Genomic DNA, 72,089 nt, shown 5'->3' with positions numbered 1-72,089 from the left:
ACCCCCCAAATAACCCAATTCAAACCACCACCACCACCAAAAACCTTTACAAACTCCAAGATCTGGGTTTGTCCTGATTTATTATTATCCCATTTTCCACTGTGTCGAAAAAAGAAAAGAAAACCCAACCCAAACTTCCTAACTTCCCTTTTGTGGTTCTTATTAATAAGTATCCATTTTTAAAGGATAGTTATCACCTCCATTGGATTGTAAATCTCCTTGAGGGCAGGAGACTGTGTCTAACCACTAATAAGGACCCACACGTTTATTAGAGAGCAGTGCAACCTCTAGGGGGTCAATAAATACTTATTGACTCACTGACTCTATAAATATAAACGGCAAAATAATCAGACATTTTGCTAGCGCCTAATTTGCTCCCTGTAGGTAAGTTTGTCTCTTTGGTAGCATTGATTCTTTTGGGCCACCAGGGTTCCATTTAGTGAATTACAACCGCCATGTGCTAACTGGTACCCTGGTGGCCTGAATGAGTTTAAGAGTCTCCCCAAATGAAGGACATCTCCCCTGAGAGTGACTCTGAATCTTGTTGAATGCCTAACCCAACCTTTATTTTCTTCCACAGCATTTTCCCTTTGAGACAAGAGATTCCTTTGCCTTGAGGCCTTTTAGCCTTTTTACAAGGCAGAAACTCTCAAGTCAAGTCATAAACAAATAAAAATGCACTTCATTTACCCTCTTCTTGCTACTTTACATTTTTAAAGAAAAGCATTGCTGAATCACATTGAATGCCAGGCAGGAAATTCACAATTTTCCTTGCAGCATTTTTCATAAGTGAGCAGCTTTCCAACAGCTCCAGCTGTCAACAGTGCCCTCCTACTGTTTGACTCACATTCAGAATTCATTACTATGTGCACTACAATACAAAAATTTTGCAAAGCATTAAGGGAGTATGTAGACTGCTCCCCAGGTATGTCTTCCTCGGATCCAGAGTCTCACAGCTTTTCTGTTTTGCCTGGTATTCTCTACCAAACAATGATCCTTTATGCAATTTTAGAAAACTTGCAACAGGATAAAGTTAATGGATAAATTCATTGCATCCCAGCAGGGAATCTCTGTCATGGATCCTAAGGAATCTGGTCTCTTTTGTTGTGTAGTGAGATAAAAAATCGCAGGCAGACTTATAAGTGGTTTAGAGTCTTCTGGACTGCAAAGATTCCAAGTTCCCAATTCCCATGACAAGACTGAGAGGATTATGACCTTGAGAGACTTTTGGACAATTCTTAAACTGAGTTCAAACATGTGTAAGTTGTGAGAAAGGTAATGACATGTTCTGCTAATACCACTTCATCCTGATTACAGATGTCCCCGAGTGCACTGTCCTCCTTATTCCTGACCCTCTTTCAGGGCTTGCCAACTCTGCACGGGCCTTCCTGTGTCTCTTGAGAAAGATATCCACCCTGACTGCAGGTTTGCAGCTACTCCCAATGGCACATCCTTCTTCCTGCTGGGGGATTAGGTTGCCTGCTTTTTACCTGAAGATTGCCTCAGCTTCAGACCCAGTTTCATACCTTCGATTCTGGGATTTTTGGTCTCTCTCTGCATAATTTTATTTAAATACTTGGCTTTTCTTTTTAAAATATATTTGTTTAATTGAAGTACAGTTGATTTACAATATCATGTTAGTTTTGGATGTATAGCACAGCAATTCAGTTATATGTTTCATAAATATATATATATATACTCTTCAGATTCTCTTCCCTTATAGGTTATTACAAAATATTGTGTATAGCTCCCTAGGCTATACAAGTAGGTCCTTGTTGGTACATACATGTTCTTCTCTGGCATGGTCTGCCCTATCCTTTTCCTTTTAGACCTTAACCAGAGATGAGGCTCTGTGGTTACTCTTTGCCGATTCCTGGAGGAAAGTGCAAAGTGCACAGTGCCCAGGGCCCAAAGAAGTTGTCTATTAAACTCCTATTTATGTTAAGCCTGTCCCTGTAATAATAGTTACTGTTTATTGAGCACTTCAGCTGGGCCAAGCACTGTACTGGGTGTTTTCATGTTGTTCTTATTTAATATCCAGGAGATGAAGTCCAGGCGGAGTGAGACAAGGTAACTTGCTAAGTTATCAGAAGCTAGTGAGCGGCAGAGCCTGGAGTCAAACCCAGGATTTAGGAGCTAGAATTGTTAAACACAGTGCCATATTGCCCATTTGACATTTTTCTCCCATTAAAATTGTGTCCCCTATTGTTTTCTCATTGAATTTATGCACACACACGTGTGTGCCTTTGTCCTCTACATATGAGCACTTATCATTTTTGTGATAGATAGCTATTAATATTTTAAACTTCTCCTCTAAACTACTAATTTCAGAAAACAGATTGAGTCTTATTTATCTTTTATGTTCTTCTCCTAAGCTTGGAGCCTGGAACCAAGTGATTGCTCAATAAATGGTAATGATAATATTGGTTTGGTAGAGACATCATTATGGAATAGATTTTAATTTACAGAAGTTTATTCCAATTTCCATCACTATTGTGGTATTATGGCTTGTGATTTTGGCACTCTGAAGGGGAATATTTATAGACTACATGGGCAATTTACAGTTATTCTCTCTTTATGTGCAATACCAGCTAATCAATTGCATATTAAAATTAAGAGTTTATATGAATAGTCTGAATTAAAACATTTCTGTGTTGCAAAGATCACTATAATACAAACACACAAACAACATTTTTAGTAGCATCTTTAACAGAAAACCTGAAGGAAGTCTTTATTTCATAAAGCAATGCTATAAATGAAAGTCAAGAATTGAACCAGTGCTCCTAAAACTCTTCCCTTTGCTTTTTTGACTTGGCTTTAACATCTCTTAGGGATTTGACATATATGTAGATGAACTGTCTGACGTGGTCAAAGTAGTTTTGTTTTCTAGTATACACTACTAAAAGGCAAGGTGGTGTGTTAGCTTAGTATAAAGAAAATTGCATTTCTAATCCCCTATATGGCAATGTGGTTTTGGTCATAAGAACATGATGAGAAAATACTGATGACCCAGTATCATATCACTTCTGCCAGAAAAAGCACCACAGTGAAGAAGTGCCACTGGTATAATTTTTATTTTCACAAAAATTACACACTTCTTAAATATACAATGTAGTGGCCATTTTATCTGAATCAAAGTATTGTTTCAGATTTTTTTTTGTTGCTCAATGGCTAATTTTCACCTCCAGATTTTCTTTATGCGTGCTAAATTTGAGTGTAAAAAAGATCCCCAAATCCAAAATAATAAATGGAGGGTGGGAAAACATAGAAGGATTATTGCAAGACTGCATCATATATTATATAAAGACAGAGTCTCAGCAATTTATTTGGCTCTGTCTGGGTGCTTGCTTAGGGACCTAGAGATCTAGTCTTTCATTCTATCAGCAGCTCTTGCTGTCAATTAATTAGAATATATATTCCTATTAATTCAAGGCTGTGCACTGCCTTCTTTATGTACACTGCAAGAATTTCCTTGAGACTGCATCTGTCCTCGGTTATAACATGCCACATCCCTGCACTGAATTTGACTATTTCTTCCCCAGTCTACATATTGTATGCTTGCTAGAGTGTACAGATGCTTTTTGGATTGAAACTCCATTAATGCTTTTAATAGTATTTTAAAATGTTGAGAATGTAGATTTTCACTTGCGCTCTTTACAAACATAGGTGAATAAAAGCCATTTAATAGATCAGGAATTTAGGTGACATCTGATCTGACTATAATACACGAATCAAGTGGTTAAATATCTTTCAGCTGCAGATTTTCCCCAATGATAGAGTTATCTCATAGAAATTAAGTCCACTCCTGAAATAATCGAGGCAGTTTGAAAACAGAAGTACTGAACCCATTATCTTCACCCTCAAACCTGCATTTCCTTATGAAATCTTTTACTTTAGCTAATGGCATTCAATATACCCTTTTGCCTCAGTTAGAACTCCTGAAGTCATCTTTGACTTATGTCCCTTATTTTCCATGTCCAATTGATCATCAGACCTGTCAGCTCTCCCTCAGAAGTGTCTTCTGGCTAAAATCCCTTTTTATCATCCTCACGGCCACTGGTTTAGAGCCTCATCATTTTTGTTTGGAGTATTAATATAGCCTCCTATCTGATCTCCCTGGCATCTATCTTCCTCCCCTCGAGTCCATTCTTCACATAGACATCAGGATGATCTTTCTGAAAACAATTCTCATCAGGTTACTTCTCTCCTTAAAGACCTCAGCTGGAGTCTGGATGTTCATAGGATAAACTAAACTCCTAAGCTGGGCCTGCAAGGCTTTGGCAACTGGGCATCAGCTGATCCAGTTACAGTTCTTGCTGTTTTTTGGGTTGACTCTCCTCTCTGGCTCCATCCCTACACATCTGCATCAAACTCTTATATTAATTAATTATATTAATGTCTGCCTTTGCATGTTTTCCTTCTGTCTTGTTTTCTCCTTCACCACTTGGCAAATCTTAGCATTTAAGACCATGCTTATATCACCTCCTCTCGAAGTCTTTCCTGACATTGGCAAAATTATTCCTACTCTGCTCTAGATACCATCTTTCTAAATTCCATACATATGTGTTAGTATAGTGTATTGGTGTTTTTCTTTCTGACTTACTTCACTCTATATAATAGGCTCCAGTTGGAGAACAGTGTGGAGATTCCTTAAAAAAACTGGAAATACAAGGATATCTTTTAAAATGTTGCAACAATGAATGAATGATCCATATTGATCTTTTCCCCATACTACAAGGCTTTGTAACCAAACCAAATGATACTTTTACTTCAGTGCTTCTACTATCATGTGACATTATGCTTTCCTGAGAAATTTGATCTTCTGCAGAAACACAACAAACACAAACAATAAAAAGATCTCATTGGGCATACCATTCAAAATCTCATGTAATAAGAGCACTCACAAAAATAATATTTGGTATCTGACCTACACTGGATCTCCCTGACAGTCTTCCTCAGTGTGGCTGGACATAGAGCAGATATCAATGACAAACGGTTATAATATGGTAGAGATGCTGTAACACTTTGGTTCATGAAGGAGGAGTTGCTGAGATAATGTTGATGGAAGTGGAGTCTGAGCCAACGGGGTAGTTAAGGATAGCACTGGGGCAATGCAGCCTGCCTCAAGCCTTGTCTCCTTAGGCTGGCGAAGCATCACTTTGGGGAGGGAGCCTAGAGTGCAAACCCAGATTTAAAATGTTTTATATGCAGATACTGCAGCCTTAAAAGGGTTGCTACAACCAGTGCAACAGTCTTGCTGGGGAACTTTCTTTTTCCTGCAGAAAGCTATCATTCTCCTCTTGCTGTATTTTGGTTCTTCTTCTCTACCAAAACGTGCATATTGAAACAACAGGACCGCCACAGTTCAGTGATGTTTCCCTGCTTATCAATTATGTTCCCTTATTTATGAATTACATATGAGCTAAATCACATTACAGGCAGGGGCAGGTGTTCCAGCAAAGCGGACAGTCTTCATGTAGTTGCATTGCTTAATTATCTAATGCCTATATGATGGCTTATGGTGAACGATGTCGGAATCATGATCTCTGAAGAAAATTTAGCTTCGGGACCAGAGACCAGGCTTGATCACTCAAGAGCTTTTGTGAAGCAGAGTTTTATTAAAGTATAAAAAGGGGCAGAGAAAACTTCTGACAAAGACGTCAGAAGAGGGACAGAGTGTCCCCACTCACTAGTCTTATCAAGGCCTTATATATTTTTACCAGACCCACTCCTACAACATACATCTGAAATTAACAAGTTTAGGATTAACAATAGGTCTTACCAGACCCACTCCCACACCATACTTTTCAGTCAGAAAACCTTGTTAAGGGCAAACATGTCCTCAAGCAAGATGCATTGTTTTATTGACTAAAACAAAGCAATGTAGGAAATGTCTTTTTCTCCTTGAGAGCCCCAGACCCCTTTCTCTTTCTCGGGGGCTCCAGACCCCTTTGTCCTCCTCAGGGACCTTGGACTTCTTATCAACCTACCTAGGAATTGATCCTCTCACTATAGCTTGTCTTTTTAGTGAAATGTTGGAGCTAATTCTCTGAACATAGAGACTGTATGTAATACAGAAAGAATGTGATGTTATTTCAGCTTTTGACACAAATCTCGTTTGGGTAGCAGTTGCTTCTTTTCGCCAGTCACTTCTTTGCTCTCAGATTCACTCTGTGCCCTGACCTTCTCTGCCTTGTGTTGTGGGGATGCACATTTCTCATTTACAAGTGACTTCTGGGTACTTTTGGCCAATGGCAGGCACAGGCGAAAGGCTGGCAGGCAGTAGGGGAGAAGCCAGATGTTTCGCGTTCTGGTTTTCGCTTCGGATTCTCTCTGATAGCGGCTACCCTCCTTCTGTGGTTCTCACTCCTGGGGGATCGCCCCGCACACTGTGGCCTCTCTTCCCACCTCTAGTGGGAAGGCAGCTCCCACTAGATAGGCCTGGCTTCTGAGCTCTGGAGACAATGACTCTTCACTTTGTCCCAAAGAGATGGTAGAGGCTTACCACTGCTGCTAATTTCTGGGTTGCTTCCTTGTTCCTTAATCTGCTCCTCAGCTCTTCCATCACCATGTTACCACTTTCTGGCATTCGATTGCATCTGCATAGAAGATCTAAAATGTGTTTCCCTGACTGGACTTGAATATGCTGTTAGAAACAACATAGTGTAAAATCAGACCTACTCCAGGCTCCAACTGATCAGTTCGTGGGATAGAAAAAAATCACCTTGTCTCTATTCATCCTTTATGAAAACAAGGGTAGTCAATAGCCTCAGTGTCATTCGGAGGGTTAAATGAGGCCTTATGAGTAATTCCTGCAGCATTAAGAAAGCACACACACACTCTTTCACAGCACCTTGATTACACATTTGTACTCACACTCCTATCACCTACAGAAGAGGCTGTAATACTATGCTGCTGATGGTACTTGTGGACACAGCCCTGGGGACTATGCCCAAGCTCATGGCATTTAAAAGCTCATTTTCCTACTTTTCTTTCCAATAGACAATTAACGGAGGGAGAGATTCGAATGTCCTGAAAATTCCAGAATTTCTGTTGCCTATGTTTCTGGACAATTTGTGAGAAATCCTGACATCAACTTCAACTAAACCTGAAAACAAGCAAGTTTCAAATCCATGAAGACTGCCTCCCCTCTCAAAAAAGTACCCCCCCAATCTAAAAAGGAACTGGCTCAGTAGATATGTATGCATGCTCAGTTGCTTCAGTCGTGTCCGACTCTTTGTAACCTTATGGACTGGAGCCCGCCAGGCTCTTCTGTCTATGGGATTCTCCAGGTAAGAACACTGGAGTGTCGGTTGCCATTCCCTCCTCCAGGGGATCTCCCAACCTGGGAAGCAAATGTGCATCTCCTGCAACTCCTTGCATTGCAGGTGGATTTTTACAAAACTTGGTGCTAGAATCTCCTGCAAAAGATGATTTTTGATGTTTCCAAGAGAATAGGAAGATGGGATGTTCATATCCCTACCTAACATCTGCTACTGTGACAAATCCAACTTTTATAGACAAAACGGGTACCAAAGCCATAATCACACAGACTAAGAGAAGAAAAACACAGCTCTTTTGAGTCAGGATTAAGTTGTATTGGTTGATTGGTTTGGAAAAACAATATTATACTTGGCTTCTAAATACTGCAGAGACCTCTTGTAAATCCTCCAGTAATTTTTTATAATCCTTCACAAGTAGTAAAATCATTGCTGTGAGGCAGACAGGAGAGGAATCCACAAATAAGACATCTGTTATTGTTATATCAATGATGATATATGCCCAACTGTGAAATAACAACATTTAACAAGAAATGGAACCTTATCCAAAATGAGATCTCACTCACTTCCATGACTTCATTTGCTACATTAATAAGAGTAAACTGAAGTTTATAATTGGGTGATCTTATCTATTAGCATTAGTAATATATCACAGGTATAGGGCTTTATATTTTAGATTAACGGAATTCAAACCATTAGAAAAGTCCTATGCTTACGTGTAGCATGCATGGACAGATGAAGTTGGTGATACCTTGAATAAATAGTAAAATATTTAGGGCTATTTGTCTTTTGTTCTGTATTTTTAAAGAAAATTTTTACCTCCTCAAAATTTTCAGTTTGTTTGTTACAGGTTTAAGATACTCTTGCAATAATATATTAAAACAACAATGAAAGACTATTGAAGATTATAATCCTTTCAGAAGACAATATAATGAGTCTTAATATTTAAAATGACTATTTAGAGAAAAAATGTATTTTTGAATCTAAAACATTTTTTCCCCACATTCAGGTGAAAAACAATTTAAATTCTTAAACTCTAAAGGCTATGTTACCGTATGTTTGGAGAATTCTTAAGAACCCTAAAGTAGAACTTTGGCAATGGAATAGGTATTATTTGCCAGCCTGAGCAAATCTAAAGGATCTTAGGCTCTTTAAAAACGCCTTCAAATGATATCCAAGAATCTCTTGGTTTTTACTTATCTTTCTATTGTTTTCACTGACCCCTGTGCTCTATGTTCTGTTAAAACAAACCTTTGCTGAGCTCTCAGTCTGGAAGGTTGCAGCTCTCTCCTTTCTGCATTTGCCTCTTGGTCTTATGCTCTGTAACACATGTAGAACGAAAGGCCCTGCACTGATCTGTGGATTTCATATTCAAACTCAGTTTAATACTTTTCTAGCCTTGTTAACACTGGGGAAGCCAAAGTTAGAATGCTGTGTGGATCTGCTTAGAAAGGGGGTGTTAGAGCCAAGTAGGAAACGTCTAGGTTTCTTGACATTTGCCACCACTGACTACAGCAGCCTTTTGGAAACTCCCTCTCTCTTGTATTTCCATGACATCCCCTTCTGGCCCTTAACTTCCTTGGTCTGACCTTTCTTTCTCAGGTTCCAGTATTAACTCTCATTCCTCTTCCCTAGTTTTGTATGTAGGGGCTTTGGGGGCTTTCTCCCTGGTCATCTTCCATATCATTATCATTTCACCTACACGTACTTTTTTTCTGAGCAGTAGTAGGATATAATACAGCCGGGATGAGGTAGTTAGATAGCCTTACAACTCAATGGACATGAGCTTGAGTGACCTCTGGGAGACAGTGGAGGACAGGGAAGCCTGGTATGCTGCACTCCATGGGGTCATAAAGAGTCAGACACAACTTAGCGACTGAACATGAAGGGTGTAATTTATACACAGAAAATATGTTGTGTGTGGTGAGAAGTCTTAAGATTTACCCGTAAGAAATTCTAAGTATACAATAAAATATTGTTAACTATAGTCCCCATGCTATACATTAAATCTCCAGAGCTTATTCATCTTGTGTAACTGAATCTTTGTATCTTTTAACCAGCATGTCCCCATTCCCCCCCACCTCCCCGCATACTCGAGAGCCCAAAGTGAACGACTGAACAGTGCCAAGGAGTGGGGTGGCAGGTACTGTGTGCTCTACTTAAGACCCTTGCCATATTTCTAAAGCAAACTGTATTACAGTATCATATCTTGAAGAAATACTAGTATTCTCTCTATATAAACTCAGGAAGAACATCTATTCTGGACTCTTACTAGGCCTGTTTTTCAAGCTTCAAGTTGGAGAGGTGTGTTTCTTTTTTCCCTATGTATGTGTCTCTTAATATTGAACAATGATTAGCTTGATTTTTTTCCAAGAGAAGTTAGCCATTACTGAGAAGATTCAGGTACATATGATATAAAACTGTCCAACCACTTCTCAGTAGATAAATTATCAGCCTTTACCTCCGCCAGTCCTGTTAGGCCTATAGATATATGTAAGGGCTGAGGCCATTCATCTCTTAGCTCAGTCTCCCTCAATCCCTGGGCTCAACTATTGAGAATGCAGAAGACATTAGGAGATTTTGCCTTACCAGGGAATGGGATCTAGCATTAGTCTTGCTTCTATAAACTCTCTAAGACATGGTGTTCTAAGATTTGTTCTGGTACTCATGTATCCCCTAAGATACAGGCTTCCCTTCATCTTTCTGTGGATTTGCAGGGAGTACAAATAAACCTTTTCTTGGGTTTTCAATTGTGTCCCAAGACCCTGAAGATGTTCGTTTTCTGCTCTGCATTCAGAAACACAGGCTGAGACACCTTGCCTACCTTTTGCCAGCCCCCCTTTCCAGCAGTTAGACCTTGTCTGGCTCCTCAAGCTCCCAGATGGCATCCTGATCCTCAAATGGACTGAGACTCAAAAATGTGGGTTTGCCACACACTTTGCAGATCACAAAGGTCTGGGCACTCCAGCGCTATCCCCTTTGGTCAGATGGTCTCCTGGGAAAACAAATGCTGATTTGTGCTGTTGGGTCTTTGTCTCAGCTGCCAGAGCTACTGCTGGGTCAGCTTCCCAGCTTCAGTATCAACCTGCTTCCTCCCTTTTGCTCACCAACCTCTGAAGCCCTGATTTGCTTCATAGAATAGACCAGGCTACACAGATTTGACAGTTTTCACTGGTTTCAACAGGTTGAATTAGACTTAATCAGACAAAATCACGAATTATTAAAAGGATGTCTATTGGAGAAGGAAGTGACGACCCACTCCAGTATTCTTGCCTGGAGAGTCCGGACAGAGGAGCCTGGCGGGCTACAGTCCATGGGGTCGCAAAGAGTCCGACACGACTGAAGTGACTTGGCACAGCACACACGTGGGTTATATTATTATTCCCTCCAAAATAGTTTTATTGAGCATCGAAAAGATAATGTCTCATTCAGTGCCAGGAGACAGAGAATTCTAAGACTGTACTTCTGTCCATATAATGCTTACATTCTAATTGGATAGACATTGATATTTTCATATGCACACATGCACACACACACACTCACACATACTCACACACACACACACTATAGCAATACAAATGCTATCAGAATAAAACCAACAAGCAGTATCAAAGGAGTTCAGATAAAAGAGAGATGACTCTGGTGTTGAGTGAACCAGGGAAGACATTATGCAGGAGATGGGACTCAGTGTACTGAGGAAAGAAGCAGAGACAGATATGGAGGGAGAAAGGGAAAGGGCAGCAAAGGTTGGAGAGACATCCAACGTGCTCCACTACTGGCACTAATCGAACCCCAAAGGTGATGCCTACAATTTAGTCTATGATTCTATAAAGGCAAAGACTGGCTCTTTCCCACCTCTATTCATACCTCCAGGCTTCTGCGGGAGGCTTCTCTTCTCCCAGCAAGGCTATCCTTGTATACTGCAATTGCATTTTTATGTACTCTGTAGAACTGTGGGAGGAATGGGTAAAGGAGTTTGTCTTGGGTATGGCATCTGTTCTTTTTCCTCTAAGGAAGGTTCATCTTGATTCAGCTGGGTTTGCCTAGTACTATGAGAATTATGAAACTGGGTTTTGGAAATAGTGAAGAGCAGGGACTCTGGACCTATGGTATGAGCCCACTTATGAGCATGCTTACAGAACTAGATAACGTGTGAAGAGGTAAAGATTTCTATACCCTCTCATCTCAGTTCTACACCCGTTTCCTACTTGCTTTCTGCTCATTACCCCTCCCTCAGCTACTCAAAACTCTGTGATAATATCTCACACATGACTGTCCTTTCCGAAAGAGTTCTCTAACTCAAATGTACCCTTTTCATCTACCCTATCCACAACTTCTATCATTTCAAAATCACTCCTAATATTTGCCATTTGTTGTATGTATAATATGTACCTAGCACATGCATTGTTTCATTTAATAATTACCCTCTCATAGGGATAGTGAAAGTGAAAGTCGCTCAGTTGTGTCCAACTCTCTGTGACCCTATGAACTATATAGTCCATGGAATTCTCTAGGCCAGAATACTGGAGTGGGTAGCCTTTCCCTTCTTCAGGGTATCTTCCCAACCCAGGGACTGAACCCAGATCTCCCGCTTTTGCTGGTGGATTCTTTACCAACTGAGCTACCAGGGAAACACTCTTACGAAAGCATCAGGGATTAAAATATGAATGTACAGTAATCAGTAGTCCAACTTCTCTCGCCATTAGTTTAGGCAACTTTATAACAAAGATAAGTAGTGGCCTTATATGTCAGTTTTAAGACTGATGAGGAAACTGAGGCTCAGAAACTTACACTTGGCAACATACAGTGACAATGTGCTAAACCAGGGTTCAAACACATGGGGTCTGATAAAAGTTTGTGCTATCTCATGCCATTGTGCTGCAGCATGAGAATTTCAAACTCCAGCTGAGAGGTGAGAGCTATGAGATTTTCTTAGTACCTAGGTTTGCCAGATAAAACACAGGATGCCCATTAATTGGAATTGAAAATGAACATTACATCATTTTTCAGTATAAACACTGAAAATGTATATACATACCAAATATTACATGGGACATGCTTACACTTTATAATTCATTGTTTATCTGAAATTAAAATTATACTGAAATTTAAGTGAATATTCTGTATTTTTTCCCCTAAATCTGGGAATCCTGCTAGTACTCCATAAATCACATCATATAGACAACTGCTGAAGGGTAAGGAACGTGTTCCTTGAGGCTAAAAGGAAATAAACTTTTATTATTAAGCCCTCTATGGGGTTGCACAGAGTTGGACACGACTGAAGTGACTTAGCAGCGGCAGCAGCAGCCTGTCAGAACTGGAAAGGAGCTTAAAGGTCAATGGTCCTCATTTTACCAATGAGCGAACTAGAGATCATGGTAGGGAAATGACTTGAACAAAATCATAGTGCTTACAAAGAGGCAAGATTTGAAGTCAGGGTTCCCTTGGCCTTGTTAAATGCTGAACCCACCACCCTTACAGCTGTTGAAAGTTTAGAATTAACCCCAAGTTTTCTAGTGAAAGAAACATGGCTGTCTTATGCATTTTAGGGGCTTAATAAGTATTTTGGCAAAAATAATGATTTGATGCTGATCTGGTTCTTGGGATAATGCTTTATGTGGAAGAGGTACACTCAAAGCTTGTTGGTAATGATATGTATCACACACATATACACTAGTATAACCATAAATATACACACATATATTTATCCTTAGGACCTGAGAGACTATGTTGACATCTCCCAAGTGGATTATTAGATGCCTTGGTAAATATGACAGTAACTCAAACAACCAATTTTTGATATTCTTGAAGTCTGCGGTAGTTAACAGAGAAACTAGGGCAGCATAACATCCAAATTAGGGGAAAGTATGTACCTCAGAGATACGCTATTAAAAACAGTTGCCACTAGCTTCATGTGACTATTGGGCAGGTGAAAGGTGGCTAGTCTTAACTGAGATGTGCTGTCAGTATATATTACACACTAGATGTCAAAGATTTAATATAAAAAAGAGTATAAAATAGTATAAAATATCACAATAATTTTTGTTTTAGTTACATTTTAAAACATTTAATATATTGAGCTAAATAAAAGATATTAAAATAAATTTCACCCCCTTTTCCATTTTTTGACTAAAGATACTAGAGTATTTAAAATTATATATCTGATTATATTTCTATTGGATAACACTGTTCCAGAGGAGTCACATTTATTTAAATAGGAAAAGGAAAAATAGAGGTTAGGACCCAGATACATATTGCCATCTTTTTATTATGGTGTTTAACTCTCTTATTAGCTTCATTGAAAATTTATGAAATTGCTTTGGAAAATGCAAATCATTATAGAAATATAAAATATCTTCATAATTGTTAAGAAAGAAAAGAATTGGTTATTGCAGTTATTGCAGAATTGGTTACTGGTTATTTCAGAATTCTACAAACATTTGCTGATCTCAAGCTGCTTTCCTCTTTGGGGCAAGTCATTTAAGCTTAGGGCTTCCTTGGTGTCTGTAAAGAATCTGCCTGCAACGCGGGAGACACAGGCTTAATCCCTGGGTCTGGAAGATGCCCTGGAGGAGGAAATGGTGACCCACTTCTGTATTCTTACTGGGAAAATCCCATGGATAGAAGAGCCTGGGAGGCTACAGTCCACATGGTTGCAAAGAGTTGGAGCTGACTGAGCATACACACACACATTTATGCTTAGTTTACTTAAATGCCTCAGTTTCCTCATCTACAACAGAGATCTCTGAAGGAGAGGCCTGTTCCCAACACCCACAGAGCACAAGACTTCCAGAACAATGAATAATGTGGGCCCACTGTTGCTGACAGATGGCAATCATTCACTTCTTAGAGTATGTTTTCTAAAATGCTTTTGCGTTCACGCCTCCTTTGCACTAATGCCATGGTTGTATGCTTTACGTTGCTAGCTAGCCTCCTGCCCCTTACTCTGTCTTCCCAGAAAAGAGAAAGCCTTGCTGCAAACTTCACAGTTGTAAAAATATTTTATTAGTCCATGCCTTCGTAGTCTTTTCTTGTATTTCCCATTAAACTTGGGTAATTCATAGATACAGATAACAAAAGTTATCAGATATATAGGGGGCGGTCTAATCTGATTTCACTTCATTAGAAAGTACCCTCAGAAAGTCTCCTATGTTGAGAGCATTCTGAAGTCCTCTCTTGTTCCGGCAATTGTAAGTTTTAAGATCTTGCTTTTGGCATGGAGGCTATTTTGCAGTTTTGGTTAGTGGCAAAAACCAAACTGACCTCTCCTTGTGTTGTCAACTAAATGATTAAAAGACGAAAAGGTGAATATTTTGCAGATTTTTTTTTTTTTTTTGGCCATTTCAACCTCATCTTTGTTAGTGCATCTGCACTCCACCTGACCTTTCCTGGTTCTGTTTTTAATTCTCCTCGTATACCAGCTTTTAGTAGAGACTGTGTGCTTTAAGTAACGAAGGTCAAATTTCTGAGCCCTTGTATGCTCACCCAATGATTTCTAGCCGTCTTTAATCCTTCCCTACACCAACTGCTGCAATAATGAGGGGCAAGGGGCGGCTGAGGATTGAGGTCATGAGCTTTCAGTTTGTAGTCATATATTTCTCTGGTGCTTACACGGAGCAGCTCCTCTTAGTTTCTCAGAGGTGAGTTAAAAAAGAAGAAAAGGAAAGGAACCACTGAATCCTACTACAATGTACTAATATGACTTGTGTGGGTCTTTTTCTACCCATTGAGCCTCCTTATCAGGGAAGGGGAAGCTCTTGAAGTCATATGAAAGCAGGCATCTGAGTGTACACACTGAATGCTACCTCTCGGCCATCCAGAAGAAGCTGTGGTCTCTTGCCTAGAAATGTCAAATGCAGGGGAGTTTCCTACTCACTAAAGAATCACTGAGCCTCCTGTTTCCTTAAGGCATATCTTCTGCCTATCACCTCTCAAGACATTCATGTCGTTCACTAGAAATACCCTATCTTGAAATCTTTGCAGGTATATATAAAGACAGAATTCTAAAGATCAATTCATCACTCAGTCGTGTCCAACTTTTTGTGACCCCATGGACTACAGCACTCCAGGCTTCCTTGTCCATCACCAGCTCCCAGAGATTGCTCAAACTCATGTCCATGGAGTCGGTGATGCCATCCAACCATCTCATCCTCTGTTGTCCCTTCTGCCTTCAATCTTCTCAGGATGTTCACATTGTTCACTAAAAATACCCTATCTTTAAATATCTGCAAGTGTGTTTAAAGGCAGAATGCTAAAGATATTGAATTATTAATCCAGGACTCACTAAACATATTTGCAGTTATTCTACAGCTTTTATTATAAAATGGAACACATTTAAACTGTAAGCTGTGTGCGAGTTAAGTTGCTTCAGTCATGTCAGACTCTCTGTGACTCTATGGACTATAGTTTGCCAGACTCCTCTGTCCATGGGGATTATCCAGGCAAGAATACTGGAGTGGGTTGTCATGCCCTCCTCCAGGGAATCTTCCCGACCCAGGGATCAAACTCAAGTCTCTTATTGTCTCCTGCATTGGCAGGCCGGTTCTTTACCTGGGAAACCCTTAAACTGTAAGCATCAGTCCTAAAAATCTTCATGAAAACTAGATGTTGAAATACAGATGCTATATAATGCTGTTGTTATAGTTTTAGATTATGGTAATGAAGACTGCTGTTTTTGATGAAATACCAAGGAGGGATAGTGACATTATTCATGAGATACTATAATAAACATTTTCAATCCTAGGGTAGACAAATGGGAGAAAGAGAGAAGGAGAAAAAAATCACTTATTTGTTCCTATGCTTGTTTTTTTTTTCCCCCTTGTTGAATTACTTATTCATATGCATTCAACAAGTATTTATTGAGCACTTACTATAGGCACGTACTCTATTGCTCATTGAAGATGCTCTGCCTAGTGACAACTACATATTAATATAAGGAGTTGAGCAGTTGGTCAAATGATTCAAGCACTATTTTCATCAGGTTAATTTTTTTTTTAATTCCTTCTTGGTGTATGATAAGCAGTCTACTTGGTTTCATGGCAGATTGGTACCAATCTTTAAGGAGTTTACGTTTTATTAGGGGGTGATGAGACATATATGGAAATCTGTTTTATAAGAACACACGTGGCGAATGTCACAGAGGCACAAATAAGCTGAAATGGAGGTACAGTGACGGCAAAAATATAGAAAAGGCACCTCAAAGAATACCAGAGGAAAATCACCTGGGAAAATTACATTTAAGACAGACCTTCAGAGATCCTAATACATGGAGAGTAGCAGAGAGTGGCAAAGAGATTCTAAGAGGAGAGGCTATTAAAAAGATATTGCCAAGTCTGTTTGGGGTATATGGTATATAACATCAGGGAGCAAGACACAAAATTCTGTAGCTGAAGAGCTTTGAACATAAGGTCCAAAGATTTCAACCACACTTTGTAGCATTGTCAGAGATAATGTGACAAAACAGTGGGTCTCTACCTTCCAGTGTTGAAGAATTTTGCAATCGCTGGGGATTACATGGTGTTTGAGACGAGGTGAGGGGAAAAATAGGCTTGCATCAGAAAATACATATCCAAGGCTTTGCAGTCTTGCTTTGCTTCTCAGTTTGCTCATTTCTTTTTCTTTTTTGATGTCAAGCCCTTTTCCATACTATTATGATTCTGAGTTTTATCAGTTCGGTTCAGTTCAGTCACTCAGTCGTGTCCGACTCTTTGCGACCCCATGAATTGCAGCACGCCAGGCCTCCCTGTCCGTCACCAACTGGCGGAGTTCACTCAGACTTGCGTCCATCGAGTCAGTGATGCCATCCAGCCATCTCATCCTCTATCGTCCCCTTCTTCTCCTGCCCCCAATCCCTCCCAGCATCAAAGTCTTTTCCAGTGAGTCAACTCTTTGTGCTAAAATCCTGTTAAAGTGTTAGTGATAATGACCAAATGATAGCAAAGCATCATTTTTAAATAAACTTACCTAAAGCAAACAGTTGTGCTTGCTTTGCACCAAAGCCTGCACTGGTACATTTCAGACAGAGAATCTTCAAGCATGTGGGACATAACTCTAAACTAAGAGGATTCTGTAGAGTAAGTGATACTGAAGTCAGCTAGCGTTCTTATTGAGGGGTTCTGTGAAGACACCAAGTGCTTCCTGCAGCTCTGTTATGAGAACAAGACTTCTCCAAATTTCTGGCACTGATACTTAACAGGAGGAAATGAAACTAGTAAGGTAGGAGTAGAGGATGAGTGTGATGAGAAAAAACTTCTAGACTGTAAAATCCCATGTTTTTTAAAAAAGAGCATCCTGGGAAAACTTCCAGATCATGTTCTGAAGAGCTATCAGATGAAGATATTTGGGAAATGTGTGTGTGTGTGTGTGTGTGTGTGTGTGTGTGTGTGTGTGTGTGTTGGGGATGGAGGTGTTTAATAACACATCATTGTTCTAAATATTTATCTTGCACCTATATTACTTTCAAAAAGTTTTTTATACGACATGAACACCTTTTTATAAAAATTCGGTTCATGCCAAGTAACAAGTGGGAGTCCTCCTTCCTGCCCTGAGATTCTCATCCTAAAACCTTTTCTACTCTTCTTAGAGGTCTTCATCACTGTCAGTTCTTAGATTCTTCCAGATCTTTTTCCATACACACACACACACACACCCCTAAATAGTATTTTAACATACACTCCTACAGTACACATTACCTACAACTTGCTTTTTGAGAACATTCCATATAACACATATGAATTTACCTTTTTTTCTTTTTAATTGATTCATCATTTCAGTTCAGTTCAGTTGCTCGGTCATGTCTGACTCTCAGCGACCCCATGAACCGCAGCACATCAGGTCTCCCTGTCCATCACCAACTCCCAGAGTTTACCCAAACTCATGTCCATTGAGTCAGTGATGCCATCCAACCATCTCATCCTCTGTCATCCCCTTTTCCTCCTGCCCTCAATCTTTCCCAGCATCAGGGTCTTTTCCGATGAGTCAGCTCTTTGCATCAGGTGGCCAAAGTATTGGAGTTCCAGCTTCAACATCAGTCTTTCCAAAGAACACCCAGGACTGATCTCCTCTAGGATAGACTGGTTGGATCTCCTTGCAGTCCAAGGGACTCTCAAGAGTCTTCTCCAACACCACAGTTCAAAAGCATCAATTCTTCAGCGCTCAGCTTTCCTTATAGTCCAACTCTCACATCCATACATGACTACTGGAAAAACCATAGCCTTGACTAGATGTACCTTTGTTGGCAAAGTAATATCTCTGCTTTTTAAAATGCTGTCTACGTTGGTCATAACGTTCCTTCCAAGGAGTAAGCATCTTTTAATTTCATGGCTGCAGTCACCATCTGCAGTGATTTCGGAGCCCCCCAAAATAAAGTCAGCCACTGTTTCCACTGTTTCCCCATCTATTTGCCATGAAGTGATGAGACCGGCTGCCATGATCTTAGTTTTCTGAATGTTGAGCTTTAAGCCAAATTTTTCACTCTCCTCTTTCACTTTCACCAAGAGGCTCTTTAGTTCTTCATCACTTTCTGCCATAAGGGTGGTGTTCTCTGCATATTGCTTCATAAGACTATGGATTCCTTTGGTTCGTTAACCGCTTCTTTATTGAGCATTTAGGATGTTTCCATTTCTTTCACTGTTAAAGACAATGCTATAATAACCATCTTCCTGATTCCTTTTCTGTGCAAGTGTGAGAGTATTTCTCACACTTAGACTCATATACTTAGAAGTGGAGTTGGTGGGTCAAAGAGCAGCTAGAGAGTAAAGACAATAATACACTAATTATCAATGCATTTATGAAATATTTAAAAAATATTCTCTGGCAAAGTCTGAATCCAGTTGAAATCCTGAATCCAAGTGCCTATAAAAATCATTCCCAAGCTTTTGATTTGTTTCCAATAAAGTACAAAATCCACTCTAGAAAAAAATGCTGTTTGTGATGAGACATGCCTATCACATGTATTTAGATTTACATGCTGCCACTCCTTTTGCCAGTGCTGTGCACTAAAGCAGGCTTTGCAAGGCTCAGTATGCCTTCAGCAGATCAAATCACCATGGACTTAATTAAGTAAAGCATAGATTTCAAAGGCCTATTAGACAATTAGTTGGGTAGACTTTTGTCTTTGGGTAACCAGATTATCCCAGCAAATTTGGAAAACTCAACAGTGGCCACAGGACTGGAAAAGGTCAGTTTTCCAAAGAAAGGCAATGCCAAAGAATGCTCAAACTACCTCACAATTGCATTCGTCTCTCACACTAGCAAAGTAATGCTCAAAATTCTCCAAGCCAGGCTTCAATAGTAAGTGAACCATGAACTTCCAGATATTCAAGCTGGATTTAGAAAAGGCAGAGGAACCAGAGATCAAATTGCCAGCATCCATTGGATCCATTGAAAAAGTGAGAAATTTCCAGAAAAACATCTACTTCTGCTTTATTGATGATGCCAAAGCCTTTGACTGTGTGGATCACAACAAACTGTGGAAAATTCTTAAAGAGATGGCATACCAGACCACCTGAACTGCCTCCTCCTGAGAAATCTGTATGCAGGTCAGGAAGCAACAGTTAGAACTGGACACGGAACAACAGACTGGTTCCAAATTGGGAAAGGAGTATGTCAAGGTTGTATATTGTCACCCTGCCTAGTTAACTTATATGCAGAGTACATTATGCGAAATGTCAGGCTGGATGAACTCAAGCTGGAATCAAGATTGCCGGGAGAAATATCAATAACCTCAGATATGCAGATGACACCACACTTAAGGCAGAAAACGAAGTAGAACTAAAGAGCCTCTTAATGAAAATGAAAGAGGAGGGTGAAAAAGTTGGCTTAAAACTCAACATTCAGAAAACTAAGACCATGGCATCCGGTCTCATCACTTTCTGGCAAACAGATGGGGAAACAATGGAAACAGTGAGAGACTATTTTTGGGGAGCCCCGAAATCACTGCAGATGGTGACTGCAGCCATGAAATTAAAAGATGCTTGCTCCTTGGAAGAAAAGCTATGACCAACTTGGACTGCATATTGAAAAGCAGAGCCATTACTTTGCCAACAAAGATCCATCTAGTCAAAGCTTTGGTTTTCCCAGTAGTCACATATGCATGTGAGAGTTGGACTATAAAGAAAGCTGAGCCCTGAAGAATTGATGCTTTTGAACTGTGGTGTTGGAGAAGACTTTTGAGAGTACTTTGGACTGCAAGGAGATCCAACCGGTCCATCCTAAAGGAAATCAGTCCTGAATATTAACTGAAAGGACTGATGCTGAGGCTGAAACTCCAATACTTTGGCCACCTTCAGATGCGAAGAACTGACTCATTCGAAAAGACCTTGATGCTGGGAAAGATTGAAGGCAGGAGGAAAAGGAGATGACAGGGGATGAAATGGTGGGATACCATCACTGACTCTATGGACATCAGTTTGAGTAAGCTCTGGGAGTTGGTGATGGACAAGGAGGCCTGGCATGCTGTAGTCTATGGGGTTGCAAAGAGTTGGAGATTATGAGTAACTGAACTGAACTGAACTGGATCATATTATTCAGAGATCCAGTAGAGTGACAGAAAAGCTTAAAATGAAAGTCCTTATTTTGAATTTCCAATATTAGTTTTTCATAGTCATAGTTGTTAACAATGATGTTTTATATGTTCTCTTTCTCAAATGATCCAAACACACTGCATTAAATAGGTATGCAAATAATAGGAAAACCATATATTTACAAATTCTTTTTTTTTCAGCTCTCACAGAATAAATTATTCAGAGTGCTTGGCATTCCTTAAAGTGCAAATTTTCATATAATAGGTTGTATGATCTTTAAATAAGCTACCTTGAGTGTTTGAGGGAAATAATCCAAAAGCCCTGACTGAGTCTGGGGATTCAGCCTGGTGGAAGCGTTCTTCCAAACTCAGCTTGAGTGAGGTGTCTCCCTGTTCTCTTGCTCAGCAGCCTTTATGATGTGGACATGGGAAAGAGTGAGTTGGGCATCTGGGCCTTGCAGGTGGAAACAATTAAGATTCAAAATGGATTTTGAAAACTGATTTGCTTTTCTCTTTATTTGCCACATGAAAAGTAGTTCTAGGTTCCTAAAATCTCTCAACCACTCATTAAGTAAATGTATTCTTAGAACATTTGGTGTTTTATTGCTTATGATTTTCAAATCTACCTTATTTAATGTATGGAATATGCATATATATGTCTATAACCACACATATATGGTCAAATGTGTGTTTCCCATCAAACATCTACTGTATGTTTCACGAGGGAGACAAGACCCATGTGTTTTGCAGAAGCTTTTAAAGCTGTTTCATTTATTTTATTAGCCTTTAATGAATGTAATTAGAACCCAAGTAATTAAATGCAATTGTGCTCAGTATGTTCCTGTTGTAAATTGCCCTAAACAATGTGCATCGTGTGAACAAATTTGTGGGATTAATCGAGGATAGATAATGTTTTTGGATAGTATTTCACACTAAACGGCCGCAGAGAGAAACAAAGAAGCTGGCGCAGTGTCATTAATCTTAGTCAACTGGCAGCTCTGTTGTAATTTGCATGACTTAGGCAGTGACACAGGATGAGGCTTGCTTGGGATGGGTGTTAGATCACTATGATACGTATGCATTTATTCCCCTTTAGTCTCCTGATTTATACGCAGAAAGAAGTTTGAATGTGGAAATGGATAAAAACAACAATGTTAATGGAAAGAGTTGTAGATACCCTGAATATTACTGGCAATATACATGTTCCTTTGTTTTCATATTGAGTATTTCTGTTTTACAGTTGTTAAAAAGACATCTATGAATCCCTGTCAAGATTGAAAAAAAGGAGATGTATTGTGGCTGGATAGTGAGATATCAGTGGAAGAAGTTTGGCTTTTTTTTTTTTTTTCACTTCTCCTGTATCTAATGTATCTTGATTCATTGCTTCAGGAACCCACCCCTTTGGAAGAGGCTCTTTGGAATTGCATTACAGAAAACCTTCAAACTCCGCTTATGAAAATATCATTTGAAAATCAGTGCTTGGAAACATGGATAGCAAATGTAAATGCTTTCTTTTTTCATCGTAAGATACAGAATACAATTCTGAATTATAGAAACAATTAGATAAGACATTCTAAAGAAAGCATACAAATTGAGCTTCAAATGTCATAACAGATGACAAATAAAAGGTAAGTGAATTTGGGGAGTTTTGAGCTGAAATGACCATGCCCTCGTGACCTGAAAGACATGCTAATCTCAACTTGCACAAGTGTATCTGACATTTATGACAGGCCATACAAATGCCCAGGCCATTGTATCCTTTTTCTTCTGATTGAGGTGAGTTGCTATCCAACTTACCTATAAAGCAGCCAAAAATTTTTGAGGGCAGCATATAAAACTATTTTGTCTTTGCAAATGCAGTGATCACACACAAGCTATATTTAGATATTTGAGGGGAAACCTTATGTGCAAATAAAGAGATGCATCAGCTCAAAGTAAGGAAAGAATACTCATTGACCAAAGAACTGCATTTAACAATACATCTTAAGTTAAACTTTATACAGATTTCTTTCCTTCCATACACATCTGTTTTATTTTGATAGCAATTTCTTCCATTTTTTTCATAAATTATATATCTCATCCTTCTGAAGTTCAATTAAAACCAGAAAATTCAGTGAATTTTACCCTCACCAAAAAAGACTTCTCTTCCTTTGGTGAATATATAGATTTGAACAAAACTTCCTGAATCATGGAAATTTGATCTTGCTCTCAAATCTTTCTAGGCATTGTGGAATGTGTGTCTGAGTGTATGAAAATATCCCACTTTATGTTCTTATTTCAGAAACATTTAAAACAACAAAAATAATTAACAATTCATGAGCATAGCTGACTCCTATTAATATGCCATTGACCTGTACACCCTGTTCAACATTTAAAGACCTAGGACAGCAGCGTCTATTATGAGGTCAGCCCTATTGATATAGCATTAAAATGAGTCATATTTAATGCAGTGTCTAGAAATGATCAGTTAATGCAAAAAGTAGCATGGCAGTACAGCTATAGTGAAAATGATACCAGACATTATGAAGTTAAAATATTATCCAAACCACTGTGAGTGAGAAGAAACACAAAGCAACTTAATGTTGAAGCTGTGCTTATTGCTCTAGATTGGTTAGACATTGGGATAATGGGGAAGAATGAGTTTTGTATGTAGTCAACTCTACTTTCTACTGATGTTATAGTCATTTGAGAACCGTTTGGTTCAGGAGATCAAAAGGCTGTCTTTCCAACTCTGGGAGAAGAATTATTCTAAAAAGGATGTAAACTAGTTCTCCTTAGCTGGGCATCATAACTGATTATCACATGATTCAGTGGATCTGTTGCCTGAGTGATTACCACCATTTCTATGTACCTTCTTGCCCACATCAAAAATATGCGTGTGGCAGAAGAAATTTGTCCAGAGTGCTCAGTAGAATTTCTACTCAGTTGTGCCAAGTAAATGAAAGTAATTTACTGAATGTCTTTGCCTGGTATTACTTTGGTATGTAGTCCAAGCATGATTGGAAACACCTATATGTCAGGAATGCCATTAATTGCTATGTCAAGTTGTCAATAGAATCATGAGTGATACTGCAAGTTTGCAGAATCTGACTTCCCTTGGACTATTCAGTATTTTTCTGCATGTATTGCAATATTTAACTTATAATTTTTACAGCATTGTATCTATTATTGACTTAGATGTTACTCATGGATTATATCTTTACAACATCTGAGATGCCTCTGAAATTAAACCCCTAAAGGCTTACACATAGAATATAGACACTTGGAAGGAAAAAGTTATTTTAAAAATCTGAGTTGTATCTATGTTAAGATTCTTATTATGGAGACTTAAAAATATAGACACTATTAAATCTATTGACATATAAGCACTATAAAGCTTCTGTTAAGATACTGACTAAAAGAGATAAGCCTCTAAGAGTTCATGAATTATAAATAAGTGGTTTTGTAAGAGAAATCACCTTTTTAGAAGAAATCTAGAAAATAATTCCTCTGAAATCTACCTTTTATTACTGGTGTTTTCTGTACAAGTGTTGGGTACACATGTTAACCTCATTAATTATTCAGTTCAGTTTAGTCGCTCAGTCGTATCCAACTCCTTGAGACCCCATGAATCACAGCACACCAGGCCTCCCTGTCCATCACCAATTCCCAGAGTTCATTCAAACTCATGTCCATCGAGTCAGTGATGCCATCCAGCCATCTCATTCTCTGTCGTCCCCTTCTCCTCCTGCCCCCAATCCCTCCCAGCATCAGGGTCTTTTCCAATGAGTCAACTCTTCTCATGAGGTGGCCAAAGTATTGGAGTTTCAGCTTCAGCATCAGTCCTTCCAATGAACACTCAGGACTGATCTTTAGGATGGACTGGTTGGATCTCCTTGCAGTAGTAACTGCAAAATATAAAACTTTAAGAAATTATTTGCAATAGCGTTCTTTTAATGACATGAGATTTCTAAAGCACAATAAAGCTATATTCCATAATCTGTGGGGTGTATATATATGTGTGTGCGTGTGTGTGTTACAGTACAGAAAACTGTATAAAGTTAGTTCTCAATTTATACATGAGCTCTGTGCCAAGTCTGTTCTTGGCATAGCCAGAGCATGAGGGATAATAAAGACTGGCACACAGGACATGCTCACAAATAACAACTCTCTTTTATTGAGCAGTTATTGTGCACAAATCATTTTAGGTATGCTCATTCATGTATGCCTCAAAGAAACCTGAGGAAGTAGGTATAAGAAGTTCCATTTTACAGATGACAAAATGGGCTGTCATAGTCAGGGCCTGCACATGCTGCTGGAGCTAGGAAGCAGCAGAGCTTGTAACTGCTATGGGATGTGGATTGTTGAATGAATAGTGACACTTCTGAGCCCAAGGCTGTTGCCCAGAGAGGCAGACTGAGGCTGGCAGATATTGTAGGGCTCCCTGGGTGAGTGATGAAGTCCAGTGGAATAACCTAGGCCAGTGTGAATAACCTAGCCATAGGCCCAAGCGGGCAATATGAAGTAGGAGACAGGTCATTGGAGTGAAATCCAGGCATCTCCACAGCAAAATAATTAACCTGTCGTGGGTCTCTTGTCCTCCTTCATAAAACGGAGCTTATAAGACTTCCCTGGTGGTCAAGTGGTTAAGAATCCATCTGCCAATGAAGGGGACATGGGTTTGATCCCTGGTCTGGGAAGATGCCACATGCCACGGAGCAACTAAGCCTGCGCACCACAGTGACTGAGCTCACCCTCTAGAGCCTGCGAGCTGCAACGACTGAAGCCCATGCACCCCAGAGCCCAAGGCTGCAACAAGAAAAGCTGCCACAGCGAGAAGCCTGCGCACAGCAAGTAAGACCCAGTATAGCCAAAAATAAATAAATTCAATTAAATCTTTAAAATGGGGCTTATAGAACTACATCACTCTTAAGGATATTGTGGAAGTTAAATGAATTTTAGGATAGTACCTTGCACTTTGGAGAATAAGGATTAATATTTAGTAAATCATCTTTAAGCTGCCTTCAAAGTCTATAATTTTTGAATGTAACATTCTGAAGAATTTACAGAGAAGTTTGAGTTTGAATGAGGAGTACCAGGCAGGCGTCATCAAAGCTGCATCCTAGGATGGTTCTGCTTCAGGTGGAACAAAGAAAAGTTGGGTGGCAATGGGGGTGGTGGTGGGCATGATGGCTGCCCAGTGCTACTGACCAGAAATAGGGTCCCATCGAGTTGGAGTCCTGGCAGAAGATTTGCACAGAGAAGTAGGAGCAAAGATCGGATCAAACAAACAAGACGGGGTCATGGAATTCTCTAGACCAGAATACTGGAGTGGGTAGCCTTTCCCTTCTCCACGGGATCTTCGAACCCAGGTCTCCTGCATTGTAGACAGATTCTTTACCAGCTGAGCCATGAGGGAAGCCCTCTCTGGTTAGGTCCATCCTTAAGACACAAATCTTTTAGTTGTTCAAGTGCCCAGGTCTGTCAAAGTTTCTGATCCAAGAGGAAGAGAACTGCATTTTCATTAACTTAGAAACACTTAAGACCTGTCTGAAATCAAGGCCACATTTTCTCCATGGCCTTAAGCTTAGATGGCATTTGAATATCCATCCTAAGACTCTGTGAGAAACGACTACTGTATTTTCTTCCCAAACAATGAACAGGGGGTCCTTGCATCACAAACATAAACAAATATTGCTTTCTCTCTTCATTGTTTTATATTCTTTGGAGCACATGGGCTGACCTGGGCTCAGAGACATTAATACTAAATGGAAAAAGGATCAGAAGCTTATGAGAGAATTTGCCCGAAGTAAAGGCAAATTTAGAACACATTTATTTTTCAGGGAGGAAAGGATTTAAATGGTGGTTTCAGTCCCAGCTGATCCAGATAAAACCTTTTTCACCTATAATCCAGTTTAATGATCCTTTCTTATAATGTTTCTGTCCTGAGTTCTAGAAAATAGTGCTGGTTGTGGGGAGGCATTTTTTTCTTGCCTCAATTTTTCTGACGTTAAGGAAGTTTCTTCTCCCACTCTCTCCCCCCTGTAGGGGAGAGGCAGTAAAAGGGACAGCCCCTGACAATTCTGTTGCAGCCATTGCTCAGCAAGGGACCAGAAGTTCCTATTTGCAGGTCAACATAAACTCTTACACAATGTAGGCCTGCCCTTAGTATTGTTAACTTCCCTGGTGGCTCAGACGGCAAAGTGTCTGCCTGCAATGCAGGAGACCTAGGTTCAATCCCTGAGTCGGGGAGATCCCCTGGAGAAGGAAATGGCAACCCACTCCAGTACTCTTGCCTGGAAAATCCCATGGACGGAGGAAACTGGTAGGCTACAGTTCACAGGGTTGCAAAGAGTTGGACACGACTGAGCGACTTCACTTTAGTATTGTTAGCGAAAGTGTTTCACCACTCAAAAGTCAATAAGGAGGCCAGGTTGGTGGAAGGGAAAATTTGTTTTATTTGGGATGCCGGCAACCGGGGCGGAGGGCAGACACCTATCCAAAGGCCCACTACTCTCAACTGATAATCAGTGGGCAAGAACTTTTACAGGCTGAGGGAGGGGGCTACATGCAGAAACAGCACAGTCTGCTCTGACAGTCATCTTGAAACTGGTCATCGATGGTCTGACCAGCACCATCTTGTTTATTTTAAGAACAGTTAGCTTTCAGTTCCAAGGTCAGTTTGTTCCTATTTGCTTGATGGCAGTTCTCGGAACTTTGGCAGTTTCTGTCATGACTACGGTCTGGTCTTCATATAGTTCACTTCTTCCACCTGGTGGGGGTTTCAGTCTCTATAAGACTCACAGGATGTGCTTCAGAATATCATCTATAGCCCTTGAGAAGGAACAACAAGTCCTTGACTGTGCTTAATGACATTGTTATTATTTGTTCTCCTTTGACTGTTTTCCTTTGTTTCTGTATGTTCCTCACTTCTCTGATTAAATTTTATTCTTTGGCTAAAGTTTTTCCGCAGACAGAAGGGAGGCAGAGGACATGGAGGGCAAGGACCATAAGGTCTTGCTCCGTTTCAACAGAAGACTAAGGCACTACTGTTAATTTAAGAAAATATGTTAGTGCCGCGAAGAAATAATTTTCTGTTGCTTGGGTAGGGACACATTTTGAAGGGTTGATTCTTCTGAATTTGCAGAAGCTTGTCGGTAAAGGAAGGTTACTTCATGTTCAGCAGTCTTCCCTCTTACAACTTTCTTTTTCATAGGACCTCCATAACCCACAATCCTAACTTTCCTCTTAACACTAATAGGACATTCTATCCTGGATTTTTTTCAGGCATATGCTCTTCTCGCTGGCTATTAGATTTTGAAGTTCCCCTGTGCTGGCTCTAAAATTGCCCTTCTCTTTTCTATATTCTTTCCTGGTGATCTTATCCACTCCCATGGCACCAAATGCTTTGCTATATAATCGAATGTCTTCCATGTTTGTAGTTCCAGCTCAGGCCTCTCTACTGGGTTCAATATCTGTATATCAACCTGCCTGCTCTGCTTTCTTAAGCGGATGTATCAAAAGCACTACAGACACAAGACATTCAAGATAATTCAGATCCTAGCCTCCTCCTGGAGCTGCTACTTGTACAGTGCTTCCCATTTCAGTGAACCTCAAATCAGTGGACTCAAGAAACAAGAGTTTGCCCTTCACACCTCAATTTCCCTTGCTTTCTCATCCAATCCATTCCTGAGTTCTGTTAATGTGACCTCCTAATATTTCTCAGATCCCTCACATCTTTTCCTCTCTAGTGTCAACCTCTTCTGATAGCGCAGGTATGAACTCTGCCAGTTTGCTTTCTCAAATTTTACATGTAAAAATAATTATTTTTCCACATGATAGCCAGGGTGGCCTTTTTGAAGGACACACCTTCTCCAGACTCCACTCTGCTCAAAGCTGTTCCATGGCTTTTTAATGCTCCTAAGATAAAGACTAACATCCTTAACAGAGTTGATAAGACCCTGTGTGATCTGGTGACAACCCCTTCTTCTAGCCTATTCTTGTAGCACTTGTTTCCTTTCTTGTTACACACAACACCCACTGTCTTTTCTATATTTTAGACATTCTATTCTTCTACCTACCTTTTAGAATGTTCTTGAATATAGAATTTTCTTTGTTTCTGATTTACTCTTTGCTAAAATATCTCCTACTCTCTCTTAGTACCCCTGTTTAAAGAATACTTTTCCATAGAAGTCTTTGTAAAGATACTCTAGGCTAGATACAGTCTCTTGACAGTGTACATTCTTTGATGACCAACACCATATCTATTTGGCTCATGTATTTTAAGTCCAGGAAGGATGGAATCGTATGACTGGCATATAATAGTTGCTTGATACTTACTGAAAGAATGAAAGAGCTTTGCCCAGGATCATCTTTGCTTGTCATAGTTGTTTCAATCCTACAAGTAAAATGGATGATTTTCTCTTAAAAAGATTTACCTCTTCTACTTATTTTCTCCCCTGGAAGCATCTTTCTTTTATATATTTTTCGATATCTTAGCAATTTTTTTTTTAAATGAGACTGAAGAGTTTAAACAGGAAATGTCAAAGCTTCCATTCTGTTGACATATGAATATGAATGTACCTTAATGTCTTTCTTCAGTTTTGTCTCTTAAATTTTTTCTGTCTCACCAAGGTTTTCCCATCAGGTATTCTTTCACAGTTTTCTAAAACATCTTCCAACAGAATTTCTGTCTGAGACAGTCATCACAGAACACAACTGCCATCATCTTTCACCCTATGGTGCACTTCTTAAATTCATATAACTGCTGCTAACACATTTAGTCCTACCACAAGCTGTGTAGGTTTATCAGAGATAGTCACTTGAGCAAATAAATTTATGACTAGTCATTTTGTACCCAACACCTTGAATAACTGGATGCTGCTTTTGTTGAAAGGCTGAGGCATGTGGTGTTTGGTGAGAGAATTTTCAGTTTTATGTTAGACCATACCAGGCAGCAGATGGCATGGGTCATCATCAAATTTATCTTTGATTCTGTTTTATTGTTTGCTAATATCACCATCATATTTGTGAAATGGTTCACCATTATGCTCATTTTTCTGTTGCTTTATTTTAAAACCTGTAAAGTCCTATGATGCTAATACAGAGCAACAATTCTTTCCTGTGTTTTCATTGGTACAATTTATGCTCTATCTTTTTCTTTTTCCTCTCTTCCTATCAAGGTATTGGAGAGCAGAAATTCCAAGAAATTACCTTGTAATAGATGAATGACTGTCTACCTGTAGATTGATTGAGCTGTTTATTTATCTATCTATTGATTGATCTATCATTTGTTGTCTCTTCTGCCTTCTTTTCCCTTGACATTCATTTAGGGTCACCCCATCTTCTTGTTTCTCATTTCATGTGGTTTGCCTGGAATTGGACCTGTGCTCATTTCTGAGTGGGTGCATGGGTCTAAAGGAATTAGTCAATGGGCTTCATACCATCGACCACAGGACTAGTTTAAGCCAATTCAGTTCAGTTCAGTCACTCAGTCATGTCCGACCCTTTGCGACCCCATGAATCACAGCACTCCAGGTCTCCCTGTCCATCACCAACCCCCGGAGTCTACTCAAACTCATGTCCATTGAGTTGGTGATGCCATCCAGCCATCTCATCCTCTGTTGTCCCCTTCTCCTCCTGCCCCCAATCCCTCCCAGCATCAGGGTCTTTTCCAATGAGTCAACTCTTCACATGAGGTGGCCAGAGTACTGGAGTTTCAGCTTTAGCATCAGTTGTTCCAATGAATACCCAGGACTGATCTCCTTTAGGATGGACTGGTTGGATCTCCTTGCACTTCCAAGGGACTCTCAAGAGTCTTCTCCAACACCACAGGTCAAAAGCATCAATTCTTTGGCATTCAGCTTTCTTCTCAGTCCAACTCTCACATCCATGCATGACCACTGGAAAAACCATAGCCTTGACTAGACGGATGTTTGTTGGCAAAGTAATGTCTCTGCTTTTGAATATGCTCTCTAGGTTGGTCATAACTTTTCTTCCAAGGATTAAGCATCTTTTAATTTCATGGCTGCAATCACCATCTGCAGTGATTTGGGAGCCCAAAAAAATAAAGTCTGACACTGTTTCCACTGTTTCTGCATCTATTTCCCATGAAGTGATTGGACCAGATGCCATGATCTTCATTTTCTGAATTGAGCTTTAAGCCAACTTTTTCACTCTCTTCTTTCACTTTCATCAAGAGGCTTTTTAGTTCCTCTTCACTTTCTGCCATAAGGGTGGTGTCATCTGCATATCTGAGGTTATTGATATTTCTCCAGACAATCTTGATTCCAGCTTGTGCTTCTTCTAGCCCAGCATTTCTCATGATGTACTCTGCATAGAAGTTAAATAAACAGGGTGACAATATACAGGCTTGATGTACTCCTTTTCCTATTTGGAACCAGTCTATTGTTCCATGTCCAGTTCTAACTGTTGCTTCCTGAACAAGAGGCAGGTCAGGTGGTCTGGTATTCCCATCTCTTTCAGAATTTTCCACAGTTTATTGTGATCCACACAGACAAAGGCTTTGGCATAGTCAATAAAGCAGAAATAGATGTTTTTACAAAGTTCAGTTTAAGCAACAATGGTCAGGCCTAGATTTTTCATTGTTTAAAACTTTAGGGGAAAAACGCTGAGTACATGAGTATATGTGTGTTTGTGTGTGTATTTTCAGAGGATTGCAAAGAGGAGAGAATTGAGGCTTAGGACCTGCTAAGGCCATCTTATCACCACAGGTGCAAAGCTGAATTGTCTGAGAATGAAGCCAAAACAGAAAGAGGAAGAAAGAGCCAAGTAATACTGTGAACTCGAATCTTGACTTTATCTTTTATGATCTTGGGTCCAGTTGCACCTGAGCCAGCTTTATGTCTTCTTTGTGTTTGCTTTTTCACTAAGCTGGATTGAATCCTGTCTGCCTTCCCACTAGCACTCCATCCCCACCATGATAAGCCAAAGTCCTGGCTAATGTATTCCTTTTTAAATCAAGCTAAGGTAGTTGCTACCCTAAGAATCCTGAGAGAGAAAATACATTATAGCTGTCAACTTTGCCATAGAAGGTAGCTAATTTTCTAGAAGATTGTCTAGACTTGGCATTTGTTTGACAGTAATGCTGACCCTTGGATGGCAAGCATCCGATCAACTGCCATACCAGATGGCCCTTTTAGCTTCTATCAATTCCTGAAAATCTATGATACCAGGGGTTAGACTGTCATGTTCTTATATATTAGAATGAAGCATATAGATGACTGGTTTTGAATATTTTTAGAGTAAATACCTAAAGTTTATGGTGTCTAACATGTCCCTGGAGTTATGAACTTGTCTCCCTTAGTTTCATGTCAATAGTAGTGAAGCTTGTCTTTTGGTATCCTTATCCCTTTTTGTTTGGGGAACTCAAGGCATCACAGTCTCATCAAGTTGTGGACTCTTACTACTCTTGGGCTTTCTGGTATGGGTGGTAGAGCTGAATCCATGAAGAGCTCATGGATTTTGTAACACACTGCTTATCCGGTCACATTTTCTCAAAAGGACTTTTAGATCTTGAAAGGTATTAGAACATTAGAACATTACGGCACCCTTATTTGCCATTCAAAAGGCATCTTTTTGTTCTGAATTTAAAAGTTGTATATACTCAGTGATAAGGCATTTTCTTCAAAAATTAAAACTAAATATTTATAATCCTGTTACCTAGAGATATCCACTATTAATTTTTTTCAATTTAAATAGCAGCCTTGTTTTCTCTGAGTATGAAAACATGTGTGTTTTAATGCACATGGAGCTTTTCCTGCTCTTTTCACTTAACATTTTATTATAAATATTTTCCCAAGTCACTACCAGCTATTCAGAATTTTAATGACTGTACAGTTTTCCCTTCTTTGTGTGTTCCACATGTTTTTGGCCATTCAGTTCAGTTCAGTCGCTCAGTCGTGTCCGACTCTGAGACCCCATGAATTTTGTACTCTGTTAGCTCTCACAAATTTTCTTTAGGAAGCGGTTGTCCACCTTAAGTTTATAATTACTGCTTTCAAGTAATTAAATTTGTGCTCAGAATTTTTAAAGAGATATGAGTATTTTATAAGGATTGCTTTCCTAAGCATTCATTTGCTATTAATTTGTTTATTCATATTTTTTGAGTGCCCACTAGAGGTACAGCATCATGTTCCTAGACATATTTCACAGACCAAGAAAATTGTGCTTTAGAACATTTGTATAATGATAGCTAAATTTCACACTTGCAAAATTACAAAAAGCTGTGTAAAGAGTCAGTTTCTTTGAAGGCATCTTTGGTTCCACTTACTTGTCATTATTTAATCAGAAAAGAGCCTTATTGGGACACATATGGTGTAAATAGTTCAAAAGATATTTGGATGTCTTCATAACAGAGGGTTTTCTTACACGTCAACCCTTAAAATATATTTTATTTTTCCACAACTATGCACTTTTTTTGGAAGGTGGAATGTCATTTTTTTTTTAAAAACAGAAATTAGCCATATTTTTTTTCCTCTTTCCAAGGAAAATTTTCATTTTATGTGGAATTCTTCTTGCTTGCAGTGATGTGCATGTTTGTAAAGGCAATATTCATGGTTTTAAAGGTTTTATCACATATAAGAGAACTTGTCTCTTCTACTGATTTGAATGGAATTAAACTTTAAAAGAACAGGTCCATACTATACAACCTGGGAATCTTAAAAAACAGAAGTCCTGTTTAATCTATGAATTCTTTGCTGAAGAGGTTCAACTGGGGAATGAAAGACAATGACAAGAAACATTTGAGTTCAGTTAAATACTATGGAGTTGTCCTGCATTTATGAGAGGTAAGTGAAACCCCGTTGATTTCATTCCATAGGGGGATTTATTACCTCTTTACTTAGGAGCATAAATTACTCTGGATTTTAATTTCAACTTTGGGGTTTGATATTTTCTCAGACTAAAATCAGTATTTTCTGTTTCCTAAAAAGTCTCTTTTGCATTCTATTTGGGTACTCATGCAATTACAGATGTAAAACTGGAAAATAAAAGGTGAGACAAAACTCCTCAATACCGCGAGAGACTTTTTGACTACTTTGAGATTTTACTGTAAAGAACTTGCTTCTTTTCATCTGGTACCACTGAAATAAAAACGTGCACAAAAAACCTGACTGCATTGCTGCTAAATTAACATTTGTTAGCAGTCTGGAAAGATATATTTTCTCACCTTCCTTCTTTCTTTCGTTCTTTTAAACTTCTCCTCTTGGATCTATGATGGGCTGTTTAAGATGGAACCTCTTACAATCTCATGTGGGGCCTTTATAAAATGCTGTTCTCCAATCCAAAGTCGTTTTTATTCCCAGCAGCACTCACCTGGCCTCTATTTGAAGATAATAAGACCTCTCTATATATTCATTTAGAAGCTGAATTTTGCCCTTGATGTTACATTTTATATTGATTATCAATTAACTTTTAAGTTGCAGTTAAGCTTAAGTACTTTTTACACATAGGGAATACAGCACACACTGAATTTTTTAATAGAAGCTTCCCTGAGGGCAACATTTCTATTCAGTTGCAGTATATCATACTAGCCTTTTACTGCATCTTCAGTTTGTGGATAAGTATATTCAATATGATTTGCCCAGCTTTATTTATTATGCTATAAAGTTTACTTTCAACATTTAAAATACTCTTCTTGATATCTAGGTATTTAATGCTGATATCATACTATCACTGAAGAATCAAAACTATGGAACAAGAATTAGTTCTGGGGTCTATTTTGACATTTGTATACTTTTACCACTGGGCTGGCTTTATGACTTTGTTCAAATCAATTAATCACATTGTCTCTAATATTATTTGAATATGAAACAATATTGTTTTGTCTTTATAGAGCCCTCAAATCTTTCCTCAGGATCATAACTGCCTTTATAGATTCTCACTGATGCCTGCCCCAATTTCATGCCTACTGTGAGTTTTCGAAATTTTAGCTGATGGAGTACTCTCATTTCACAATCTAAAATTAGTGGCAATTCAATGTGAGAACATTTTTCATCTACTGACTGTGCTTCTTAACAGTGATATAAATATTAACTAATAAATAATGAAATATAGGTAACTTATCCAAGCCACACTGTTCTAAATCAGGAAGTCAGGATTCAGATACCAACTATTGGACTCCAGAGTCCAGGTTTTTAAAAAAAATTGTATAGGAGTATGATTGATTTACAATGTTGTGTTAGTTCTACTAAACAGCAACGCGAATCAGTTATACATATACATATTTCCACTCTTTTTTAGATTGTTTTCCCATATAGGCCACTACAGAGCATTGAGTAGAGTTCCCTGCACTGTACAGCAGGTCCTTATTAGTTCTCTATCTTACGTGTAGTAGTGTGTATATGTCAGTGCCAGTCTCCCAACTTACCTCCCTCTTATCTCCAAGTTCTAGATCTATAGCCTCTAACTACTCATACATCAAGCATACCATACAACTTTTAAAGTAGTTTTACTTCACTGTCTCAAACAAGGATTTGATGCAGCACAGATGTCATGCCGTTTACCATCAAACATTAACACACAAGCCAGTTAAAAATTAGGATGAAACAAGGGGTCATAAACATAGAAAAACGGAGGTGAAATTTCTATAATTAAAAAGAACAAACAAACTTGTGCTCAACTGATTCCTGTAGCATAACAGTAAATTTAGGAATGATCCCCACAGGCAAGGCAAAAAAGGAAAATGTGATGAGACACCTGGCTGTCATGGAATAAAAAGGAATATTTACATATTCTTCAGTAGGAAAAAGCTGACAAACTTTATTTTGATCAACTAAATTCCAATAGTTTATGACAAGGCTCTTTCTTTCCTCTTTTAGTTACTTATTCAACAACTATTTATTGAATGTCTTATATGGCCTTTGTATCATGCTAGTCACTGGGGACTCAGTGGTGCTCCCCGAACAGTAGTGGAGAAAAATCAGTGAATGCTCGCATTAGTTTGTGATCACAAAGTAATTACAAAGTGGGATCATTTCTGTGTGTAAAGGAGCACAGCTCTATGCCAGCACATAACAAAATCATGTGAACTGGACTTGGGGTTAGGAAGACTTTTCTAAAGAAGGGATGACAGAGCTGAAATCTTTTATTTTTAAAAAAATTTTATAGGGATATATTTGCTTTACAATGTTTTATTGGTTTCTGTTGTACAGCAAAGTGAATCAGTTATACATATACAGATATCTCTTCTTTTTTGGATTTCCTTCCCATTTAGGTGGTCACCACAGAGCATTGAGTTGAGTTTCCTGTGCTATTGAGTAGGTTCTCGTTAGATATCTGTTTTAGAAATTGGGTCATTTGTAGAGACATGGATGGACCTAGAGACTGTCTTATGGAGTGAAGTAAGTCAGAAAAAGAAAAACAAATATCATATATTAATGCATATATGTGAAATTTGAAAAAATTGGTATAGATAATCTTATTTGCAATGCAGAAATGGAGACACAGATGTAGAGAATTAACATATAGATACCAAGGGGGATGGGAGCGGGATGGGATGAATTGGGAGACTGGGGTTGACATATAAAACACTGTTGATACTATGTATAAAATCGAGCTGAAATCTTAAGGATAAGCAGAAGCTATTTAAGTCCTTGTTTTCAGAGTTCTGCCCATAGGCCAACAGCACCAGCACCAGCTAGGAGCTTCTAATTGATGCATAATCTTAGGCTCTAGCTTGTACCTACTGAATGAGAGTCTGCTTCTGTTTTAACAAGGCACACAGGTAATTCTTATGAATGTTAAACTTCAAGAGGCAGGGATTATGGAGAAAGGGAACAGTGTGGTCAAAGGCTCTGTAGCAGAAAGAAGCACGGAGGAATTCTATTTCAGGCAATGTGGCTTGTATTTTTGTCATAAGGGAAGGCAGAATTCTGCATGAGCAGGTAATGGAGATCTACACACACTGGGTCACTGAAGCAGCCTTTGAAGGCCTGAAAGAACTCAGGGATCTTTGAAGATTTTTAAGCAGAGAAAGAGGACAATCAGATTTGTATTTGGAAAACATCTCTCTGCAGTGCAGAGAGCAGAGAATATTCAGGGCGGAAACTGCAGGCAATTTCAAGGGCCATTGTGGTAAAAGATGATAATGTGGAGATGGTGAGAAGAGAGAGGTTTGAGACGTATTTAGGGGGTTAAATTAATTGGCTTTGGTAACAGATTAAGTATGTGGGTGGTGGAGAGTGAGGGGTCAAAGATTACTCATAGGGTTTCAAACTTGCCCTTTTTGGATGGATGAAGGTGTTGAGACAGGGACTCCCTGAAAGGAAACCAGATTTGGGGGAGAAATGATCAGTTGAGAATTCTAAATATTGAATTTCAGGTGCCTTTGAGGCAGTGGAAACATCAGAGGTTGTTAGAAAAGTAGATTCAGACTGGTCTGGATTAGAGATATAAATTTGTGAGTGAAATGGGTAATATGCTGGCTAATTTATTTAGGAAAGATGAACAAAATTTTTTCATTGTACTATCTTTCATATTGAATTCCAATAACACTTGCTAATTTAATAAAAAGTGTTTTTACAGAGTGCCAAATTAATACAGCCCAGGTCCATTGGCTTCCATTTTTTAAAGTAGATTCTGTAATAGAGAATTAGAGAGAAATACATAGTGAATGTATTTTTTAAACTTTGCCTAATATAGGTTGTCTTGACCATGCTTTGGCAGAAGTTGGATGGAACTCATTTAAAAGTTGAGTTCCGTGCACATTAAGCATGGATATTAGAGGCTGTCAATTGCCTAGTCCATAATAAACCCACAATAATATTTAAATTACTGATTATTGAAGTGAAAGCTGTATATTTTAGGCATCAGACTTGCAGGTGGTAAAGCTGGTATTCTATTATGAAAATTAATGAGCCTGATAAAACTTCTCGTTCAAACAGTGTCTTCTATGCAGAGAAGGGCTGCAGAGGTGCTTCTGAGCTCTGCTAAAGCTGCTGCTGCTGCTGCTGCTGCTAAGTCACTTCAGTCGTGTCCGAGTCGGTGTGACCTCATAGACGTCAGCCCACCAGGCTCCCCCATCCCTGAGATTCTCCAGGCAAGAACATGAGTGGGTTGCCATTTCCTTCTCCAATGCATGAAAGTGAAAAGTGACAGTGAAGTCACTCAGTCGTGTCCGACTCTTAGCGACCCCATGGACCACAGCCCACCAGGCTCCTCCACCCTTGGGATTTTCCAGGCATGAGTACTGGAGTGGGGTGCCATTGCCTTCTCTGGTGCTAAAGCTAATCATTAAAATATCTTTGATTCTACCTAGTTACATAGACACATAAAAATAGTGTGGACGATATAATTTGAGTAGAAAATGTAAGCATAGATTTTATCAATCAACTGACTTAGCTATGAAAATATAAATGTGGTTTTTATAGAATAAGTTTACCATCTGCAAAATACATGCTCAAGAGGGTTAGCAAATTAATCCACGGGGTGAAAGAGAAGCTGGCATCAGGAGTTATTACAAAAATATTTAATAATTGATATGGTAATAGCACGAACCAATAAGATATCAATTAATTTGCTGAGGATGCTGGAGAACCTGTTGCTATAAAGGCATTACTTGAATTAGCTTGGGGTAGGTATTCTGGGGATGAGAAACCAGGCTGCTAAGAGCATGGTCAGTCTTTGGGGGATAAAAGTAGTTATTGGTTTGTGACTATGGATAATAATATTTCATTACTTAAGCAACCAACATGACCTCTTCTATTCAGTTCAGTTTGGTTCAGTCGTTCAGTAGTGTCCGACTCTTTGCGACCCTATGAATCGCAGCATGCCAGGCCTCCCTGTCCATCACCAACTCCTGGAGTTCACTCAGACTCACGTCCATCGAGTCAGTGATGCCATCCAGCCATCTCATCCTCTGTCGTCCCCTTCTCCCTTCTGCCCCCAATCCCTCCCAGCATCAGAGTCTTTTCCAATGAGTCAACTCTTCGAATGAGGTGGCCAAAGTATTGGAGTTTCAGCTTCAGCATCAATCCCTCCAAAGAAATCCCAGGGCTGATCTCCTTCAGAAAGGACTGGTTGGATCTCCTTGCAGTCCAAGGGACTCTCAAGAGTCTTCTCCAACACCACAGTTCAAAAGCATCAATTCTTCAGTGCTCAGCCTTCTTCACAGTCCAACTCTCACACCCATACATGACCACTGGAAAAACCATAGCCTTGACTAGACGGACCTTAGTCAGCAAAGTAATGTCTCTGCTTTTCAATATGCTATCTAGGTTGGTCATAACTTTTCTTCCAAGGAGTAAGCGTCTTTTAATTTCATGGCTGCAATCACCATCTGCAGTGATTTGGGAGCCCCCCAAAATAAAGTCTGACACTGTTTCCACTGTTTCCCCATCTATTTCCCATGAAGTGATGGGACCAGATGCCATGATTTTCATTTTCTGAATGTTGAGCTTTAAGCCAACTTTTTCACTCTCCACTTTCACTTTCATCAAGAGGCTTTTTAGTTCCTCTTCACTTTCTGCCATAAGGGTGGTGTCATCTGCATATCTGAGGTTATTGATATTTCTCCCAGCAGTCTTGATTCTAGCTTGTGTTTCTTCCAGCCCAGCATTTCTCATTATGTACTCTGCATATAAGTTAAATAAGCAGGGTGACAATATACAGCCTTGATGTACTCCTTTTCCTATTTGGAACCAGTCTATTGTTCCATGTCTAGTTCTAACTGTTGCTGCCTGACCTGCATACAGATTTCTCAAGAGGCAGGTCAGGTGGTCTGGTATTCCCATCTCTCTCAGAATTTCCCACAGTTTATTGTGATCCACACAGTGAAAGGTTTGACATAGTCAATAAAGCAGAAATAGATGTTTTTCTGGAACTCTCTTGCTTTTTTGATGATCCAGCAGATGTTGGCAATTTGATCTCTGGTTCCTCTGCCTTTTCTAAATCCAGCTTGAACATCTGGAAGTTCACGGTTCACGTATTGCTGAAGCCTGGCTTGGAGAATTTTGAGCATTACTTTACTAGCATGTGAGATGAGTGCAATTGTGCGGTAGTTTGAGCATTCTTTGGCATTGCCTTTCTTTGGGATTGGAATGAAAACTGACCTTTTCCAGTCCTGTGGCCACTGCTGAGTTTTCCAAATTTGCTGGCATATTAAGTGCAGCACTTTCACAGCATCATCTTTCAGGATTTGAAATAGCTCTACTGGAATTCCATCACCTCCAGTAGCTTTGTTCGTAGTGATGCTTTCAAAGGCCCACTTGACTTCACATTTCAGGAAGTCTGGCTCTAGATGAGTGATCACACCATCATGATTATCTGGGTCATGTACTGTCTTTTCTGTACAGTTCTTCTGTGTATTCTTGCCCCTCTTAATATCTTCTGCTTCTGTTAGGTCCATACCATTTCTGTCCTTTATTGAGCCCATCTTTGCATGAAATGTTCCCTTGGTATCTCTAATTTTCTTGAAGAGATCTCTAGTCTTTCCCATTCTGTTGTTTTCCTCTATTTCTTTGCATTGATCGCTGAAGAAAGCTTTCTTATCTCTTCTTGCTATACTTTGGAACTCTGCATTCAGATGCTCATATCTTTCCTTTTCTCCTTTGCCTTTTGCTTCTCTTCTTTTCACAGCTATTTGTAAGGCCTCCCCAGACAGCCATTTTGCTTTTTTGCATTTCTTTTCCATGGGGATGGTCTCGATCCCTATCTCCTGTACAGTGTCACGAACCTCATTCCATAGTTCGTCAGGCACTCTATCAGATCTAGGCCCTTAAATCTATTTCTCACTTCCACTGTATAATCATAAGGGATTTGATTTAGGTCATACCTGAATGGTCTAGCAGTTTTCCTACTTTCTTCAATTTAAGTCTGAATTTGGTAATAAGGAGTTCATGATCTCAGCCACAATAAGCTCCTGGTCTTGTTTTTGTTGACTGTATAGAGCTTCTCCATCTTTGGCTGCAAAGAATATAATCAGTCTGATTTCAGTGTTGACCATCTGGTGATGTCCATGTGTAGAGTCTTCTCTTGTGTTGTTGGAAGAGGGTGTTTGCTATGACCAGTGCATTTTCTTGGCAAAACTCTATTAGTCTTTGCCCTGCTTCATTCTGCATTCCAAGGTCAAATTTGCCTGTTACTCCAGGTGTTTCTTGACTTCCTACTTTTGCATTCCAGTCCCCTATAATGAAAAGGACATCTTTTTTGGGTGTTAGTTCTAAAAGGTCTTGTAGGTCTTCATAGAACCGTTCAACTTCAGCTTCTTCAGCATTACTGGTTGGGGCATAGACTTGGATTATGGTGATATTGAATGGTTTGCCTTGGAAACGAACAGAGATCATTCTGTTGCTTTTGAGAGTGCATCTAAGTACTGCATTTTGGACTCTTTTGTTGACCATGATGGCTACTCCATTTCTTCTGAGGGATTCCTGCCTGCAGTAGTAGATATAATGGTCATCTGAGTTAAATTCACCCATTCCAGTCCATTTTAGTTCGCTGATTCCTAGAATGTCAACGTTCACTCTTGCCATTTCTTGTTTGACCACTTCCAAATTGCCTTGATTCATGGACCTGACATTCCAGGTTCCTATGCAATATTGCTCTTTACAGCATTGGACTTTGCTTCTATCATCAGTCACATCCACACCTGGGTACTGTTTTTGTTTTGGCTCCATCCCTTCATTCTTTCTAGAGTTATTTCTCTACTGATCTCCAGTAGCATATTGGGCACCTACTGACTTGGGGAGTTCCTCTTTCAGTATCCTATCATTTTGCCTTTTCATACTGTTCATGGGGTTCTCAAGGCAAGAATACTGAAGTGGTTTGCCATTCTCTTCTCCAGTGGTCCACGTTCTGTCAGACCTCTCCACCATGACCCGCCCGTCTTGGGTTACCCAGTGGCTAAATACTAGCCCCACCTACAATTATACATTTGAACAACAGGGAATGATGAAACCAGTAATCTTTGACTTGAAGACGGTTAATATTTTGTTATTATTTTTGGCAGTGATCTGCTTTTTAAGGCCATACACAATAAACCATGTCATTAATAACAGAAGAAATGACTCATCTTCATTGTTTGGTTGGAGGGTAATAATGTGACACATCCTGATGCAACTTCTTATTTACAAGTAAGGAAGGGGGGAAGGAGAGAAATAGAGACCAGTTGTACTACATTACGCTTGGAATATGGTATTTCAAATGACTCTTCCAACCTCCTTTGATTCTGAGAAGGGTTTTATGATACATGCTTTAAGAAAACATTGAATCAGGGCTCTGAGCTGAGATTATATGGTTTGGAGGATGAAGCAATACAGCTTGAAACGATCCTGCCATTGATGGCTTACTTTCCTGACCACCCACCCTCCTGGGGCTGAAAGAACCAGTCAAATAAGCAAGAAAGAACCATCGGCTAAATCCAGGTACTTGAGGAAGCCCAGATTTCTCTTCATTGATGCCAATGTCCTGCTTAGAAACAACCTTTCCCCCTTTCTGTGTCCATCTTTCTGTGTTCTGGATTTTTGACTGTGTTTCTTTCATAATACTGTGAATTCACTTCAGTTTTTAAACTGCACTTTATCTTTAGTAATTAAAATAGTCTCTGATTATTTCCTCTATGTGGTGGTTAAAGTGTGGGTCCATTATTTATAAAACTTGCCTCGGCCTTGATCGATCTGAGTATATCAAACAAGCCACTTTTCCTAGCCTCTATCTTCATTACGACTTAGCTACTTCTCCCACCTTTGGAGTAATATCTACTATCAGTGATTCTGTGACATTTTGCACTGCCCTTTATACATTAGTTTAATGCCAGACTTTAAAGATAATGTTTGTATGAAGTGTGGTCTCTTCTCTAAAATGGCCAGATTCATTCACTCTGAAAATCTGATTTGACTGGCTTATAAACAAAAATACACTAAATCCTGATTTCCAGAAGCATATTATTGGTAAATGGAATAGCATATGATTAGCACATCAGTTACAGTTTAGTATTTTTCTTTTGTTTGTTTGATGAGTGGTATGAATTCCATGAACGAGAATAATCTCAGGATAGAGGTTTATGAAAAATAAGATGTTATTCTACTTGTTGCATTGACAAAGATTTATTATAAGGCTTTGGTTATATTTTTTCTTCAGTCCATCTTATTCTCAATAATAGATAATGATGGTCATACTTATTGAGTACTTATATGTACTTTTATCATAATTCCCAATTAATTACTGTTTCAATGTTAAAGTCGTCAATATTGAAATAACCTTATAGCCTCAATTTCAGATTTCAATGTTTTATATTTATTGTGATTAAGACTTTTTTGCTATCCCAAGATAATGAAACCTTAAGTGAAGAAACGTTACTGTTTCTGGAGAACCAAGAGATAAAATGAGAATAATTTCATATGTATGTACATGTAAAAACTTAGCTTAGAAGATTATTCCATTTGAATAGCTTACAGTGGGAAATTATGGCCTTCAGATAATTTCAAAATTGGCTTAAACTTCACCCTCATTCATAAAAGAATAGGAACAGTCCTAAAAATTCTCATGTTTAATAAATACCTATGAGTCACGGGTCTCATGGAGTTTTGGCTTTAAAAAAGCTAAATAGTTTGGTGTAGTTTTTGAGGAAAAAAAGATCTGATTGTGTCCAAGATGTCATAGCATTAAAAGTATAACTACCTTTATTAGGACATTGTGCATTATTTCTCTTACTGTTGGCAACATTTGAGATATAGGCTAATTTATTGAATCTTGTCAGCTTTATAAAATCCTGTTGTTTCACTTTCCATACAGTTTTTCCTTGTGAAACATTCTGTCTTTTGTCTCCTAATAAATATCCCCTTTCTAAATCCTTTTTCTTTTAAAATGAAAAGATTAAAAGGACTACTTTTGTAATTAAAAGTCATTTTAAAAAAACCTCAGAAGATTGTTTCTAGATATCAAAACATCTTTATGGTCCCATTTCTATGGCAAGAAAGACAACGACTGGGATCCTGTACATTTTACTGTAGTCTACATTAATTACCTTCCATTAAAAAATGACAAAGACCTTTTTGAAAGGGAATCTGGCATTCTCTCCAAGAAATGATGGCAGACACCCTACTTTGCTGATTTCTTGACACTTCTAATTACCTGTATTCATTTGAAATCGTTTCCTTTGTAGAGAGTTATTGGCATGATTTTCTGAGAACAAGAGGAAAATGGAAAACATTTTAGCAAGTTAAGAAGAAAAAAAATCAACAGTGTCATTGTTTGCCGCTTTTGTTGAAACTACCTACACGAGTCATTTGAGGGACATGAAGGTAAATGAAAGGTTATACTTTGCCCTGCACGTTGTTGCTGGTATTTGTAATGTCAATAACTGTAGAAGGTTGTCAGGAAACTGGAGAGATAAAGGTCAATAGCAATGACAAATATATCGTTGTATGTGTTTGAATATGCAATATCAGCCTAATCTGCCAGTGGAGGCTTTCACTCCCTGGAAATATCAATCAGGTGCTATGTGAAACCCACCGATTGTTCTCTAGTCTCCTAGAGTGTGATCCAAAGATGGAAAACGCATCAGAGCTTTTTGGGGGAGTGGGTGGGTTGGAATCATTGCTAAATATACATAAAAATGCTCATTGTTTCTTTTAAAGGTGGGATTAAAAAACAGACACTAAAAGTTAATCAGTTTCTCAGATTGCTTCATCGGTGGGAAGTTTAAACATTTTTCCTTTCACCAAGAGGAAGACACAGTGTATTCTGCTTTGTATATCATGACAATGAGGTATATGCCAGAACCTCTCAGTGTTATAAACTAAATTAAATATTAACTATGCCTTGCATACAATCTGGACAAAAATGTAGTTGGCTAATAGTAAACCCTTATACCAAACCCTGCCTCCTGTTGATTTTGACACGTTGGAATGTGTGGCCATTTGTATTCAATAATAAATTATTTACAAATGAAATGCACAGTAGGTTACTTAAACTGTGTCTCTACTAAGAATAGACTTGTAAAATACATTTTGTTGGAGCCAAACCAAAGTATTCAGATTCAGTAGACAAATGCATCTATCTTCCTTTTAGTAAACTGTCCTGAAGAAATCACTTAAAACCTTTAGGGAAATGAAAAGTAAAATAAAATAGCGAGAGATTTTTTAAATGAATGCGCTTCAACTTGGTCTTGAAGAACACCTGCAGGATATAAAGACAGTGTGTTTGAAACACAGAGGGATCATATTTTATGGATATTACTTTTAAAGTTTTGCATCTGCCAGTACTCTCCATTAAAATATTTTGAAAAATCTACTCTTTCTGAGACATTTTGCATTTCTTTGGGTGTTATGACCCCTTCGCCTAACGCTGGCCTAAGGCATAAGTCGTCCTTCCCAAATGCATGTACAACTATATGAGAAGAGAGGTCAGAAAAGAGATCTGCTCCTGATGAGTGTCCAGAGTGACAGGAAAGCGAGCAGTGAATTCAGCTGCACCTTGAGGTTACAGAATAAGAGAAAATGTTGCGAGACTCTAAGGAGAAAGAGACAGAAAGGAAGACAGAAATTATTTAGGAAGGGGGAAATAGAGATGGGACGTCACCCAGGTAAGATACAGATAGAATTTAACACAATAAATGTAACTGTTACACAGCAAAAGTGAGTTGCCAATCCTAAACGGAGAGAAAAACGGTAGACTACAGAGGTTGAGCGAGAAAGAGATAATGTTCCCTTTCTAGGAAGAGAAAATCCTCGGCAGAAGGAAAGGAAACAGAAAGAGCAAAGATTTCCTGATGTTTATCACTGAAGGTGTCTGTCCATTCAGGGGACAACAGATGAATCACAGGCTCCATGTTCCTCTGCTCTGCACATGCCACACCTAGACAAACGTATTAGAAAGCTCTGTGCCCCATTCCTGGCTGCAAATCTGCATGTGCTCATATATTTCTTTCGACTTTAAATATTCTGTAGAGTTCGTTACGGAGATTTTTACATTAAGATTTTTTTTCTAAAGCTCTAATTATTTCAGATAAATAATAGTTGTATAAGCCCTCAAACAACAAACCATAAATGGTATAATTGGAGATGGATTAATTCTCCTTTCACTGGTTTCCCTTTGTATTTAGTTGGTTTTTGATTGCATTTCTGACCTCCAGATAAGACTCTTTTGTAAGTCAACAGTCTGGTTATATTCACAGTGTCAGATGACAGCTATCGTACTGTCCCAAACGTTTTGCTAATTTTACTTTTAAGTAAAAATAAATAATTTTTCAATTGATATTATATAAACGGAGGGGAAACTTTACTTTTGTCTTCTTATTTGAAGATAGTTTTATCTTCACAAAGGTAATTCAAGGGTTTAAGAAACAATAAAAGGGCCTGTATGCGGTAGACATATGTTAAATAGAGTTAACTTTTCTTTGCAGTTTCAGCAACTTTAAAGCAGGTGCTGGAAACAATAGAGTCCTGGACTGTCTATGTTGGGGAACCTTCTTTTTATAGACTAACATCTGGGTGAGAATAAAATTTTGAAGGTTATATTTTTTCTTTTTATTTCTTTCCCTCCCTCGCCTCCTTTCTTGGGTAAAGGTTAGTTTAGAGATGAATGGGTAATACAATGCAAGTCATTTTCTATTTCTTGTAATCTCTTTTTTAAAAAGTTTGTGATGTAGCACAAATAAAAAAAATGATTGTTTCGCAAAAGTAACTTTGTTCTTTTATGTTAGATGACTGAATTGAAAATTATCTTATGAAGTCATATTTCTATTAAACCTACATAATTTTGTAATTTTTTCTTTCTTTTCACAGCATAATATTTGGGCAATAACAGAATTGCATAGTAATTTTTTACATTTTTTTCTCTCATTTGTTCATTGTTATTACTGAACATTTTAATCATCAGTGGTCCACAATGGAAACTACTCAGAAATTGCAGAATTATTCCTCAGATTTTTCTCTCCAGACTAAAAACTGAATATAATTTATAAGTGTTATAACCTACTCTACAAGATGAACGTCCTAAAAGATAATTGTAATTCATAAGTGTTAGGGATGGGAGAGATTAGATATAATTTTATTCATATCTATCTTCTCTATCTCTCTTTGTAGACAGATAAAGTATTAGACATGACACAGTGTGCAGTTGTGAGGGAAATCACAAACCTCAGTGTCTTTTCTGAGGCAAGAAAGGAGTAAAGGGCAAATGCTTCCAGTGTTCTAGAAGTTAACTTATGCTTTCTCATACATACAAACACCCTCTCTTCTCTCTTTCTTTTACACTTGTTGCATTAACCAAGTCTTACTTTTTAAAAGGAACACTTATAGTGTAATGTTAATCTTTCCCAGATATTTTTAGTGTAATGTTAATCTTTCCCAGATATTTTTCCTTCTATGAAACTCACTGATCTTATTTATTAAAAGTCAGCTTAAGGAAAACAAATACATAAAGAATTATTTCAATTAATTTTGCATTATAAATAAACGGTTGAGAAACTGATAGCTATGCAAGATATTGTGATCTGAGTTTAAACAAGACAACAACCAAAGTAAGAAAGGATAGTTAAGAAGCAAGTAGAAAAAAAACAGAGTGAAGGTCATTGGTAAAAAGTAGTTAGTCAGTGGAGAGAAAAAAAAATAAGCTTCAAGTACAAAAAAGGAGAGTTCTGTTCAATCATAAGTAAGAAAAAAGGTACAGGAGGCCATAGTGGACCTCAAACCAATTACAGGTTAAAAACAGAGCCTTGTTTTTTATACAAAGATACTGATGGATAGTCACAATTCAGGGAATTTAGGGAACATCTACATTATATGCATTATTAATCAGTTCCTTGTTATCACACTGTGTCCTTTAGGGTCCTACCACTTAAGCTGAATGTGCAGAATTTGGAGAAGGTCCAGAGGAAGCAGCAAAATAACGAAAGGCTTGGGAAACAGTCCCAATGAAACAAGGGTAAAGGAACTGGCCTTGTTTAGTCTGGAGAAGAAAAGACTTGGAGGGAATTAATAGCAGTCTCCAAGTTCATGAAGGAACACAGTCCTCTGCAGGTAGAGGTGAACAGCTGGTCTCTGTTTCCTCTGAGGATAGTACAAGACAGCAGGGTCTTAAATGCAGGAGACGGGATTTAGGCAAGATGTTAGGAAGATCTTCTCTACCTTGAGTGGCGTGCAGAGGTAGGCTCCTCTGGATTTAGAATATGTTGAGGGAATTATTAGAACTATTTTTTGGAGTCAGTTCAAATTGCAGAATAAAAAGAGACAATGTTCTCTATAAAATAGGAACCCATGGGGAAAAGGAGACCTTAAAGAAGGAATACTTGTGATCTAGGGATAAAGGCCCTCTGGGATATAAGAAATACTAAATACTAGAAGTGTGTAAGAGTCAGGATACTTGACCAGAAGGGAAAGTACATTACAGAAAGAAGGAGGAGCTTAAACAGGTAAACAGATTCATCTTTAAAACATTGTTTAAAGATAAGACAATGAAAATTCATGGGTATGGCATGTATTTGGAAGAAAATTCATAATTAATCAAAGTTTTGTTTTGGTGGTGGGAAAAAAGTTTTAAGTATTTATGTGTACAATATATACCAGTTATTAGTAATTAAAAAATTCCATGCTTGACATATCTGAATATTAAAGCTAGGACCAACAAATGTTTGCCATATTTAATGAACAATTTTTAAAGAAAAAAAAAAACAAAAGATAACAGGGAAATGAACTAGACTTCTCAAATTGTTTTCAGCCTTTTGATCATATGACATATGAGAAAACTGTTATTGTGTGGTAAAAAATGGTATACATATACCACACAAAATTAGAATAAAGGATAGAATTCAAGAAGCAATACTAGAATCCAAAAAAATGATTGCAAAATTTATCAGCATCCTTATCACAGGATATATTAACTGAGCATTCAGTGATCCAAGTTTTAAGCAGATCAAACAAAGGAAAGTGATCCGTGAATTTAAGATATTAGAGTCTAAGTTTGGTTGTTATTTGCTTTACAGGTAAGTCACCTGGAATTGCAGAACCTATTGCACTTAAAATGATACTTAAGTGTATAAATATAGAAGTATAAATTATCATTTCAGTGAGTTGAATTGTTAAAGGATGTGCATTAGCTTTTAAAATAATTGTAGAGGTTAAAATTTCCAGTCCCCTGGAACTATGATTGCAGCTCAAACCAATAGTCAAAATTGTGCTTAAAGATTACAAATATATTGTGGGAGAGCATAAACACCTTGATTTATAGGATATTTGGTTAGTTTGATCAATTTTCTAGTTACTTTTATTTCTTCAGATAGTCACTCGTTGAAAACAGAATGGATTCTGTGTATGTTTAGCTTTGTTTAAAAATTTTTCAGTATTTCACAGCTGCATTTTGTCATTGATAGTTTCAGTCTAATGTGTTTTGCAACTCACATTTTTTTCCCTCTGATGTTTCAAACTTTCCTTCACTCTCAACTGCAGAAAACAGAATAGTCCATATTTGAATTTATTTAGCCAAGATGATAGTTATGTATATTTTATAACATTCTGGTACACAGATCTTAGCAATCTAAAAATAGATTTTTGCAAATATTTTTTACTGCTTTTAAAAAATACAGTTACAAACACTTCAGTTGTAAAAGATTTTGGTTTGGAAATGCATCTTAGTGTCTCTCTCTCGCTCACTCTCGACAAAGAAAAGCCTTTTGTTCTGGTCTCTCTGGCACCACCTCATTCTGTGACTTTCTGCTGTCCCCTAGTGGCATGTTAATCTTCTTGACTACTGTGTGATCGTCTCTGGACCCGGTTCTCTACTCTTCTGAGCTTTTTTTTGTGACTCTTATTAGCAGACATTTAAAATACTATTAAACAATCCATGAGCTGGCTTTTAGAAGCAATAACCCTGGTGTTTAGTCCAAACAGTTTTCCATTTATGAATTCTTACCAAAGTAAACATGGACAGGGAATGCATGCTATCTAGATTCATTGGGTTACCTCACCACAATAAACATTTCAGGTTTTCAGAATTTAACACAAAACTGATGAAAGCAAAATGTTATCAGTTTTGACGGGTCTATACATAACATACGGTAGCTGAAAGGTAATTTGTGACAGGTCAGACTATTTATGTCAATAGGTTTACAAACAAAAATTGTACTATTCCTTTTCCTTTGCTTTTAAGGTCCTGGTTGGTTACTATCATTTTAATATTTGTTAATTTCACAGTGACATTTTTTGATGAACTATTTAGAAAGATACAATAAAATTGTGTATTTGAAGCATTGGGTGTATCACTTATGGAAAACATTTTACATCAACATATACCCTGATGATTAAAACATGTTCTTAAATTTTTTTGGATGTTAAATTTTTACAGGAATCAGAATTATTTTGAAGATTTAAAGATGGTTGGGTTATTTTATCTTCCTTCTATGTTTATGTGCTTTATGTGCTTGAGATACACTGTTCAGCTGTGATAAAGGGGCAGTAAATTTTTCGGTGCAGCATTTTGGTCTTCTGAATTAGCATGCCAAAATATATATAATGAGAATGGAGCATAAAAATTTGTTAAAAACAGTATTTCAGGTTTTTAAATATTTAACTTTAACTCATGCAGAATCACTATAAGCCTGGCTTACACAGTTCTTCTAAAAGATGGCTAAAAACAAACCAAGAAGAATTTACAAGAAAAAAAAAAACAAACTGGTGAAATCTGGCCCATTAACTGAACATTACAGAAATCCGAGACGTATACTGAACTAATGATTTCTTGGCACTGCCTTCTTTGGCACTTATTATGGTTTTGACAATTATCACATGAATAGCAACACTTTTTTCTTTCTGAACTTGGGGTGGTGGGGGGAAGTATTCTTGGCGGTGGGGCAGAAGACCCAAAGCCCTGGAAACTCCTGTTTCTTAGTAATTCAGTGTACAGCTTGGCCGTGTGGAAGAAAAAGAACTGAAATGTAAGGCTCTGTTAAATGACAATATTCTTGTTTCTTTAAAGAAAAGTTGGTGTAGTTTTGGAACTACCTGTCTTCTGAAAGGTCAGATTGATGCCCAATTTAGTCATTTTGTCTGTTTATACATGTCTCTATTGGGATAAGATACCCAACAACAAAGCCTTAGATTGCAATCAATCTTGGCTTAAGTGCAAAGCCATCCAACCAATCCAAGAAATCCTATTGACTATCATGTGGAAAGAGAAAAGGAAGAGTTTCAACTCTGAAACTTTTTCTCAAGAGAAAAGATAAGCTGCATTTAAAAAACTTCCTTAATATATAAGAGAACTCATGTTCCCTTCTTCAGTGTTACCCCAGCACCCAACGGGGTCTCAAGTGTTGGACGCAACTTAGCAACTAAACCACCACCACCACCCAATACCTCAAATTCTAATTATATAGTTTCTTAAAAATACATCTTCCATCAAACACTGTAAATTACAATAGCTATTTTTCACGGAGAAATGTCTGATTTCCTTTTTATTTTTAGTTGTCTATTCATCTTGTAAATGTTCTAAAAATGTTCTCCTGGAGTTATTTTTTAAAACTCATGGTATGTTAGGATAATAAATATTGTTACTCTGTCATTGGAAACACTGGAAACATCGTATTTAACAGGCTAATGGGAATGAGAATTCCATTAGAAATTTTAATTAATTTCATTTTAGATAAATGTGATTCTTTCAAAATTTTAGTTCTGTTGACTAAATGAGCAAATTTCTTTGCCACCTTAGCTTCCACTTAGTTAGTTATCTTGTAGAATATTTGGAAAATAAGGGTAGGGAAACATATCCTTTTTGGAAAAAATTAAATCTAGAGACAGTCTTAAATCTTCTCTAATGTAATATAGCATTATCAGTGGCCTATTCTCTACAGAATTAGTTTTTCCAAAACAAATAATAAAGCTGAGCAGTCCTACTTTTTACAACTCTGGAGACTATCTAAACAAAATGAACAGATTTATAGGGCTATTTTTAGTGTGTGTCACTTGCATTACAGTTTACATTTGCTTTCAAACCTTATTTGACATTCTTGGTAGAAAAATACAAGCAGAACACTCATTAAGAGTCTTAATAAAGGACAGTCTCCATAGGGCAGTTACGGAAACCCCAAAGTTGAGGCATGTATAAGAACGTTCTTTGGACTTGACTTTCTGTTGTGCTCCTTCATTTTCAGTTGTCTAAAAAAGGGAAGCCTTCAACCAAAATGCAGATTTAAGGTTCTGTTTATAAAAATCTTTAGGCATTGGGATTGCCTACTAATAATAACTGTGGTAAAAGCACATTTTCAAGGGTAGGAATTTTCACACAGCAACAGGTAAGTGCTGCTCTGCCTAAATAACTATTATTTTTCCATAAATGGTATATTCAGCATTAAAGTGAAAATTAACTTGCTGGAGATGTATAGTACAATGTTGTGACTTTCTGCAAATGGTTCTTCCATGAATAAAAATGCATGGAAAACCTTATGTAATGTTATGAAATATGTCAGCACATATCGATTTATGGAAAATACCATGTTATATTTCAAAATATAGATTTGAGTATTAAATATTTGCATTTCGTCTAAACCAAGTTTCTCTAGCAGTTTGTTCCATGTGAGAAAGGCCAGTGCCTTCCACAGGGAAAGGAACACCATTTCACTTGCATATACAAATAAGGAATGAAGACTTCATCTCCTTTTGTTTACTCTGAAAAGATATTCTATCAAGAGGAAAATAATAGAAAGATAAAATCAGATACATAGTTAACCGCTTTGTCACGTCTTTTTCTCCTGTGTAAAGGGGAACGTTTTGATAAGGTTAGCCTGTACAGGAAACCTAAATTGACACCCTGCTCCATGCCTCGTGGTGCTTTCTCATTAATCGTGTTCATGTAAAACTCCCTAGTAAGGAAATTCCTTAGCTATAGACATCATTCAGCTGAGCCTTATAAATAGAGCTCAAATTCAAAGGTAAGAAAACAGACAAGAATTTTACACCAACCACCCTGATAAGATATGTTTTCAAAGTGAAATCACATCTACAAAGTCTCGTGGGTTGGAAATGTCTGATTAAACACTTAAGAAAACATGCTTTCCCACACAGCAGCCTCTTTCTTTGCATGAAATAATTTCTTAAAACAACAACAAAAAAGTAACTTGGCACAACTATTGGGGCTTATTTAAATGCAGTGTACCACATTTAAACCTGAAAAACAGATTTCTATAAAATTAGAGCTTGACAGTTTGTTCTCTATGAACTTAAATAAAAATGAAAAGTGAAAATGATACATTTGTACTAATAGTAATACTCATTGTAACTGCAGAAAAAAGTACAAATGAAGGCACTTTGAGAGATTTCAAACATTTTGCTTCAGAGAACTCATCTATGAAAGTATTTTTATAGCTTGATGAGTGTTTTTAACTAGTTAAAGATGTTACTGCAGCTACCTTAAAACCATGTTGTAAACAATGCCTCTGATTAAAAGATTGTCACCAATTTTTTTTTTTAATTTGAAGCTTTCAATCATCCCATGCCTTAGGCTTTGCAGTGTAAAGGAATTGTATTTCTATAATAAATTAATCAATTACTAATTAGTTTGGTGGTGAGTGCCTAATTTGAGTTTCGATATAATATAGGGCCAGTTTTTTCTAGCCCTGTTTTATCCCGATCTATTTAACACATGAATTAAGCCCAAATCTCTTTCAAAATTCAGTTCTGTACTTATTCCTGCCAAAATAATAAAACATAATTTATTATCGTAATCTCGATTTATGGTTTAGTTAGGTTGATTGAAAATATGACTTCTATAGGAATCCCCATTGTCCCTTTAATTCCAGTTTGCTTTCCATTGGGTTTGTGTGCTGGTGAAAGTTGGTGCAACTAATACTTAACATGTCCATTTAAAAACAAGATGCTTTAGCCTTTAAAATAATGTTTGAACAACAGAAAAAGAAAAATCTGAGGCTCTTCTGAAATATTATTTTATAACTTTAAATAATAAAAAAAAGATAAACCGAGTCATATGGTAAATATATTGCAAGCAGGGAAAGACAAAACATTTTTCAAAATTAAATTGCTATGACAAGCAGTTGTAAGGCAGTCTGCTTTCTTTCTTTTTTTTGGGGGGGGTGGGAATTAGGAGCATTAAAATTGAAAATGTATAACCATAGAAACTAAAATCACCTTTTAAGATATTAAAATTCCTTTATTTAAAAAATGAAATACATACACAATTTTTAAAAATAATTTTGGTCATCTTTACATTCTGATTTTGGTGGACTTATTTCAAATTTTACAATATCACTTTACGCATTATACACTTTTGTCATGAAGGCATTCTCCAGATGGCAGTTATTTATGTGAAAAATCGAAAAAGGCATGATAGTATGGCTTTTCTCCCTATTCCATTATTGAAATGAAATAAAATCATTAGCCAGGGCTATGGTTTACAATATTTTGAAAAACAGACTAAATAGATAGATGTCAAAGTAATCAAGAAAGAGCTACTATAATTATTTTCAGAAAACACTATACCATTAAATATTTTCAGCTATAAATAATTGTCACGAAGAAAATAGGTTGCATCTTTAAAAATTAGCATACTGTACCTCTTTAGAGTGTTAAAGAGATTCAGTACTCAACTTGGATTTGTGAAAATCGTGATTAAGGAACTGTTCATGATCATAATAAAGTCATATGATTAACCCTGAATTTAGAAGTTGATGATGCAGCAATAGACAATACTGTGACTAAGTATAGTGTCTGTCTCTTTCAATCTGAAAAAAGTGTTTCTGAATCAGCCTCCTCACCTGCAACAAAGGTGCCTCATTTTTGCAGCAAAGAAGTTTACTTTATCCAAATTCCTTTCAGTGCTTTCACTTTGTTACTCAAGTCAGAGACAAAGAACATTTCTCAGGCATTGTTTTTTTTTTTTTTTTACTTTCTTGTGGCTAGTAAGAATGTATCATTCAGAGGTCTTGCAGGTTGAAATGCATATAAAAACCAGTTTTGATTTTCAAAAACCATCTATAGTGAGAGCAGCAGGAATTTTAATCATTTTATCATGTGCTTCATATCATCTAGGTATACTTTTAATTAAACACTGCTCCATAAATAAGCAAATAATAGAAGTTAGCAGAGAAGCAGTTGATCTAAATCATGACAGTTACTCATTTATCTTTGTCCTAACTAGACAATAGGAAATGACACTATGCTGTTGTTTTCTCTGCATTAAGATTTCCTTCTTAAACAAATGCAATTGAGGCGGTTTGTTTTCCGACAGCCCGGCATACACTGCCAGTGGCCAGAGTTTTGTCTCGTCTTCATCCAGAGGAGGATTAATCTTGGTGATGGTGCAAACAAAATGTATGTCTGGGGTCAAAGTGCAGACTGCCTTTTGGGATCTGCATTATATTAATGTCATTTTTGGGTTCCTGACGTTAATCAAAACCAACACCATAAAGCGTCACTTAGCTAATTTGTGTATTATTGTCAATGTTACCATTAATTATGCGTTTGTGAGGAAAAAGAGGATTAATGAGATGTCACAGGTAATTTACAATGATCAGGCTCCCCAGGACATTAAGAAAACACTAGCTGGGTAAGATTACCATGCAATCATAATAGTATTCAAGAAGCAAAAGTCTTTGTGGAGGGACCACACTAATAGTCCATCGTTATCAAAATCTCTCTTCACTAGAATAATACCCAGGATTTATAAATACCTTGCTTGAATTAAATGTTTGGTTAGACTCTAATATATTAACTGTGAGAATTACATTGAGGTGTGTCCCTCTCCAAGTTCTGAGGATAAGCTAGTGTTTCTATTGAAAGGTAGGCAAGTCACAGAGGATTAGTTCTTCAGTGTGCCCCATGAACTTGAATTCACATGTGATAGGAAACCGTTTTAGGTGGTTTGTGTAACTGTATTTAAATCAGGCTGAAAAAGAGCCCTCTTAAATCACATCATTTTCTCCAGCCTAGTCCTCACTATGTAAATAAATGGTTTCAGCTTTCTGCCATGCCATTTCTGGGGTTCCCTCAGTGAGGAGAGACATAATAACTTAAGGGGAGAATTGTATCAGCACAATATACCTGGGGACAGGAGCACTGAAGTGCAGTCCCACATTGAAGTCCGAAAGGCCACAGAGTACCCTGGGCCTTGGGCCTCGGCTTCCCTCTGTTGCCCACTCTTCGTGTGGTGGGGTAATTTGGGGGGTGCTCTGCTCAGAGAACAATCTGGAGCTCCCAGGGAGGCATAAGAGAATGGGTTTTACAGCCTGTGAGTGAAGGATCAAGCCTAATACAGGTGCTCACTGGGAGCCCAAGGGTCTAGTAGGCAGGCTCTGAGAGTTGAAGTTGAGGAAGGAGGCAGAGTTAGGCACCAGGATGTACCCTGAAGGAATCAGCAGACAGGAAGGTGGGACTTTTTTTGCGAAAAGTGAAGTGTTAGTTGATCGGTTGTGTCGGACACTTGGTCTGTAGCCTGCCAGGCTCCCCTGTCCATGGAATTCTCAGGCAAGAATACTGGAGTGGATAGCCATTCCCCCCAGGGATTGAACCTAGGTGCCCTGCATTGCAGGCAGATTCTTTACTGTCTGAGCCACCAAGAGAGCCCTCTTTCTGGTGATGTTTATTTATTTAATAGATATGTGTTGAGGTCTCCTCATGCCCTAAGCACCATGACAGGGATGGGGAAAGACTGAGAAGCAAGATCCCAGGGAAGGCAGAGCTCAGGACCTGGGTAACTCAAGTAGCTCTTTTATTGAACTGATGACATTTGCTGTAGGGTTGGGGAGGGTCAGAATAGTTTCTAGTAGACCCTGCAGAAGGAGACTGTTTGGGAGTTCATGTGCTATTTTAATTATTTTAGTTTTGTCTTAGCCTTATTTTTATTTATTTGAAGAATTAGATAATAAAAAAATACAATCACATATTTGCTTTCATATACATATATGCAATTTAGGTTTAAACCCCAGTTCTGGGAGACCTTGAACAAGTTATTTAACCCCTTTATGTGTCAGTATCTTCATCTGTGAAATGGAAATAATTAAATTTACCCAAGTTATGAGGATTCAAGGAGTTGAGGAATATAAATCACTTAGCTCAAGACTTAGCACACAGAAAGCATTTAATAAGGAGTTTTTAACCTTAAATTTGCATCAGCAACAACTAAAACTGAAAAACAATAGTGTCCTGGGCCATCTTATATAGGTCCTGGGCCAATATATCAAATCTGAATATCTGAGTACTATTTTGGTATATAGCACAGATGAAAATTATTGCAATAAAATTCAATATTTATCACTGATTATTATCAGTTATTATTAACATTAATATATGCAGTGAAACAAAAAAATTGTATCTGATTAGCCTTAGTCTAGAGGCTACGTATGTGGGATAATGAATTTTTTCAAGCATTTATACATGTAATTGTAATTTTGGGGCTGTATGATTTGAATTGTGGTATATAAAAATCTATGAAATAATGTTATATTGCAATGGCTATTTGTGTGCATACACGTGTATGTGTGTATTTCCCTGGGGTGAATGCAGAAGTTTGAGATGGCTGGTGTTATATGGTGTTATATGAAAGCTGTATTTAAGAAAAATTGTTCATGTACTAGAATAAGGTCAAACCACAAGTGAGCTGAACTTCACCATCTATTAACAAACGAAAATAAAACATTTATTACATTGTCCACTCTTGCTTTTTTTATATTTATGGTATATTCCAAGGAGATTTCCCTGTTGGGATAAAATTTCAGAAGCAGAGAGGGGAAGGCAGGGTGAAGTTTAAATAAAAAATGTTTTATTATTGATTTGGTTGTTGCTGGAGATGACCATATAGATTGTGGAAATAATATAGTTTATTTTTTTCTTTTTTTATTGGCTCTACAAAGTAATAGCTTAGCATAGCTATTAGTTTATCCTGTAACTAACCTTTGAACTACTTTCTGAGTTGGTTGTTTTCCAGAAAGTACTATATTCGATAGAACAAACACTGAATGCTTTAAAAATAACGTTAAGTGCACTGAAGGAGAAGATCCTAAAGAAAAGAACTGCTTTTCCTCTGGTCTATGACATTTTATGGATTTGAAATTTTTTACTTTATTATTGTAGTCCTTGAAGTAAAAAAATCCTCACTCTGACTAAAATTAGATATCTATCCATACCCAGAGTTTATATTCTCGAATGGCTAGAGTGTTTTGCTTATTCATCATAATGGCATAGAATGAAGAAAAAGCTTTATCAAAACAACGTTTACAAAGGGATTAAATGTAGTATGTAAAAGACTAGCCATTGTTCTTTTTGTTTCTAATGTGAATTATGACATGCGGGACTGTGGATAAGATCCATTGAAATTACTTAAGACCATAGAAGTGTGTATATGTTCATAGTCATATATTTTATATAAATGCATTATAGAGATCAGATAACTTGATAATAGGATTGCTAAGATATCCAAGTAAGGACTAGAAAATGTTCTTCAGGTGACCACAGACACTCTTCTTCAACTTAATTATGAACAAACTTTTTAGGATTGAGAAGTTTCCTTTTTCAGGTCAAAGAAAGTTGATTAAGCAACTGTCACAGCATTTCTATCTTCCCCACTGCTGGTCAAAATATCATGGTAACCTTTTGGATCATTAGTGACCAATATTGTCAAATAAGTATCATCAAACCCATAATGTGCTTATGGAGTATAAAGTCCCACATGATTAACATTTCCAAAACAAGTTTTCCTATAATACCAGTCCAAAAAAGGGAAGCTGCTCTCACATTCAATACCTTGAAAAATAATGCTGTATTTTCCTCTTTGAGATTTACAATGTTTTTTGATTTATTAAAAGCTCTTCTTGTAAATAAAAATTAAAAAAATTTGAAATGGTTGAAAATAATTTATTCCAAGTAAAATATTAACATCACTCAAAATTTCTGCTACATAGAACATACTCTGGTTCCTATGGAGCAAAATAATTACCGTGGCTCATGATATACACGTAAGAAAAGGTATTTTGTGGCTCCACCAGCTGGGCTAAGAAGAGCTCAGCAGGAGACGGGAATTTTTAGGAAGTGTGTGCAATCAAGTCATCTTGATATAGAAGAACCAGAGAAAACCCAGGGCTATAGCTGATTCATTGGTGCTGAAGGTCAGGCCTTCAGGGCTAGATGAAGGTCACAATGGGACAGTCAAGAATGTGGGAAAACTTAGGAGTATTGAAGAGGTGGTGGCAGTGGTGGTTTAGTCACTAAGTTGTCTTCACACTCGCGACCCCATGGACTGTAGCCCACCAGGCTCCTCTGTGGATTTCCCAGGCAAGCATACTGGAGTGGGCTGCCATTTCCTTCTCCAGGGGATCTCCCTGAGCCAGGGATTGAACCTGTGTCTCCTGTATTGCAGGCAGTTTCTTTACCATTGAGCCACCAGGGAAGCCACAAGACTGAAATGTGGGAAACAGGAGTTGGTCAATTTTTAACAAGAAAAATCTCACTGCAAGAGTGCTTAAAGTCCTTTTTGATGTGATGTCTATTACAGAGTTTAGAAATGCCATGGATAAAATCTTTAGAACTTAGCTGATAGACCCTTACTTCACAAAGATTGAAGAAAACCATAGGAAATAAGTGTGATCTGTACGTCCATGTCAACACCTCTAGTATTTCACATTTTCAGTAGACAGGGGCTATGGTAGCTGCCGTGTAAGTTAGATGACCCTAAGAAGTTCTCCAACACCTTTTGATGGCATGATTAGGAGTCCAAATTGGTGGTGCTTCTGTTGCGATTCCCAAAGAATAAATAATATGACTGAAGTTAGTCAGTAGGTCTACAGAGTTACACTAGGAAACAGATAGGGTTGTGGAAGACTTTCGCAAAGTATGCCAACCAGAAAACTTTTAATAGAGCAAGGAACAGCAATGAAAATAATCTAAATGGCTATCCATGAACTTCTATATAGTAGAAACAATGTTCTGAAGTATACATACCAGGGTTACTGGAGATTTTCAACTGCTTTAACCAAGGGGAAAACTTTGTTGATGTTGGTATATGAAGAATGGCTCTGAAACAATAACTTGGTGATTATTTTCACTATCGGGAAATGGTCTGGACTTAAGGATATGATCTGGGTTCAGTTTATCTTTGCAGTCTCTGAATGCAACACTCCTAGCACATAATAGGCATAATCTAACATCAGTATATGTTTATGTGGATTAATGTTCAATTTATAAGGTTATCTGAAGTAATGCAATTATGAGTAGGAAAGGTAAAATATTGATGTGTGTTAGAATACCCTGAGATGTGTTTTAAACCTTATAACAAGACTGTGATTACTAAACAGTTCAGTTTGATAGATTTGTTGTATGCTTGTCAAAAACTTGTAGAGTTTTTTGACAACTGGCCTTGTTTCTGAGATCCTATACATATATGTATCCTATATCAGATCCTATAAACAGTGACTATACAACAAACTGAAGGGCAACCATAATGAGTTCACAATGTAGTAAGACCATTTTCAACCTTTTGATCTTTTCTATATATATATAAATTGGATAGTTCCTTCTTTGAAAATGGAATACAGCAATAAAGCAAATATATCCATAGATTTCATGCATTAAGATGGCCTTTATGTAAGTGGGGATGAAAAGTCAGACTTTCAGATGTATGCATTCCCTTTTTTAACTGTATGGTCTCCTCCATTCAGAAATCTCTTTCTGTATCTTGGAACTCTATGAATAAACAGATGGCATGGGTTGGAAGGATTATACCTGTGAACCACACTCATATGGAGACACTACCATAAATATAAAAGGCTGATGCAGGCAAGTATGTATAAGACCTTTGGGCATCCCCTGACCTTGGTGGAGCTGGAATCCCTGGGCACTCATTGTCCTATGCAACTTTTCCTTTACTTTTGTCACTTATCTTTTTTTTGTTTCCTTGTCCTTGATCCTGGCCAGTCTTCATGTTCCTTTTGGTTTTTCTTGTTTTTAATTTCAATCAGGAGTTTTGATTGTGATTTCTAATAGATCTTCTATTGGATAGTTTGGTTTTATATTATTGACCATGAATTGGACTCAAATTTGATTGACAACTTTTTACCATGAAAATCTTTAATGCCTTTCCCTGAAAAGATTTCCTCACCCACCTGTAGAGTATCTCTCAGGAGCAAATATGGAGTAATTCATCCTTTTATTTCTCTCTGTTGTCACTTATTCCCATCATGGTGTTCCTTCTTTCCCTATTTCTCTTTCTCTTCCTTCTCACCCCTTGCTTCTTCCTCTCATTCTTCAAATCACTGGGGCTCCAAACTCATTACATTTTCAGTTTTCTCTACTGAAGTAAATAAACTTGTTCTAAATTAGTAGCCTCAGTTAACAGATCAAGGAACAAAAGATGTAGATAAGGAAGAAAAAGCGGTAGCAGAGAAATAAATGGAGTTCTGAACATCATTCTATTTCTCTGCCTTTTTCTACCTTAAACTCTTCCTGCATCTGAACCCTCACCCATGCATAGCTAGCCACACTAATCTTCAAGTAATGCTTTAAAAGTCATTTCTTCAGAGACATTTCCCCCTACCCTCTAGACTTTGACTTTTATATGACTGAATTATACCCTGTAGACTGAATGCCTCAAATTTAATTAATAGTCTAGATGTATTGATAGAGAAAACAGTGGGCTCAAATGCCATTCTTCCAGAAATTTCGGGCCGTTTCCAGGCAATCAGAAATGTGTGACAAGTTCCTTCAGTACAGAAGATGCTGTGGTAGGCAGCCTGTAACTTGGCTTCTAAGATCCCCGCCTTGTGGAATTTGTGCCCCCACAAGCCTTGCGTGTGGGCTAGACATCGTGACTCACTTCTGAAGAATAGGATTCAGCGAAAGTGATGAGGTGTCTCTTCTGAAATTAGGTTGCACAAAGACTGTGACTTTCACGTTACTGGTTCTCTCATGGTCTTCCTCTCATTCTCTCTCTCTCTGAGCGCTCGCCTTGAGGGAAGCCAGATGCCATGCTGTGAAGGCCCTATGGAGAGGGTGCATGACAGGAGCTGATGTTTGTGGCCAACAGCTAGCAACACTGTGAGGCTTACCGCCAGCCACGTAAGTGGGCTTGAGAGACCTTCCCTGGGTTCATCCTTGAGATGCAACATGGGAGAATCTTGGGCCACGGGACTCAGCTAAGCCACGCCTGGATTTCTTAACCACAGAATCACTGAGATAATAAGTGTTTATTGTTTAAAGTCATGAAGTCTTGAGTTTGGGGATAAATTTTCACACAACTGTCGATAAACAATATAGATTTTTCTGGAAGTGGGTTGAAGCTGGAAGGGTATTGAGAAGCAGGTTAGAGAAAGCCTAAGTTCCTTGAACTCCCAGGACAATTTCATCTGTATCCTACAAATCACATCTAACAAGAAAGCATTAACAATAACCTCTATTAAATGTAACAAAGGACATTTGATAGTGTTTTCACACACACACAAAATGCTGATATTAAGGTACCTTAAGTATTGTGGATATTCAAGCTAGTGAATATCTGTGATTTCACATATTGGTAGCCTTTTATATATGTAATTTCATCCTTCTCAGACCATATAATGTACACCTCACATGACGGATGTGTATGGTGATTTGATGTAGGCAGGATGCTCTTCTATAGCTTTTTATGAGGTTCTGAATCTTCCCATTAACTTTTTATGGATATATCTGGCTCAAATCTGTGCCTGTGAATAAATGATCACATTTTCTTTTCTCTCTAATGGAGGCAATGCAACTCACTTCAAATCTTGATTCTGTTTACTATACAATTTCCATTATAAATAAACACATTAGGTTATGCATAATGTTCTTGACAGTTTGACTATCTGATCATAGTAAAGGTACATTCCTTTTGCAAAGTCTTGAACTAAATCCATTTAGTGTTTTTTCTTTGCATTAGTTGGGGAGAAAATTGTTACTTATCCTGAAGGAATTCTTACTCATGGGTAAGGGAGAAAAGCATATTCATGGTTTAAGTGACTAAAGACATTTGAGTGGAGATATAATGTGTTATTTTATAGATGGCATTCCTTTGGAAGTAAGCATAATTAAATCTTTTAATGTATCATCAGGTAATGTATATATGTGTATATGTACATGTATCTCTTTTTCTCTGTCCCTATCTCTCATATATATAGTAATATATATCTAATAATATCTAGTTATTTAATTTCATTTGGTGAAAAGAATAATGTTTTGTCTAAATTTTGACATTTGAATAAGACATATTTATTTAGTATGACCTTTCCTTTTCCATGTGACTTGAGAAACGGAATCTTTGTAAATTGTTCAGTTAAGGTCTAGTGGGACAAAAAGGTAAATATGAGGAAATGCTCTTGGTTCTACCGGCATGTGATTGTTTAGTAGAATGTCAGTAACTTGGTAGCAACATGGTTCAACCTTCCAGCATCAATCATTTCTGCTTCCATCACCACCAAGGACTTATATGTATACTTTAAAATTTACCTTTATAAAGGAAAATTGCATACATAAACAATCTTACCAGTAGGTAAGGTAGAGTGCTATTTAGGTGATGTACTTTGAAGAAAAGTCTCTGCTCAGAAATATCTTCCTCTATGGAATGCCACTAGTCCTAAATTTAAAAATTTCATGTACACTTACGGATCTTTCAAGAAGCTGTACATTTCAACTAGGTTAAGCTATCACTCTAAGGGGAGTTATCCAACAATTAGCTTGTTGAAAGTGAACATGAAAGTGAAGTCACTCAGTCATGTCTGACTCTTTGTGATCCCATGGACTGTAGCCAACCAGGTTCTTCTGTCCATGGCATTTTCCACGCAAGAGTACTGGAAGTGGGTTGCCATTTCCTTCTCCAGGGGATCTTCCCAACCCAGGGATCGAACCTGGGTCTCCTGCATTGCAGGCAGATGCTTTACTGTCTGAGCCACTAGGGAAGCCCAGTTAGCTTGTTAGCAGGAATTAATTAGTTTATGGGAATAATTGCTACTCATCATTATGCTGTAGAAAAAGGACACAGACTGTCAAGTTTGATGGCATTGTTTAGAACCAAGGAAGTGTATTTAGGGTTACTGAGTCTTGTGACCCAGCTACCCCTGTTCTCCTTTGCTCAGGGCCCTGGAAAGCTACAAAGAGGACAATAAAGAACAAGGTGGTACTAAAAAAGTGGCATAGCATGTTTTAAAGACACATTATCTTTTTATCAATCTTGTCTAGAGCTGAAATTTGTTTATTTTTCCTTTTGTGGTTAAATATAAACAACTTATGGATAAAGCCTGTATGAGGAAAGCCCCTGTAAGGAAAGACCCTATTGCCTTAATAACTTAATTATAATGAAGAACTCATTTTTCAGATTGATTCTGATCATTTTCAAGTGCATATTACATGGTTTCACTACTACTTTTAATGTTTTAGTAGACATCAAAGGGTTTGCAAAAAGTGTTTCCCAGGTGGCTCAGTGGTAAATAATCCACTTGCCAATGCAGGTGACAGAGGAGACGTAGTTTTGATCCCTGAGTCAAGATCCCCTGGAGGAGGAAATGACAACCCACTCCAGTGTTCTTGTCCGGAGAATTCCATGGGCAGAGGAGCCTGGTGGGCTACAGTCCATGGGGTAGCAAAGAGCTGGATATGACCAAGTGACCGAGCAGACGCGTGCTCACACACATACACACAGGTGCATAAAACTGGATTATCCATAATCTTTGGTCACCGTTAGTCAATTCATGACTTCTTCCCTTCCTTCCTCTCTCCCTTCTTTATTTTTTTCCTCCCTTTCTCCCTCCCTGCCTTTCTCTCTCCCACCCTCCTTCATTTAGGTAATGAATTAGGCAACACAAAAGTTGAGACCTTGAGGGCAACTTCTCTCTGGCTGTGTGGTCCTCTGCAGCATCCTCACTCTGTCTTTTCCTACCTGACATCATCACCATCCCAAGTCTTGTGTTTATTGTTTTCTTGCTTTGCTTTTTGTATCATTTTATCCCATTTAACTATATCTCTAAGAAGAATATATCTATATTTTAATTGTTTTAACTTTAAAGGGATCATGCTTTATGTAGTCATTTGTGGCTTTTAAAATCTAATATAAAATTAAGATTAGCCATAATGTTGCACTGTAAACAGCTGTAGAATATAATGATGCAGTTTGATTTCTGCATAATAGTTTGCAGATTTAAGAAATATCCAGTTGAAAATCTCCTTTCTCTACTCTTTACCTCTTCTCCTTACCTCTCCTCTCGCTTTTCTTTCTCTTGTTCTCCCTGTATTCCTGTTCTCTCTCCAATTCACAACTTTTTAATTGCAGCTGTTACATATTTCCTTCTGCAAGTCCTGTAGACACCAACTACATTTCCAAAACAGATTTTCTCTTCACATTCCTTCTTTCCCCACAATTCCCCATCAGAGCCCTGAGACAAATGCCCAGCATTCCAAGAAAGAGAATTTGAAAATAACTGAATAAGGCAGTTACCAGATGCATGCATATATTAGAACTCTATTAGATCACTTCAGTGGGTGTCAAACTTCATCAGAAACACCTGTGACTTGCTAAACCACAGGTTGCCGGACCCCACCCCAGCGTTCCTGATTCAGTGAATCTGGGGTGGAGTTTGATGATGTGCATTCCTAAGCTCCCAGGTGATGCTAATTTTGAGAAGTACTAGTACAGGCTTCCCTGGTGGCTCCGACAGGAGACTCAGTTGGATCCCTGGGTTGGGAAGATCCTCTGGAGAAGTAAATGGCAACCCAGCCCAGTATTCTAGCCTGGAGACAGCTCAGGTTTCCAGTCTCTCTAGCACTAAAGTGCTAGCGTGCATGTGTGTGTGTATGCGTGCACCCTCACGCATGCGTGCGCACACACACACACACACACACACACACACAGTACATTTAAAACATTTTTTGAAGTGCTCCATGACCCAAACCTTGTATTAGTCTCATAGAATGAAGCACCTTTCAGGATGTGTTTGAAAGCTGACCTCCAGTCAATCTGGCTAACAATCCAATAATCTTTCAATTATGCAAGACAAAATACATTGGTCCTTTCTGTGAACTTTATAAATTTAAAGTTAGACTTGCCTTTCTTGTATATTCATCAAGGATATTTCCTGAAATTAAAAAAGAACAAGTTTTAAAGTAGTGCCATTTATTTTCATACTTTTGTGGGACACATTCTGATTATCTTCTTTAACTTCTACCTACAGATATACCTCCCTAATTTACTTAACAGATATGATTCTGATGGACTGCATGTAGTACACAGTTCTATATACCTTAAAATATTTCAAATGCACTAAGCAAGCTACCTCTTTAAAAAACTTATGTTAAAAAGTCCTTCTGAATTGTGCATAATTATTCTCCAAATTTTATCTTCTGTAAATTTAGGATTTTGTATAAAATATCTTCCTGAATGAGAGCAAAAATGCCCATGAGAAATACAACAATCTTATAGATGCATTAGGAAGGAATGTGGTAAGAGAAATAGTGACTTCCCTTAGATACCCATGTGCAATTTTAATGACCAAAGTTGTTCATTTTCATTGTATGTACAGGCCTGTCTTTCCCCAGCTCATAAATGCCACTGATTTGCATCTTCCTGGCTGCTACAATATACCCATAAACCTCTCTTTGAAGAGACACAGCTTCCATCAAAACAAGTCTTTAAAAATATTTACCAAGCTGTAATAAACAACACTCCTCCAGTGTGTTACATATAAAAAAATAACCTCTTGATGGACAATGTCAGTTTTATTTTCACTAATTAGGCTCTGCACATTTGCCAACACTAGTAAATTATTATGGTCAACCAAGCTTATGAAATAAAGCTTTTTTTTTAAATTTGAAGAGATGATCTATATTCTCTTCTTGGTTATTCCGATAGATAAAATATCACCTCTTCAAAACTGTTCCCTTGGCACTACGAGGATATATAGCTTAGTAAATAGAAATGTACCAGATCAAATTATATTGCCTTTAGCAAATAATAGCAATCTTAGCTTCTTGGTACAGACTAGGTCGTTCAATACGTTTATTAATTTGTGCTATTCAAAGTAAAGAATTCAAATAGTACAGTAAACATTTTGGCTGGAGAGGGAAATGGATTGCTGCTATACCAAGACTGAAGACAACTTGGAAACTTGAGCAGTGTAGCCATGGGGCAGACATAGATTTGAGCCAGAATGAGTCTGCTAATAGCAATGGGTACATTGACTGTATTTGGGAAATCTATCTAGTGATTGATCTATTTCATAAAAACAAAAGAAACAAACAACAGGAGTAATCTTAATACAAATTAAGCATAAATAATAGAAATAACCATAAGTGAACAATTTCTGATGATTTACCATATACGAGTAGGTGCTATTTCAGTTATGGCTTTCTGAAAAATTCTTCATCTTTTCTAATTAACCACAAAAATATTTGTTGCCCTGTGTATTTTTCCCCCATATTTCTTTCTTGCTCACCTTTTCTTCTCTCTCATCTTTCTCACTTCTCTCTTTCTCCACTACATTTTCTCTTTCTTATCTTAAATTTCTTCTTTCCTTTCCCTTTTTACATCCCTCTCTGCACATCCCTCTTTTTTGTTTTTCCTTTCATGTCAAGCACTGACCAAGTATTGAACAGAGGAAACAAAAGATGTGCTGGTTTCTGTCTTAGACTTCCTCAGTTCAGTTCAGTTCAGTCGCTCAGTCCTGTCTGACTCTTTGTGACCCCATGAATCGCAGTACACCAGGCCTCCCTGTCCATCACCAACTCCTGGAGTTCACTCAGACTCACGTCCATTGAGTCAATGATGCCATCCAGCCATCTCATCCTCTGTTGTCCCCTTCTCCTCCTGCCCCCAATCCCTCCCAGCATCAGAGTCTTTTCCAATGAGTCAACTCTTCGCATGAGGTGGCCAAAGTACTGGAGTTTCAGCTTTAGCATCATTCCTTCCAAAGAAATCCCAGGGCTGATCTCCTTCAGAATGGACTGGTTGGATCTCCTTGCAGTCCAAGGGACTCTCAAGAGTCTTCTCCAACACCACAGTTCAAAAGCATCAATTCTTTGGCGCTCAGCCTTCTTCACAGTCCAACTCTCACATCCATACATGACCACAGGAAAAACCATAGCCTTGACTAGACGGACCTTAGTTGGCAAAATAATATCTCTGCTTTTGAATATGCTATCTAGTTTGGTCATAACTTTTCTTCCAAGGAGTAAGCGTCCTTTTAATTTCATGGCTGCAGTCACCATCTGTAGTGATTTTGGAGCCCCCCAAAATAAAGTCTGACACTGTTTCCACTGTTTCCCTATCTATTTCCCGTGAAGTGATGGGACTGGATGCCATGATCTTCGTTTTCTGAATGTTGAGCTTTAAGCCAACTTTCAGTCAAGTATAAAAAGAAAATATTCAATAATGTTAAGGTAGAGAAACTATAAAAGAAATTTACTGTTGTTTAGTTGTTAAGTTGTGTCTGATTCTTTTGTGACCCCATAGACTGTAGCCTACTAGTTCCCTCTGTCCATGGGATTTCCCAGGCTGGAGTGGTTTGCCATTTTTCCTTCTTCAGGGGATCTCCCTGACCCAAGGATTGAATCTGCATCTCCAGCCTTGGCAGGCAGATTCTTTACCACTGAACCACCAGGGAAGCCCATAAAGAACTAGAGAGACTTGTATAATTCATCTTCAAGTGTGTGGCAGAGTAGTTGACATAATTTTGTAGCTGGATTCACTCTTTCACAAAGCAGGCTTCACCATTTATTACCTGTGAAATAGTCTCCTAATGGTCTCTGCATAGTCCCTACCAGTCTGTGCTGTCCACGGCTGTTCGCACTTATCATACTTCTCACCAGGTTAATATCCTTAATTTCAAGCAAATCACTCATTCATACCCCCAGTGATGAAAATATTGCTCTTTTCTGCCTGTGAGGGGGAAGTAAAAAACTCTTAATGTAGCAAATATATCTATCACACTGGTCCATGCTGGCTTTCATTTTTAATCCCTTCTGGCCAGTGGCTTCCTCCTTGCACCTATTCATCTCTTATTCATTCTTTGAATCACCTTAGATAGTCTTTGTATTTTCCCTTTTAAGCCTTTTCTGATTTCTTGTTAATCTTGAGTATGTTGCTTCTTGCTCCTGAAGGTGTTTGGTGTTTTTTTTTTTTAAATTTTATTTTAATGTAATTTAATTTTGTTTTTTAATGCTGCTTTTAAAGCACATTCTTGTCCTCAGTAAAATGTAGTTATTTTATTTTTCATCATAAAGTTAATATATGCTTTTTATATCATTGTTCTTCTAGAATGTTTTCTATGCATAAATTTTATAATTTATCATATCACTTTAAAAATAAGCCTCTTCTAGAGAGATTTAATAAATTTTAATTTATATATATTTTTAAGGTTCACATTTCTTTTATTTTTAACTTAAAATTTTTGTAATACAAATATTTTTCATAACATTTAATCTTTTTTATAGAGCTAAAATTTATTTTAGATCCAAATTGATTATAGATTATAATTTCCAAAGAGCTAAAAAATTCTGGTAAAATATATGTTGATTTTTTCTTCACTGTCTGGGTATTGCATTATATTTTTCAACTGGATTGCTTGGGAATCCTTACAAAACTCTGCAAGACAGATGTTTTCAAGCTTATTTTACAGATGAGGAATCTCAAACTCTGAGAAGTTAACCATTTGTTCAAGGTCAAACAAGCTGTGGTGTTAAAATGGGGTTCATGTTTTATTATAGCGTCAATAGTTACAGTTTCTTGTTCACTATGAAACCTAACTGTAAGATTAGTCTTCTTTCCTTATTTCTTCCCAAAACTCTATTTTTGATTTTTACCTGATCTTTATTTCTTATCAACATTAGAAATATTGCTAAGTTTTTTTTTAATCACAATATAATTCTGATTGGATTTTGTATATTATGTACATATGAATTAGGGAAAGTAACTCATTGCCTGCATATGAGAAGATACAGACTTTTAAATATATTTTTGTATACATGCTGAAGTTTTAGGAATCAAGTATTACAATGTCTATAACTTTCTTCTAAATGCCTTAACAAAAAACAGAAAAAAATATACAATATATAGATGTAAGGACAAAATGAAAGAGAAAAATTTGGGCCAAAATTTAAAAGTTGATGGATTTGATTTAAAAAATGGAGATATTTATTGTATTATTCTGGTAACTTTTTTGTAGGTATAAAAGTTTCTAAAACGAACAGCTAAAAAACCCTTATACTTGGTCATTTTATCGAGTTATCTTATGAATTCTAAGCTTTTGTGTTGAGTTTCTTTTATGGTAAGACTCTAGGTATATAACCATATCAATTGTAAATCATCAAAATTTTGTCTTGTATTTTCTAACAGTAAATCTCTTATTACTGCTTTATATCTTTTTGAAATTAGACAAAAATTTTAAGAATGCTGTTAAATGAAAACATCAGATGTCATTTTAGTGCTATTTTTCCTAAGTTTAATTGACATACCTCTAAATTTAGTTACAGTTGCTGCTGCTGCTAAGCCGCTTCAGTCGTGACCGACTCCGCGCGACCCCATAGACGGCAGCCCACCAGGCTCCCCCATTCCTGGGATTCTCCAGGCAAGAACACTGGAGTGGTATGCCATTTCCTTCTCCAATGCATGAAAGTAAGAAGTGAAAGAAGTCGCTCAGTTGTGTCCGACTCCTAGCGACCCCATTGGACTGCAGCCCACCTGGCCTCTCCATCCATGGGATTTTCCAGGCAAGAGTATTGGAGTGGGGTGCCATTAGTTACAGTAAGGTCTATCTATTCAGATGTGTCTGTATCTATCATTTTTAAAATTTTGTTAAGAAACCTATTTCCTATTCTTTGTTCCCACTGAGGTTTCCTTCAGCATGGCTAATGAATTTTGTCAATCTATTGAATAATACAGTCTATTCTAAATTAATAATATTTCATTTTCACTAGTTTCCCTTACGAGAGATTAGCACATGGTCACAGCAAAAATACCAGGGACAAATAAATGCACAATAAACATTTGTTAAACAAAAGGAAGAGGCAAAAAAGCAATTAGAGAAGGATTACAAAGAAGAAAAGGAGAGTCAAAAATAATCTGCATTTTTCACTTTAGATGCTGTCATAGTTCTGATTTAAGGGGGATTTTGTTTGATTAGAATTTTAAATATTGCTTTCATTGAATCATATTATGTACATGCTGGCACATGATAGGTACTGAATATACTTTCTTACTTTAACTTCTGTTTTTCGTATAGTTTCTTCTTCATAGGTAAATGCTCATTTAATCTGTCATGGATAACAAGGACATGGTTACTGTTGAAGAAAATGACAGCTAAAGAATCTGCCTTGGCTTTGCGTAACTGTACAGTCTCCTAGTCATCCATATGGAGAAGGCAATGGCACCCCATTCCAGTACTCTTGCCTGGAAAATCCCATGGGCGGAGGAGCCTGGTGGACTGCAGTCCACAGGGTCGCTAAGAGTCGGACACGGCTGAGCGACTTCCCTTTCACTTTTCACTTTCATGCATTGGAGAAGGAAATGGCAACCCACTCCAGTGTTCTTGCCTGGAGAACTCCAGGGACGGGGGAACCTGGTGGGCTGCCGTCTATCGGGTCACACAGAATCGGACACGATTGAAGCGATTTAGCAGCAGCAGCAGCAGCAGCAGCAGCAGCAGCAGCAGCAGCAGCAGCAGCAGCAGTCATAAAGCCTCAAGTGGTTGTCTAGTGGATTTCAACTACTTTTTCATTTCAATATACTTTAAAAAATGAGGTGGTACCTCTAACTACCCAAAGACCCAAATTACATTTTTTTCCCCCTTTAGTACACTTTCCATGATACACACTGTTGGAGGCAATTTATGGGACCTTAACTTTTAGATAACAAGTTAAAGCAAAATTAAAATGAGGACAAATAAAAATTAGATACAGGAATCTGAAAAACTGCATAGTTCTTGTAACATGCTGTATAGGAGACTCTGTTTCCAAACACTGGAAAAGTAAGGAAGATGCCCTTTAATTTCTTTTTCCTTCCTTCCTCTCCATTTCTCTTCCATCCTTCCCCCTCCTTCCTTTTCTTCCTTCCTTTTTTTCCCTTTTAAATAAGCTGTTTATTTTTCACAACCCCCTTCTCAGCAGCTCCTTCTCTCCATCTTTTACAGGCTCTCTCTAACAATAGGAAACAGGTATAGCCGCCTCTCACGGGTGTTGCACATGCGCAGAACTTCCCGACCCTGTAGCCTGCATATCAGACCTGCTGAACTGCGGCGTGGTGGCAGCGTTCACGCAGTGCGGAGGTTGCGCAGGTTAATGCAAGGCACATCTGTGAGGCTGGTGGTCATCCAGGGATCAGTACCCACTGGAAGTCGGGCTCTCAGAAGGCTGCGTGGATCCAGT

This window comes from Budorcas taxicolor, chromosome 10 (genome assembly GCF_023091745.1).
Source record: "Budorcas taxicolor isolate Tak-1 chromosome 10, Takin1.1, whole genome shotgun sequence".
NCBI classification, from domain to species: Eukaryota; Metazoa; Chordata; class Mammalia; order Artiodactyla; family Bovidae; genus Budorcas; species Budorcas taxicolor.
This window is presented reverse-complemented; position numbering follows the sequence as displayed.